At 35.2% G+C, this 72089-nt stretch overlaps 3 protein-coding genes across 5 annotated transcripts; all 3 read right to left on the reverse strand.

Moving 5' to 3' along the window:
- Positions 1-27013: 27013 nt before the first annotated feature.
- LOC139896316 (cyclin-B1-2-like) lies at positions 27014-30698 on the reverse strand. The gene is made up of 4 exons (XM_071878938.1): positions 30482-30698; positions 30275-30375; positions 27393-27490; positions 27014-27292 (listed from the first exon to the last, which is right to left on the reverse strand). The coding sequence occupies exons 1-4, from the start codon at positions 30605-30607 to the stop codon at positions 27192-27194; spliced, it is 426 nt and encodes a 141-aa protein (XP_071735039.1). The 5' UTR covers positions 30608-30698; the 3' UTR covers positions 27014-27191.
- Positions 30699-32299: 1601 nt separating this feature from the next.
- LOC139896317 (uncharacterized) lies at positions 32300-34160 on the reverse strand. The gene is made up of 3 exons (XM_071878939.1): positions 34074-34160; positions 33878-33966; positions 32300-32636 (listed from the first exon to the last, which is right to left on the reverse strand). The coding sequence occupies exons 1-3, from the start codon at positions 34113-34115 to the stop codon at positions 32489-32491; spliced, it is 279 nt and encodes a 92-aa protein (XP_071735040.1). The 5' UTR covers positions 34116-34160; the 3' UTR covers positions 32300-32488.
- A 4107-nt stretch (positions 34161-38267) lies between these two features.
- Positions 38268-45662, reverse strand: LOC139896318 (paired amphipathic helix protein Sin3-like 2). 3 transcript variants are annotated; one of them, XM_071878942.1, is made up of 23 exons: positions 45467-45662; positions 45296-45371; positions 44421-44612; positions 44157-44340; positions 43969-44067; positions 43716-43883; positions 43352-43616; positions 43063-43199; positions 42881-42956; positions 42777-42806; positions 42512-42684; positions 42254-42408; positions 42034-42161; positions 41587-41841; positions 40993-41493; positions 40800-40891; positions 40279-40716; positions 39805-39905; positions 39572-39710; positions 39344-39496; positions 39102-39262; positions 38748-38859; positions 38268-38544 (listed from the first exon to the last, which is right to left on the reverse strand). In XM_071878942.1, exons 2-23 carry the CDS (start codon positions 45367-45369, stop codon positions 38398-38400), a joined length of 3780 nt encoding a protein of 1259 aa, XP_071735043.1. In that variant the 5' UTR covers positions 45370-45371; positions 45467-45662; the 3' UTR covers positions 38268-38397. The 3 variants fall into 3 exon arrangements, with proteins under 3 accessions (XP_071735043.1, XP_071735041.1, XP_071735042.1); XM_071878940.1 differs by having other exon boundaries at positions 43352-43619; XM_071878941.1 differs by having other exon boundaries at positions 38268-38558; positions 43352-43619.
- Between the last annotated feature and the right edge of the window lie 26427 nt (positions 45663-72089).

Consider the following 72089-nt stretch of genomic DNA (forward strand, 5'->3'; position numbering starts at 1 on the left):
TTTTAAAAATGAATGCAGTCTTTGAAAAACGTCTCATATAGAGGTCAAAACCTCGCAACGAAATCAATTAATATGGAACGTTTTTAATCAATAAGAACGGGACATTTCAATGAACATCATTTGCGGAGTGTGTTAAAGACGTTGCGAAAGGAGAAGTTGTATGCTAAATTCTCCAAATGTGAATTTTGTCTAAGGGAAGTTCAATTCCTTGGCCATATCGTGAACGAAAATGGTATTCAAGTAGACCCGGGGAAGATTGAGACGGTAAAGAGTTGGGGACGACCGACTACGCCTACGGAAATTCGAAGTTTTCTCGGATTGGCCAGTTATTATCGTCGGTTTATCCAAGACTTTTCTAAGATCGCTTCTCCATTGACGAAATTGACAAGAAAGAACGCGAGATTTAATTGGGAGAACGAGCAAGAAATTGCTTTTCAATTGTTAAAAGAGAAGTTGTGTCAAGCTCCGGTGCTAGTTTTGCCGGAAGGGGTGGAAGACATGACGGTCTATTGTGATGCTTCTTTAAATGGGCTCGGTTGTGTTCTAATGCAAAGGGGTAAAGTCATCGCTTATGCCTCTCGATAATTAAAGGAACACGAGATAAGATATCCGACTCATGATCTTGAGTTGGCGGCGGTTGTTCATGCGTTGAAAATTTGGCGCCATTACTTGTATGGTGTCAAGTGTACGATTTATTCGGATCACAAGAGTTTGAAACATCTTTTTGATCAAAGAGATTTGAATTATCGGCAACGTAGGTGGATGGATGTGGTAAAAGACTATGATTGTGAGATACTGTGACAATCGCTCCAAATCCATATGGACGAACACGTCATTCATCGATTTCATTGCGAGGTATTTGACCTCTATATGATACATTTTGTAAACATTGCATTCTTTTGAAAAGGCACACAATAAATGAATATTTAAATCAAAGGTTTTCGACATCTGATGATTTCTACATATAGACAATCACCGTAAATAATAGTTTACAATAGTACTTCCATTGACAATGCAGTCAAAATAAGATACATGGTGATGATTTGGTGAATGCAGCGTTTCCTTGATAAATATGCCATGTAAGACTCCATGCACATAGCTTGTCTAACATATAAGCAAACAGCGGAAGACTTCTAGGAATCTGAGAATAAACATGCTAACAAGTGTCAACACAAAGGTTAGTGAGTTCATAGTTTTAGTGTTTCGCATAATATGTATATAAAGGTGGACCACAAGATTTCAGTTGTTTCATCCAGAAACGTTTATCAAAATATTCTACGAAATTGAGCACCCTGGTAACTAAACTTAACGTATATATAATTTGTACCCTTTGTATAATCATCTTAATAATACACGCAAACCAACGTGTACGCTTCTCAAATAGCATACGTCCGTTAAAAGGCTAGCGCTCTAGCTCGGACGGGGATATCAAGCCCTATGGATCCATATACTACTACTCGTGCCCACCAGTTCTTATAACCGGCAGTTACTAGTTACCAAAGCTAAGGGATTTTCGGTTCAAACTCAGTAGAATTTAGTATGTACTTGTGTCCATTGTTTAAATTAAAGTGCATGTATTCTCAGCCCAAAAATATATATTGCAAAAGCATTTAAAAAGGGAGCAAATGAAACTCACCCATATAAATATTGTATATCGGTTAATAAAGCATTTGCATGTATTCTCAGCCCAAAAATGTAGAGAGTAAAAGGGATCATATGAAACTCACCTTAGCAGCATATAAAGTCGTTCACCAAAATGTGACTGAAACTCGGATTACCAAATAACCGTAGATCTCAACCTATAGAACATATGTTGGTCAATAAATGTCTATCAAGCTAAGTCATGTCATAGTGTATCACAATCCTAATGCTCGAGATCGACATACAAAAGTTATTCAAAGTCGTTTCAAAAAGTCAATTTTGACAATAGTTCAACAAAACGAGACGTACCTTATATAAGAATTCATTTACTCGGTTGGTAATATTCAAAAATCCAATTTATCAATCTTACAAACAAGTTGTTTAAATATTAATTGCAGATTCAAAAGCAATTCTAATTAACGTAAATCATAATTCAGTTGATCATATCTTTTGATTCGTTCATCGAAATTACGCGATTTCTAAATGAAAAGTTATTGATTTTTCGCCAGCTATCCAAAAACATGTATATCATATACCTTTTACTAGTAATATATGTATTTAATTCGTGATTCATTATAAACTGTTTAACGACGAAATTTAGCATACAAGCATGCATAAATATATATACTCGAGCACTAGACATGGATACACAATTAATATATAAAAGATAAAATATGAATGCTCACGTATCAATATCGTGATTCAATATTGCAGGGAAGTACGTAGACGCAACAGACATGATAAACACTAGGTTTGACTTTCCAATAATACCCACGTACATTACCCATAACCACCATAGCTATAACCCATAATTTCCTTAGCTCTATCCCGCTTGAAAACCCATTTTGAAAGTGACACGCTCATGACTTCGTCGTAGTATTTTATGTATAATAATACTACTAATAATACTCCTAATTATAAGATTAATAATAATATTAATCTTAATAATAATAATAATAATAATAATAATAATAATAATAATAATAATAATAATAATAATAATTATTATTATTATTATTATTATTATTATTATTATTATTATATAAATATATATTACAGAGGGAGAGGATTGATTGTGGAGAGCGTAATAAAATTCGAGCAGAAACTGACCTTTTATAGGTAACTTTTTGGAATCTGATGCCCATGCGATCGCATGGGTTTTTAGTGTATTTTCCATGCGATCGCATGGCCGCCTGATCCAGCTCAAAATGTTTTTGTTTTCTTGTTTGTCGACATATTATTATATAATATATATAATATATATAATTTAAATAATTAATTATATATTATATTAAATTCATGTGCATAGTTGACTTGTAATTTTCATTCCGATGACTCGTACGTTGTCACTCGACTTATGTCCCGGTTCCAGTTTCTCGAACGCATTTTCGTACACTTAGAAAACTCGCAATTTACGTTTTGTGACTCGTACCTTTGTCAAAATATAGTCTTAAATTATCAATAAACTATATCATTCAAAGTGTATCTTAAACTTTCGAGTGTTTTGGTCATTTACTTCTATAAATCATTGTCTCGCTATTTGTTAATATATATATATATATATATATATAATAACAAATCGTTTTATGACCAAGTTAATATATATTTTCAACATTCATAAGCACGTTTTAAATATACGTCGCAAGTTATTCATATAATTAATATTCCAACTTATCATATATATTCAAATAAATATTTAAACCAATAAGTTTAATGTACGGTATCAAACAATTAAGACATTGTTACGTTTCCAAGTTATAGTATATATATATATATGTATCTATATACATATAATTGTTCGCGAATCGTCAAGAACAACCGAAAGGTATTTGAATATATGAAAGTAGTTCAAAAATTTTGAGATTCAGTTTTACAGACTTTGCTTATCGTGTCGGAAATGTTAATCATACAAAGATTAAGTTTAAATTTGGTCAGAAATTTCCGGGTCATCACAGTACCTACCCGTTAAAGAAATTTCGTCCTGAAATTTGAGTGAGGTCGTCATGACTAACAATAAAAATGTTTTCATGACGTATATGTGTTGATAAATAGGGTTTTATCACCGTTGAATAATATGGATAAAACAATCCGATTATTCGAAGCGTATGAGAGAAGTTATCGTAATAGAGTGAAATGGAGACTAGAGATTCGTAGTAACGATTGATTTCCGGAATTTAAGGAATAGAAAATCTTCATAATTTAAATAAGATTTGATTCTTTGGAATTTAAGGAAATTAGGATTTCCTTGATTAAATGCGTAATCTGCCTCGATTGCTATGTCTGATATTTCGCTATAAATTGACCTCTTTCGTTTCATTTATTTTCACCACTCCTATAATCTTCTTCCTTATTTCATACTTCCAAAAGATTGTGAAAATGCTTCATCCAGTTCTGATTCTTGATATACTCCTAACTTTCATATCTGTCATTCTTCTTTTTCATCTACCACCAGAGGAAGTTATTTTCTTCTATCACTACCTTGGGGTTATAGTGTTTTTCATTCTCCTGTGTCTTTATATTTCTATACGCATTAATATACACGGTTTGTAAATTTTGGGTTTGTTATCGGGCTTATATTCTCCTTTATATTTCAGAGCTCCATGTTTTCGATTTCTCTTCCCGACTTTAAGTCAAGCGAATAATGGTCCAGAATTCATAGGTATGGATTTTGAAATGAACATGGTTAATGTTCTAAGAAAAAAATTGTAATGACACGATCTTGATTTGTCAAATTACCAGAATATCCGGAAAAGACCGAATCATCAAGAAATATATTTTCTTGATATATTTAGAGATTATATAGAATGAAAGAGTTATGTAACATGGTTCATGATGAGGGTGGGATCTGTGAACCTTTATCACGTTCCATTAGAAACTCAGCATGACTTACTGTAATATAATCACGTTGATCAAGTGTCATTATATTATACTAATTCATGCTTCAGTTCCCAACACTACTTCAAAACATTCATATTTTAAACTTGAAGGTTTTAGAATTTAGAAACTAAAATAGTTTCTTTTATGATGTAATACAGATAGCGTGAAGAGATGAATGATTTCAGATAAGAATGGTTATGAAGATATCTCCAGAAATATCGAGGATATTTATAATGAAAGATACGATGATATCTTAGAATTTCTAATATCAGAGGATGATGCGAAAATCTGTCTGTGAAGGTTTAGAATAAGAAGTAAGGTTCTTACTAATGGTTTCAGCAGACACTGAATCATTTGGATTCTTTAAAGGTAGATTTCGTCCTTGTGATTTTTCCACAGCCTCCTTCATAGTCTGCTCAATCCGTTTTCCAGTTCCAAACCTTCTCTTTTTCTCAGCTTTACCACCATACTATTCTTTATCATCAAACTTTTGATTGTTAAGGTCGTTTACAGTTTTTGCTGCTTCATCAGCATTGTTCCGATTTCAGAGAACTAGTTCATAGTTTGGGATGTTTTTCAGAAACTTCACATTCGAAGTAAGTAAGTCTAGGAGATAGACATTATATGTATATTTATATAACTGTTGGCGTAGAATTGTTGCGAGATTCAAAATACTGATTGCTAATTCCCGGTAGTTGGTATGGAAATTATTGATAGAAGATGTAGACGAGTACATGATAGGGTTCTAATGAGTATAATGATTTTTCAGAAGGTCAAGGATCAATGAAGTTGTTGGTAAATTTACTGCTAATGTGGTGGAACATAAAAGGTTCCCCAGTAACAAAAACGTATATGCCAAAGTTACAAGTCTGAAAGGTCATCATTGACTGGTTAAACGGTTGATAATACTGGATACTTTGAAAAGGAATTGCAAGGTTATTTTCGGTAAAAACAATGCTAATAGATCTTGCACAGATTTAAAGTCAAAGTTTAGCTTTGAAAGATGTAGAGATCTAAGAATGATGTCACCGGTTCAGAGTTATGACTTGGATTCTGATCCGTCAATATCAGAATATGTAATTGAATTTGTATGAAAACGATTGTATATCGTTGTGAGCATTGTTAATAATTTTTGAATCAAAGTTGAAGAATGTACAGTGTAACATATTAATTGCGAACTTATATATTTCCCGGGTATTACCTACCCGTTAAAGATTTCACAATTAATACTTTGTACAAAAGAATTTTTATTACCGTCTTTATGAAAATATATGTATGTATATTTTCTTCAGATGTAACACAGATTTAATGAGTTAATATCATATTAAGCTCATTTAATTTTTGGCTGGATTAGAAATGAATAATCTTTAAAACATTAAAGATTTCATAATCTTCGTGGAGTATTTTACTAATGTAATCAATACTTCGTTATTCAGTTTTATTGATATTTCCTCAGTGAATCATGTTGGTGCTTATGGAACTCTTGCTAACTTCGCAAGGTAAAAATGATGTTTTCTGGAAAGTTTCGAGTATATCGAAAATGAAAATGTAAAATCAATTATGTAATTGAATAATACACTTGGTTTATTATGAAATGGTTTATTATGAAATGGAATTCATTAAGTTGGAACAGAGATTGTAGTTAACAATGGTTAAGTTGTTAAGGAAGGATGTACATCATTGCATATTAGTAATATGAACTAACCGAGTAGTACCTACCAGTTAAGATTCACACGTAATAGCTTAGTACGAAAAGATTTATTTTGATTTCAAAATTCATATATATTAAATATACATAAAATTTCTTCAGGGGAAATGAGTTAATACTTCATCGGTTATTGTTGCTGGTATTTCTTGGTAACTACGGTGCGTATGACATTGATGCTCATGGAACAGATTGTGAAGTTGAGGTGTGTGATGCGAATGTTGTTGGTGGTGGTAATGGTACTGTTGGTGTTGTTGTCGGTGGTACTGTTGATGCCGGTGATGCTGCTGGTGCTTGTAACCTTTGCACCATATTCTCCAAAGCCACCACCCGAGCGCGAAGCTCGTTGACTTCTTCTACTACACCGGGATGATTGGCGGTTCGGACGAGCGGATGAATAAGATCCAGAATTTGAGATAGTATATTATCGTGACGAGATACTCTGGAAATGAGAGAGAAAATGGTGTCTCGAACAGGTTCGCCGGTAAGTGCTTCAGGTTCTTCGCCAAGAGGGCAATGTGGTGGATGGAAGGGATCGCCTTCTTCTTGTCTCCAATAATTAAGTAGGCTACGAACCCATCCCCAATTCATCCAGAATAGATGATGGCTAATTGGTTGATCCATTCCGGTTACACTGTCTTCGGAATTCAGGTAAATATCCATATCGGAATAGCTGTCAGAGTTTAAGGAATTTGAACTAGATACGGGATCCATCTTGTATAATTAGGGATATGATTTTTGATATGAATTAGATTATAGAATTTAGTTTGGTATTCTTCAATACAAAATTTACATATGTATATATAATACCAAATTCCATAAATCACGGAGAAATTTTCGGAAGATGTCAGGAAAAGTTTACAGTAACAGATACGCTAAGATATGAATTTTTGTCTATACACTATTTATGCAATAAATGCAGGAAAACGTGTCTAGACTTAAGAATGATAAGCATATAATTTCCGACAAGAAATGATAAGCAAAACTTTTGACATGCAGACACAGTCGAAGTCCAGACTTACGAATGCATCCTAACAACTATCAGTTAGACACACTAATGCAAGACCTGGTTCACTAGGACCAACGCTCTGATACCAACTGTGACAATCGCTCCAAATCCATATGGACGAACACGTCATTCATCGATTTCATTGCGAGGTATTTGACCTCTATATGATACATTTTGTAAACATTGCATTCTTTTGAAAAGGCACACAATAAATGAATATTTAAATCAAAGGTTTTCGACATCTGATGATTTCTACATATAGACAATCACCGTAAATAATAGTTTACAATAGTACTTCCATTGACAATGCAGTCAAAATAAGATACATGGTGATGATTTGGTGAATGCAACGTTTCCTTGATAAATATGCCATGTAAGACTCCATGCACATAGCTTGTCTAACATATAAGCAAACAGCGGAAGACTTCTAGGAATCTGAGAATAAACATGCTAACAAGTGTCAATACAAAGGTTGGTGAGTTCATAGTTTTAGTGTTTCGCATAATCTGTATATAAAGGTGGACCACAAGATTTCAGTTGTTTCATCCAGAAACGTTTATCAAAATATTCTACGAAATTGAGCACCCTGATAACTAAACTTAACGTATATATAATTTGTACCCTTTGTATAATCATCTTAATAATACACGCAAACCAACGTGTACGCTTCTCAAATAGCATACGTCCGTTAAAAGGCTAGCGCTCTAGCTCGGACGGGGATATCAAGCCCTATGGATCCATATACTACTACTCGCGCCCACCAGTTCTTATAACCGGCAGTTACTAGTTACCAAAGCTAAGGGATTTTCGGTTCAAACTCAGTAGAATTTAGTATGTACTTGTGTCCATTGTTTAAAATAAAGTGCATGTATTCTCAGCCCAAAAATATATATTGCAAAAGCATTTAAAAAGGGAGCAAATGAAACTCACCCATATAAATATTGTATATCGGTTAATAAAGCATTTGCATGTATTCTCAGCCCAAAAATGTAGAGAGTAAAAGGGATCATATGAAACTCACCTTAGCAGCATATAAAGTCGTTCACCAAAATGTGACTGAAACTCGGATTACCAAATAACCGTAGATCTCAACCTATAGAACATATGTTGGTCAATAAATGTCTATCAAGCTAAGTCAGGTCATAGTGTATCACAATCCTAATGCTCGAGATCGACATACAAAAGTTATCCAAAGTCGTTTCAAAAAGTCAATTTTGACAATAGTTCAACAAAACGAGACGTACCTTATATAAGAATTCATTTACTCGGTTGGTAATATTCAAAAATCCAATTTATCAATCTTACAAACAAGTTGTTTAAATATTAATTGCAGATTCAAAAGCAATTCTAATTAACGTAAATCATAATTCAGTTGATCATATCTTTTGATTCGTTCATCGAAATTACGCGATTTCTAAATGAAAATTTATTGATTTTTCGCCAGCTATCCAAAAACATGTATATCATATACCTTTTACTAGTAATATATGTATTTAATTCGTGATTCATTATAAACGGTTTAACAACGAAATTTAGCATACAAGCATGCATAAATATATATACTCGAGCACTAGACATGGATAAACAATTAATATATAAAAGATAAAATATGAATGCTCACGTATCAATATCGTGATTCAATATTGCAGGGAAGTACGTAGACGCAACAGAGATGATAAACACTAGGTTTGACTTTCCAATAACACCCACGTACATTACCCATAACCACCATAGCTATAACCCATAATTTCCTTAGCTCTATCCCGCTTGAAAACCCATTTTGAAAGTGACACGCTCATGACTTCGTCGTAGTATTTTATGTATAATAATACTACTAATAATACTCCTAATTATAAGATTAATAATAATATTAATCTTAATAATAATAATAATAATAATAATAATAATAATAATAATAATAATAATAATAATAATAATAATTATTATTATTATTATTATTATTATTATTATTATTATTATTATTATATAAATATATATTACAGAGGGAGAGGATTGATTGTGGAGAGCGTAATAAAATTCGAGCAGAAACTGACCTTTTATAGGTAACTTTTTGGAATCTGATGCCCATGCGATCGCATGGGTTTTTAGTGTATTTTCCATGTGATCACATGGCCGCCTGATCCAGCTCAAAATGTTTTTGTTTTCTTGTTTGTCGACATATTATTATATAATACATATAATATATATAATTTAAATAATTAATTATATATTATATTAAATTCATGTGCATAGTTGACTTGTAATTTTCATTCCGATGACTCGTACGTTGTCACTCGACTTATGTCCCGGTTCCGGTTTCTCGAACGCATTTTCGTACACTTAGAAAACTCGCAATTTACGTTTTGTGACTCGTACCTTTGTCAAAATATAGTCTTAAATTATCAATAAACTATATCATTCAAAGTGTATCTTAAACTTTCGAGTGTTTTGGTCATTTACTTCTATAAATCATTGTCTCGCTATTTGTTAATATATATATATAATAACAAATCATTTTATGACCAAGTTAATATATATTTTCAACATTCATAAGCACGTTTTAAATATACGTCGCAAGTTATTCATATAATTAATATTCCAACTTATCATATATATTCAAATAAATATTTAAACCAATAAGTTTAATGTACGGTATCAAACAATTAATACATTGTTACGTTTCCAAGTTATAGTATATATATATGTATCTATATACATATAATTGTTCGCGAATCGTCAAGAACAACCGAAAGGTATTTGAATATATGAAAGTAGTTCAAAAATTTTGAGATTCAGTTTTACAGACTTTGCTTATTGTGTCGGAAATGTTAATCATACAAAGATTAAGTTTAAATTTGGTCAGAAATTTCCGGGTCATCACAGATACTTTATCATCCGAGCAAGGCGAATGTGGTCGCGGATGCGTTAAGTCGAAAGAGTCATCACCCGGCGTTACGATTGGGATTGTTACGTATGATTATTACTAACGATTTTCTTGAAAAACTTGGTGTGATTCAAATAGAGGCTTTCGTTCACAACAAGCATGCGGAACGAATTGTGGGGCAATCGGAGTTCATTACTATGGGCTCGTGTGGTTTGTTGTCTTTTCAAGGAAGAATATGGGTGCCTAAGATGGGTGATTATCGATAAGTGCTACTTGATGAAGCACATAAGTCAAAGTATTCCATTCATCCGGGCGCAACGAAAATGTATCATGACTTAAGGAAAGATTATTGGTGGCCGGGCATGAAACGTGATGTTGTAAAGTATGTTGAGCAATGCGTCACGTGTTTGCAAGTTAAGGCCGAGCACCAAAAGCCGTATGGTAAGTTACAACCGTTAGAAATCCTGAAGTGGAAATGGGAGCACATTACCATGGATTTCATCACAAAGTTACCTAAAACGGCGAGAACCCAATTCGATTCGATTTGGGTGATAGTTGATCGATTGACGAAGAGTGCCTTGTTTCTTCCCATTCGGGAAGCGATATCATCGGAAACCTTGGCTAAATTGTTTATCAAGGAGGTAGTCGCTCGACATGGGGTTCCTATATCTATTATTTCGGATCGAGATACTCGGTTTACATCTCGGTTTTGGGAAAAGTTTCATGAATATATGGGTACACAATTGAAATTGAGCACGGCGTATCATCCTCAAATGGATGGTCAAACCGAACGTACGAATCAAACATTGGAGGATATGTTGCGGGCGTGTATTATTGATTTCGGTGGTAGTTGGGATGAGCACTTACCTTTGGTGGAATTCTCGTACAATAATAGTTATCATACTTGTAAGATCCTGTTTTCTTTTTTGGGTTTGGACGCCGTCCCAGTTTGAAGACCTGGACGCCGTCCAACATTTTGGACGCCGTCCAGAATGGCTGGCAGGCATGTCTTTTTGCTATTAATTATTTTAGATGGGTATTTTGGTAATTTCACTTCTTGGACGAATTTTAAAGCCCTAGATCAGTTTTGGGAGTCTCATTACTCCATTCACAACCACCAAACATCATCTACTTTAATTCTAGAGAGAGAGTGCTCTTAAGTGTGAGAAAGCTCAAATAGGAGAGGAAGAAGCTTGTTTCGGGTTCTAGCTCGAGCATTGAAGTTGTTCATCTCCTCGTTAGCTTCGTTTTGATTGTGGTGGTAAGCCCTAAAATTGATTTCTCTAGTTAATATGTTTAAGGGTTAGGGTTTGGGTTAAAGTTGTACATAAAACCCATGTATGAGTGATTTGGGGGTTTTGGGTAAGTTTGGGTCATGAAGACCCAAATGGTGACTAACTTAGGGTTTTGAAATGTTGAAATGTGTAAATGGGTCTCAAAGGCCTAATAGATCACTAGTACACCTATAGTTAGTGTTAGTGGGAGTCATTTGGGTTGTGGGTGACCCAAATGGGTATGTTGACCTTGAAATGGGTCAAATGGGTCTTTGATGACCTAGGTTGTCTTGCATGCGTGAAAATGAGTCAACTTGATGTTTAAATGTGTGTTAAGACCTTAAATGGCTAGAATTAGGGTTTTTGGTGAAGTTAACCCATTATTAGGGTTAAAGGTGCAAAATGGGTCGGGATTGCACTTAGGGTCAAAAGACTCTAGATTGTTAAGTGAGTTGCTTGACCGACTTGAGTTGTGAATTGATTATGTGCTAAAATGTAATAGGTACGTTACATTGACGTTGCAAGTTCGGTTATCTTACACGAAGACTTTGAGGTGAGTGGAATAATTATATGCGTATGTATATAATGTATCTATTTGTTGTAGCGTGAAAGGTGTAGTGTCGAGGTGTTAAGACACCACGTTTCACGTGAAGAGTGTAGCATCGAGGTGTTAAGATGCCATTCGGGTGTAGCATCGAGGTGTTAAGATGCCACCTAGGAGTGTAGTGTCGAGGTGTTAAGACACCACTCCGTAAAAATAATGAGTGTTGCATCGAGGTGTTAAGATGCCACTTGGGGTGATGTGCCGAGGTGTTAAGGTGCCACCCTAGGGGTTAGTGGTGCGAGGTGTTAAGTGCCCTAACGGATGTTATGAACACCGATGGCGTTTTCGCGAGCGCCGTTCCCTTGTACTATTGGTTAACCATGGTTATTTTTGTTGTAAGCATATTAATTTATTCGAGTTATATTTATATGCGGATGTTATGCTAGCTTGGGGGTATTGGTGAATTATTGCTTGTTATTGTGACGATAAGCTAATGTTGTTTGCTAGCATGTTTGCGGTTGTGTAAGTGTATGCAAGTAGGTATAATTATATTGTATTCGTATAATTATTGCATTCACTAAGCTTTGCTTACCCTCTCGTTGTTTACCTTTTTTTATAGGCTCGGGCGTTGACAAGGGTAAGAGCGTTCAATTGGATTAGTGATCTCCCGCTTGTTTTGTTAGGGGATGCTTTTGGGTGTTAGCTTTTGGAGTTCGACCGAGATTGGGTAGTTTAACCCCAAACACCATGCTCTAGTGTCGTTTGGAACTTAAACTTATATTTGGTCGAAACTTTTATTTTAGAACGAAACTCGTAAAATGGGCGATGTGGGCCCGTTGATGTAAAACTTGATTTGATGATGAAAATCTCTTAGTTTCACTTATATTGACTTGTGGTAAAAAGGTTTTCGTTTGAAAGTGTCAGGAAGCGGGTTTTCCGCTCGTGTGAGTTGGACCCGTGATCAGTAGCTGGAAGGCCATTGGGACGCCGTCGCAATTGATTGGACGCCGTCCCAGTTGTGTTGAGCTGGACGCCGTCCCAAACTTTGGACGCCGTCCCATATTTCTGAGCTGGACGCCGTCCAGGATTCTGGACGCCGTCCAGATGCACTGCCTTAAAATTTTTTTTTTTTTTGGTACGCGTTTTTGGGTTTATGAAGTCGGGTTGTTACAAGTGGTATCAGAGCATGGTCAAAGGGATTTAGGTGACTTGAGATAGGCGCCTAGACTTAGACTTTTTGTGTGCGCGTTTATGCGGGACTTGTAGGACCTTGGGTCGGATCGGGATGGTTAGTGCATAGGTTTATGTGAACTAATCATGCGCTATTTGTTGTGTGTGTTTAGCAATCATCAAGCGAGATGGACGTTGTACTAGCGAGTTAACGCGACGTGCTCCCGTAGTAATGACTAGCTACCATCACTACGAGTGCAAATCGTGTCAAACAAGTAACGTACGACGATTGTTGAGCGAGATGGAGTAGTGTGGCGTATATGTATGTAAATATGTAATCTGTCCTTCCGTTTTGTGGTTTAACCTAATTCGTTTTATAGAATGAAGACGAGAAATGGTCCCGAACATGATAATGGAAGTACAAGCGGGGACGCCGAGTTCTCAACCAAGGTTGAGGCCATCTTTAAGAAGTTAAAATCGGATTTTCTTGCGGACGTTCGAAAGGTCTTCCAAGATTCGATTGATGAGCAAATAACCGATCTAATTAATGAACGAATGAAGGCCACTATCGAAGAGGCCCTTGACGCTAGGAATATCTATCCTCGCGGTGAAGGAGGCGAAGGAAGGCGGGACTTCCACTACAAGAACTTCAAGGATGCTCAACCCCCGATGTTTAATGGGGTGCGAGATCCCTTGAAAAGTACATGTTGGATCTCCGATATTGAGGGAGCTTTCCGTACCGCGGAATGTCCTCCCGAAAGGAAGACGAGGTATGGTTCTAGCATGTTACGCGAAGAAGCTAAGTTGTGGTGGGACGATAAAATCAACTTGTATGGTGAAGAACAATGTATGGGCTTGACATGGGAGGAGTTCAAGAAAGAATTTTTCAGAGAATACCGAACTTCATCCGATCTCGATAGAATCCGGGACGAGTTGCACCATTTGCAACAAGGTTCCATGGATTTGGTTACCCTCAAGACTACATTCTTGGCAAAGACTCGTTTTTGCCCGGAATATGTTGGTGATGATCATAAGCTCATGAATGTTGGTGATGATCATAAGCTCATGAAGGATTTCTACCATACTTTGAATGATGAGTACAAGGGGAAGATTAGTCGGGGTATGGCTAAGTCTTTTGATGAATTGTTCGAGTTGGCTCGGGGTTTTGAGCCGGAGGTTCCAAGAAAGAGTGATTTCATGTTTTCCAAAAGAAAGTTTGAAGGTTCTAGTTACTCTAACGCCTCAAGCAAGAAGAGCAAGAGCAAGAGGGGGGCCGAAAGTGTCAATAGTGCGAAGAAGGGCACTACCGGTGGGTTTTCTTATACGTGCTACAACTGTGGGCAACCTGGTCATATGGCTCGTGAGTGTCCGAAACCACGTTCCGGAAACAAAATCACTTGTTTTAATTGCGGCAAAGAGGGGCATAAGAAGCCGGAGTGTCCCGATTTTCGAAATGATAATGTGAAGCGGTTAGAGAAGGCGGCGGGTACGGCTAGGGGTCGCAACTATTTGATGACCAATGATGAAGCCAAACAATTGCACGAAGTTGTCTCAGGTACTTACATGGTTAATTCTAATCCGGCAAGGATTCTTTTCGATAGCGGTGCAAATTTGTCGTTTGTGTCTCCTAAATTTGTGCCTAAACTTAATAGACCGTTAGCTAAGTTAAGTCGTCCGATAGAAGTCGAAATAGCGAACGGCAAGACGGTGCTAGTGGTTGATGTGTGTGAAAATTGTGATGTTGTTTTTGGTGCCGAAACCTTTAAAATTGATCTTATTCCAATGACCTTGGGCGACTTTGATATTGTCGTTGGTATGGATTGGCTCGATCGTTATAGAGCCGATATTGCATGCCATGATAAGTGATAAGGCTAAAAAGGAACATATATTTCATAGCATTATTCCCCAATAAATACAAGATTTTAGTTGCAAATGTTCCATTTTCAAGTAATATTCGTTTATATTAAATAAGTGCGAAGACAAAAGGCGAAAACGACGAATTGAAGACACAAAGGTCCAAAAAGCTCAAAAGTACAACATACAATTAAAAAGGTTCAAATTATTGATGAAGAACGTCTAAAAATGACAAGAGTACAAGTTACAAAACACAAAGTACACGATATAAAATTGTACGAAAGGACGTTCGAAAATCCGGAACCGGGACATGAGTCAACTCTCAACGCTCGACGCAACGGTGTAAAAATTATGAGTCAACTATGCACAAGAATAAAATATAATATTTAAATAATTCATAATAAGAATAATATTAAATAATAAAAAGTTGTTAATTGAGCATAGTTCAGGGGTCATAAGTGAAAATTCAATTTATAAATTCGCCTATAAAAGGCTATGTAATCGTAATGTTGAAGCATAACTTTTTCTATCCTCTTTTTATGTATATATCGATCAAATATCTATATCTAATATCCAATATCTATATTTATAATTCTCTATCATAATGTTAATGTAATCAGATATAACAATAATCTTAATTTTAATTTTAAATTATGATAATAATAAGATTTATGATAGAGATCGTTTGAGTGTATAAAGTCGAAATTCTGTCCGTGTAACGCTACGCTATTTTTAATCATTGTAAGTTATGTTCAACCTTTTTACATTAATGTCTCGTAGCTAAGTTATTATTATGCTTATTTAAAACGAAGTAATCATGATGTTGGGCTAATTATTAAAATTGGGTAATTGGGCTTTGTACCATAATTGTGGTTTGGACAAAAGAACGACACTTGTGGAAATTAGACTATGAGCTATTAATGGGCTTTATATTTGTTTAACTAAATGATAGTTTGTTAATGTTAATATAAAGATTTACAATTGGGCGTCCCTATAAATTACCATATACACTCGATCGGACACGATGGGCAGGGTATTTATATGTACGAATAATCGTTCATTTAAACGGACACGGGAATGGATTAATAGCCACTAGAATAATTAAAACAGGGGTGAAATTATGTACAAGGACACTTGGTATAATTGATAACAAAATATTAAAACCTTGGGTTACACTCAGTCGACATCCTGGTGTAATTATTAAACAAAATATTAAAATCTTGTTACAGTTTAAGTCCCCAATTAGTTGGAATATTTAACTTCGGGTATAAGGATAATTTGACGAGGACACTCGCACTTTATATTTATGACTGATGGACTGTTATGGACAAAAACCAGACGGACATATTAAATAATCCAGGACAAAGGACAATTAACCCATGGGCATAAAACTAAAATCAACACGTCAAACATCATGATTACGGAAGTTTAAATAAGCATAATTCTTTTATTTCATATTTAATTTCCTTTATTTTATATTTAATTGCACTTCTAATTATCGCATTTTTATTGTTATTGTATTGCACTTTTAATTATCGTACTTTCTAATTATCGCAAGTTTATTTTATCGCACTTTTATTATTCGCAATTTCATTATCGTTATTTACTTTATGCTTTAATTTAAGTCTTGTATTTATTTTTAATATTTTATATTTGGTTTTAACTGCGACTAAAGTTTTAAAATCAACAAACCGGTCATTAAACGGTAAAAACCCCCCTTTATAATAATAATATTACTTATATATATATATTTGTATTTTTATAAAAGTAAACTCATATAGCGTTAAGCTTTGTTTAAAAAGATTCCCCGTGGAACGAACCGGACTTACTAAAAACTACACTACTGTACGATTAGGTACACTGCCTATAAGTGTTGTAGCAAGGTTTAGGTATTTCCCATCCGTAAAAATAATAAAACTTGTGTAAAATTTCGTCGAATTTCGTATTAAAAAAATTAATAACTATTTTATACCACTCCGCTACCACATCAATAAGTTTATTCATGTGAAGACCCTAAGTGGGGGAGAGTTAATTATTCATGGTGATAAGCGAAGGAGACCGGTGCCGATATGCACTTTTGCACGGGCACGTCGTTTTGTTGTTACCGGTGGCATGGCTTTCCTTGCTCATGTTGTTGATACTCGCAATGAGCCACCACCTATTCGTGAAATTCCGGTTGTTAGTGAATTCGAAGACGTTTATCCGGACGAATTACCGGGTGTTCCGGCGGAAAGACAAGTTGAGTTTCGTATTGAGTTGGTTCCGGGAGCTACTCCCATTGCTAAAACTCCTTATCGTTTAGCACCAACGGAAATGCAAGAGTTGTTAAATCAAACCCAAGAGTTGCTCGAGAAGGGTTTTATTCGACCGAGTACTTCGCCATGGGGCGCTCCGGTGTTATTTGTGAAGAAGAAAGATGGTAGTATGCGTATGTGCATTGATTACCGTGAGTTGAATAAAGTGACGATCAAGAATCGTTATCCATTACCTAGGATTGACGATTTATTTTATCAACTTCAAGGTGCAACGTATTTCTCTAAGATCGACCTACGGTCCGGCTATCACCAAATGCGGGTCCGTGAGGAAGATATTGAGAAAACGGCTTTTAGAACGCGTTACGGGCATTATGAGTTTGTAGTTATGCCCTTTGGTCTTACGAATGTACCGGTGGCATTCATGGATCTTATGAACCGAGTGTGCCAACCTATGTTGGACAAGTCGGTAATAGTGTTCATTGACGACATACTAGTCTACTCGAAAAGTATGAACGAACATGAACATCATTTGCGTGAAGTATTGAAGACGCTACGAAAGGAGAAGTTGTATGCAAAGTTCTCCAAATGTGAATTTTGGCTAAGGGAAGTTCAATTCCTTGGTCATATTGTGAACGAAAACGGTATTCAAGTAGATCCGGGGAAGATCGAAACGGTGAAGAGTTGGGGACGACCGACTACGCCTACGGAAATCCGAAGTTTTCTCGGATTGGCCGGTTATTATCGTCGGTTTATCCAAGATTTTTCTAAGATCGCTTCTTCGTTGACGAAATTGACAAGGAAGAATGCGAGGTTTGGTTGGGAGAACGAGCAAGAAATTGCTTTTCAATTGTTAAAAGAGAAGTTGTGTCAAGCTCCGGTGTTAGTGTTACCGGAAGGTGTTGAAGACATGGTGGTTTATTGTGATGCTTCCTTAAATGGTCTCGGGTGTGTTCTAATGCAAAGAGGTAAAGTCATCGCTTATGCCTCTCGACAATTAAAGGAACATGAAACGAGGTATCCGACTCATGATCTTGAGTTAGCGGCGGTAGTGCATGCGTTGAAAATTTGGCGCCATTACTTGTATGGTGTCAAGTGTACGATTTATTCGGATCATAAGAGTTTGAAACATCTCTTTAATCAACGAGATTTGAATTATCGCCAACGTAGGTGGATGGATGTGGTGAAAGACTACGATTGTAAAATACTTTATCATCCGGGTAAGGCGAATGTGGTCGCGGATGCGTTGAGTCGAAAGAGTCAACATCCGGCGATAAAAGTGGGGTCGTTACGTTTGATTATTACCAACGATTTTCTTGAAAAGCTTGGTGAGATTCAAATAGAGGCTTATGTTCACAACAAACATACGGAGCGAATCGTGGGCCAATCGGAGTTTATTACTATGGGTCCGCGTGGTTTGTTGTCTTTCCAAGGAAGGGTGTGGGTGCCTAAGATGGGTGATTACCGACGAGTGCTACTTGATGAAGCACATAAGTCAAAATACTCCATTCATCCGGGCGCGACGAAAATGTATCTTGACTTGAAGAAAGATTATTGGTGGCCGGGCATGAAGCGTGATGTTGTGAAGTATGTTGAGCAATGCGTCACGTGTTTGCAAGTAAAAGCCGAACACCAAAAGCCGTATGGTAAATTGCAACCGTTAGAAATTCCGAAATGGAAATGGGAGCACATTACCATGGATTTCATAACAAAGTTACCTAAGACGGCGAGAACCCAATTTGATACGATTTGGGTGATAGTTGACCGGTTGACGAAAAGTGCTTTGTTTCTTCCCATTAAAGAAGCGATATCGTCGGAGACCTTGGCTAAGTTGTTTATCAAGAAAGTGGTCGCTCGACATGGGGTATCTATTATTTCGGATCGAGATACCCGTTTTACATCTCGATTTTGGGAAAAGTTTCATGAGGATATGGGTACATAATTGAAGTTGAGCACGGCGTATTATCCTCAAACGGACGGTCAAACCGAACGTACGAATCAAACTTTGGAAGATATGTTACGGGCGTGCATTATTGATTTCAATGGTAGTTGGGATGAGCATTTGCCTTTGGTGGAATTCTCGTACAATAATAGTTATCATACTAGTATCGGGATGCCACCTTATGAGATGCTTTACGGGCGAAGGTGTCGAACTCCAATTTGTTGGGGTGAAGTGGGTCAAAGGGAAATCGGGAGTACCGATTTGGTTTTGGAGACGAATAACAAGATTGATATTATTCGGGAACATTTGAAGAAGGCTCAAGATAGACAAAAGTCGTATGCCGATAAACGTAGACGAACGATCGAATTTCAAGAAGGTGATATAGTGATGCTTAAGGTTTCGCCTTGGAAGGGTATTATTCGATTTCGAAAACGGGGAAAATTAGCTCCTCGGTTTATTAGGCCATTCAAAGTTTTAGCTCGTGTTGGCGAAGTTGCTTATCATTTGGAATTACCCGAAGAACTTGCGGGGATCCATAATACATTTCATGTTTCCCATCTCCGTAAGTGTCTTGCGGATGATTCTTCGTGGGTGTCGTTAGACGAGATTGAGCTAAATAATAAGTTAGAGTATGTTGAGGAGCCGGTTGCTATACTTGATGAAAAGGTTAAGAAATTGAGAAATAAGGAGGTGGGGACTTTTAAAGTCCAATGGCGTCGAAGTATAGGCTCCGAGTTTACTTGGGAGCCCGAAGAGTTTGTCTTGGTTTATCTTCCTGCTTGTCATGCGGCGTGGATTGCGAGGTCGCAATCCGGTTCAAGTGGGGGAGAGTTGTAAGATCCTGTTTTCTTTTTTGGGTTTGGACGCCGTCCAAACATTTGGGACGCCGTCCCAGTTTGAAGACCTGGACGCCGTCCAACATTTTGGACGCCGTCCAGAATGGCTGGCAGGCATGTCTTTTTGCTATTAATTATTTTAGATGGGTATTTTGGTAATTTCACTTCTTGGACGAATTTTAAAGCCCTAGATCAGTTTTGGGAGTCTCATTACTCCATTCACAACCACCAAACATCATCTACTTTAATTCTAGAGAGAGAGTGCTCTTAAGTGTGAGAAAGCTCAAATAGGAGAGGAAGAAGCTTGTTTCGGGTTCTAGCTCGAGCATTGAAGTTGTTCATCTCCTCGTTAGCTTCGTTTTGATTGTGGTGGTAAGCCCTAAAATTGATTTCTCTAGTTAATATGTTTAAGGGTTAGGGTTTGGGTTAAAGTTGTACATAAAACCCATGTATGAGTGATTTGGGGGTTTTGGGTAAGTTTGGGTCATGAAGACCCAAATGGTGACTAACTTAGGGTTTTGAAATGTTGAAATGTGTAAATGAGTCTCAAAGGCCTAATAGATCACTAGTACACCTATAGTTAGTGTTAGTGGGAGTCATTTGGGTTGTGGGTGACCCAAATGGGTATGTTGACCTTGAAATGGGTCAAATGGGTCTTTGATGACCTAGGTTGTCTTGCATGCGTGAAAATGAGTCAACTTGATGTTTAAATGTGTGTTAAGACCTTAAATGGCTAGAATTAGGGTTTTGGTGAAGTTAACCCATTATTAGGGTTAAAGGTGCAAAATGGGTCGGGATTGCACTTAGGGTCAAAAGACTCTAGATTGTTAAGTGAGTTGCTTGACCGACTTGAGTTGTGAATTGATTATGTGCTAAAATGTAATAGGTACGTTACATTGACGTTGCAAGTTCGGTTATCTTACACGAAGACTTTGAGGTGAGTGGAATAATTATATGCGTATGTATATAATGTATCTATTTGTTGTAGCATGAAAGGTGTAGTGTCGAGGTGTTAAGACACCACGTTTCACGTGAAGAGTGTAGCATCGAGGTGTTAAGATGCCACTCGGGTGTAGCATCGAGGTGTTAAGATGCCACCTAGGAGTGTAGTGTCGAGGTGTTAAGACACCACTCCGTAAAAATAATGAGTGTTGCATCGAGGTGTTAAGATGCCACTAGGGGTGATGTGCCGAGGTGTTAAGGTGCCACCCTAGGGGTTAGTGGTGCGAGGTGTTAAGTGCCCTAACGGATGTTATGAACACCGATGGCGTTTTCGCGAGCGCCGTTCCCTTGTACTATTGGTTAACCATGGTTATTTGTGTTGTAAGCATATTAATTTATTCGAGTTATATTTATATGCGGATGTTATGCTAGCTTGGGGGTATTGGTGAATTATAGCTTGTTATTGCGACGATAAGCTAATGTTGTTTGCTAGCATGTTTGCGGTTGTGTAAGTGTATGCAAGTAGGTATAATTATATATGTATTCGTATAATTATTGCATTCACTAAGCTTTGCTTACCCTCTCGTTGTTTACCTTTTTTTATAGGCTCGGACGTTGACAAGGGTAAGAGCGTTCAATTGGATTAGTGATCTCCCGCTTGTTTTGTTAGGGGATGCTTTTGGGTGTTAGCTTTTGGAGTTCGACCGAGATTGGGTAGTTTAACCCCAAACACCATGCTCTAGTGTCGTTTGGAACTTAAACTTATATTTGGTCGAAACTTTTATTTAAGAACGAAACTCGTAAAATGGGCGATGTGGGCCCGTTGATGTAAAACTTGATTTGATGATGAAAATCTCTTAGTTTCACTTATATTGACTTGTGGTAAAAAGGTTTTCGTTTGAAAGTGTCGGGAAGCGGGTTTTCCGCTCCTGTGAGTTGGACCCGTGATCAGTAGCTGGAAGGCCATTGGGACGCCGTCCCAATTGATTGGACGCCGTCCCAGTTGTGTTGAGCTGGACGCCGTCCCAAACTTTGGACGCCGTCCCATATTTCTGAGCTGGACGCCGTCCAGATGCACTGCCTTAAAATTTTTTTTTGGTACGCGTTTTTGGGTTTATGAAGTCGGGTTGTTACAATACTAGTATCGGGATGCCACCCTACTAGATGCTTTATGGGCGGAGGTGTCGAACTCCGATTTGTTGGGGTGAAGTTGGTCAAAAAGAAATCGGGAGTACCGATTTGTTCTTAGAAACGAATAGTAAGATTGACATGATTCGGGATCATTTGAAAAAGGCGCAAGATAGACAAAAGTCGTATGCCGACAAGCGTAGACGAATGATCGAATTTCAAGAAGGTGACATGTTGGTGCTTAAGGTTTCGCCATGGAAAGGTATTATTCGGTTCCGAACACGGGGAAAGTTAGCTCCTCGATTTATTTAGCCATTTAAGGTTTTAGCTCGTGTTGGTGAAGTCGCGTATCGTTTGGAATTACCCGAAGAGCTTGCGGGGATCCATAATACATTTCATGTTTCCCATCTCCGCAAATGTCTTGCGGACGATTCATCTTGGGTGTCGTTAGACGAGATTGAGCTAAACAATAAGTTAGAATATATTGAGGAGCCGATTGCCATACTCGATAAGAAGGTCAAAAGGTTGAGACATAAAGAGGTTAGGACTTTTAAAGTTCAATGGCATCATAGTAAAGGTTCCGAGTTTACTTGGGAGTCCGAAGAATTCGTGTTGGTTTACCTTCCCTCTTGTCATGCGGCTTGGATCGTGAGGACGCGCTCCGATTCAAGTGGGGGAGAGTTGTAAGACCCTAATCTTTATTGTACAGCAGGGTATATATGGTACATAGCGTGTGGGTGAAGTTGTGAAATCAAACAGAAGTCAGAAGCTGAGCTGGGCTAGGTGCGCTCAGCGCACACCTAATGGTGCGCGCCGCGCACTGTTCACTGTAGACGGATCCAGCTCTTTTATTCAGATATTTTGATGGGCTTTTTGGTAATTTCACTTGTGGGCGTGATAAAGGCTACCAGATCAGATTGTGAGGAGTCATAACTCCATTTTCAACTACCATATCCATATCACTTTAATTTTAGAGAGAGTGTGTGATTTCTTGAGTGAGAAAGCTAAATCCAAGAGGAAGAAGTTGTTCTCGGACCAAAGTGCGGGTATTAAAGTTGTTCATCTCCTCTCTAGCTCCGTTGTGGTTGTAGTGTATGTTCTAACTTTAATTTCCTTACTTTGATTTTGTGTAAGGGTTAGGGTTTGGGTAAATGAAGAACATAAAACCCATATTTGTTGATTTTGGGTGTTCTTGGGTAAGATGGAGTCATAAAGACTCAATGGTAACTAACCTAGGGTTTCAAAATGTAAATTGATATTTATGAGTTCTAATTGGTTAGTTAATCACTAGCACACCTAGTTAAATAGGTAAATGGGTGTTAGATGGGTTAGTAGATAACCCGAAATGGGTGTGTTGACTTTAAATTAGTCAAAGGGCTAATGATTGACCTAATTGGGAAATATGGGTATGAAATACCCTAATTGTGTAATGGTTAGTGTTGTTGGACCTTAATCACTAGCTTTTAAGTGATTAATGTGGTCTTGACCCTTAAAGGGCGGTTTGGTGAAAATGGGGCATTTAATGCATTTAAGTCATTAAATGCACATAAGTGAAATTGTTGGTATTTAGTCCAACTAGTTATGTGGGTTGATTGAAGTACTTATTATATTAGGTACTTTGCTTTGAAGCTTGCGAAAGTATAAAACCGTCACCAAATCGTTAAAGGTAAGTGGAATGATTATATGCATATGTATGTAATGCATTTATTTGTATGCTATGGTATGAACCAAAGAGCCGGTAGTGCCATTGTATGTGCGAGCATGCTATGATGTGAACCAAAGAGCCGGTAGCGTCATAGTACGTGTGTTATAGTGTGAACCAAAGAGCTGGTAGCGCTATAGCACGATTTGTTAGGGTGTGAACCAAAGAGCCGGTAGCACCTTAGCGTTGTTAGAAGTGTGAACCAAAGAGCCGATAGCACTCTAGCGTGAGTATGACTCGAGTTGTGATGTGAACCAAAGAGCAGGTAGCATCATGACAAATGCGTATGGTGTGAACCAAAGAGCCGGTAGCACCATGACGCGAGAATGGTTAACCATGGTTGTGTATTGTTTTGTAGCATATTATATTATGTCGATTATATGTTATTGATTACGCTAGTAGCGGTTTGTTGGAGATTATTAGCTTTGTACTTGAGATGGTATGCTAATTGTATTGCTAGCGTGTATGCAGTATATGTGTAAGTGATTGCAAGTAGGTATATTTTATATATATATATATATATATATATATATATATATATATATATATATATATATATATATATATATATATATATATATATATATATATATGGGTATAATTATTGCATTCACTAAGCTTTGGTTACCCTCTCGTTGTTTATCTTTTTATAGGCTCCGGCGTTGACAAGGGTAAGGGCCTTCGATTGGATTAGAGATCCCTTCTTGTTGTTTAGGGGACGCTTTTGGGATGTGATAGCTTTTGGAGTTTGACCGAGATTTGGGTAGTTTAACCCCAAACACCATACTCATAGTGTCGTTTGGAATTTAAACTAGTGTGGTCGAAACTCGAACTTTTGTATGAAACTCGTAAAACGGCCGATGTGGGCCCCGTTTTGTAAAACTCATTTTATGTTTGAATCGTATGAGTTTTCCATATTAGAACATGTTATGAAAAGCGTTTCGTCTAATTATGTCGGGAAGTGGGAGATCTTTAATTAAAATTTGACGATTTTGGACAGAAGCTGTTGGGGGCCTGTGCGCGCCGCGCACCCCAAGGGGTGCGCGTGGCGCACTATACTGTAAAAAAAAAAAAAAAATTCTTTTGCTTCGCGTATTCGGTTGGTTATTGGTTTGGGTCGTTACACAAAAATTTTTTCATTAAATTCAGGTGGGGCGGTTACCCCCTTTGAGTTACCTTATGCTCCACCCCTGCTTGCACTTAGTAGTAAATTTTTGGATGTTATTTCTGCAACACGTCAACACTAAAACTGAGATCAACTTTTTCTTTTTCAGAAAAAGATAATATTAGAACATACTGTGAAAACTTTACCTAAAAGATGAAGCTTCAAATACAATAAACGAAAGGAACAATTGAGCTCAACGGATCCACAACAAACCAACGAGAGCTCACAACAACTACCAAATAGAACAAGTATATGAAACTACAAGACAAATACGGCATAAATAAATAAACAAACAAGCTAATTACAAGTGACCGAAAAGGCTAGAGAACCCAATCATAATACCGGCAAGAGATTTGACCCCTTTTCTTTAAACGACCAAAAACCAATACTCAAAAAACGACACTTTTTTTTCAAACATATGCGCAACGTGCACTACCTTATGTCTAGTGCACACCAACACTGTGTGCGGATAACCCAATCAACTATTGAATGACGGCTATCTTGACACTCATAACTTCTTTAAATTAACACAAATCTACCGTCTAACATTCTAACATTATAAGGGCGCTCGTCAATTAAGAGTTTACTCGCTAGTGGAGATCCAATTAGTTGTCAATCGAGAAGTTTTCTCTGCGAACTCAAAGAAAAAAAAATTAAAATAAAATACTTTCATGAATAAAATTAAGATAGAACTTAAAAAATTACAATTGTTAATGAAAAAGTCATTGAGGCTCGTGAACTTGTTTAAGCTCGAGATGAGTAACCCGAGTTCGGGCTCGTTTGTTAAATGAACTTCAAAATATGTTTAAGCTAGAGCTCGAACTCATTTAGGCTCGACTCGAATCGAGTATTTAACGAGTCAAGCTCGAGTAGATCGCGAGTAGCTCAACTCATTTAATTTACACCCTCACTTGAGACTACGACATGTTGAAGATACGTAAATACAAAGACTCGTATATATAGATATGTAAAATTATAAATTTATGTGTTTAATAGATACTTATATTTGAAAAGTTTGAGTGAAGTAAACGAGGCTCATCCCAAGTTATAATTAATCATATTTTAAAAGGTTGGTCGACGTTGAAACTTACTGTTAACTCGTAACTAAGATTAACACGGACGTAGTCATGATTTTTTTTATATCTAGCGACATTACTGCAATTGCCTCGCGTTTAGGGGTTAGATTACTACTGTACTTTAATAGTTATTTGGTCGATTTATCTAGCGCATAAAATAAACATTGTTATTTATGTGCGAATTTTTCTAGAACAAACGTTATATATCTACACAGATAGGTTATCAATCCAGAACTTAATGGTAAAAAAAATAATAATAATAATTAAGTGTTATTGATGTTGATTCTTTGAATTCCAGATTAATAAGCAAATGTCATTATATACATCGTTAATAGTTAATAAATCGTAAATCATTAGTATCTGAAACACAGCTAATCATTGTAAACATACAAATATATTTCTAAGTCGACGATACAAACTGATAACGACAGCTAACAAGTAATCTAAGATGGAACTCGATTTAAATGAAAAAAATAAAAGGTCGAACTTCTTTTGTAAAAGAAAGTAGTTGGGACTAATACGACATGTGTGCTTTTTAAAGGGATATAAAGTGAAAATAATGTTTGGAAAAAATAGAAAAAGGAGCACTAATAATAGATGGTGCTCAGTTGATCCTCAAAGATGGCAGTGCTGGTGTTTTTCTGATTTGGAGATCACTTTGGTTATCCACCTTTTTTTTTAACCAAGGTTGCACGTATATGTTCCTGGCCCATTTTTTCATCATTCATGTACCCATTTCATATTTTGAGTTTAGCCCTCTACATAACATCAGTTACACTTTCCGTCCTGTTAGCGTTAAAATAATGACCGTTAATGTAGATATTATATATCTCGAGACTGAAATTGTAACTTTTTAATAAATATGTTTTCCTATCGGGACCTAATTTCCGTGGTGTCAATTGCACCATTTTATCTCATAATTATATGATCACCTTCCATTCTATTATAATAGACCAACTATATTATTTTTTAGGTGATGGAATGTATCTTATTCATAGTAGGTGATCTAATGTGATAGAAAGTACATATCAATAATATGTAAAAACATGTTTAACATACATCTAATAATGGTAGAGATCGCAACGAAAATAAGCCAGATTCAAGACCCAGGTGTTAAGGCTCATGTTCATAATCAAAACACGAATGTCTACAAAGATTGAAAACCTTAAAAGCAGCAGTACATTGTGCATTCAAATGAAACTGGGTTGAACTGGTCCCTTCGAAAGCCCGGTACGAACTTCCATTCCATGGTGCATGTCAGGGGCGCGCAATGTTTCAGTGTCATGAACATCTACAAGAAAATAATGAATGCCAAAATTAAGACCAAACAAAAGTCAACGCCAAACAGCAAAAGTTCACAAATGATTAATATGCTTCTATATTGTTGTTACCTTGGAGGTAATCTTCAAAACCAAAATCGTCCAAAGCACCTGTTAATGATTCTAATCCAAGCATGGAAGACGGTATAAGCCCAGGGGGCCGTTGAAATCTAAAAAAGCTCAAAACAAATAAAGAATATAAGTATCTCCTACAGTGATCATCAAAGATTTCACAAAATATAATATGCATGCTACTAGATTAAATCTATTTAACAAGTTGGAATTTTCAAATAAATAACTGCCATTTTCACCAAACAACCCAAAATCTTATTTCCTAGTTACATGAAGCATAAGATTTTCCTTAATTAAAATATCCGTTTATTACTAGGTGAGGAAGAACGGCAGAAGAATCTTAACTACGTCCATATTAAAGATCTGACAGCATTAAATGTGACACAAACTTAAGCATAAATTTCGGAAAAATACCAAGCTGGGCCAAGTTTATTGCACAATTATGTATGTAATTGTAACCATACTAGATGGAAAGATGCAACTCATCTCTAAGTGCAAGTACTATAATTGCATATGAATATGAATTAAGTAGATAAGAATCATATAAAATATACCTTTTTACGGAAATATGATCAAATCAAGATCAATACATTACTTTTACTAAATAGAATATAAATTGTACCAAAAACAACAAATCAATAATGCAAGTACAAATTAGGAGAAATGATGACACGATATATAACCTCTTAAAGTCTTAACCCTTGATCCACAACTGGAGTATAATTTTTTTTCAAAGGCAATAGTTGGCATCGAATACTCTCATTTGTCACACACACACGCGCTTTCGGGCGGAAACCCGAACCATATTACAGGGATCCGAACCTTAAACCATCCCGAGGGGCAGGCGGGTCGGACTTGGATCCTGAATATGGTCGGTAAAACCTCCCATGGGGCAACCCGGCTTATCGGAATAAATTCCACGGGTATTTATTCTTAAGTCAAATATAATATAGAAGTTTAGGCAAAAAAGGCTCTGCTTATAAACTGGTGTTGTCACATCATAAAGCTGTCATGTGCATCAGCAACATAAGTCTATCGTAAAAGCATGAAATTTAGAAGTATGAATTTAATGACAACATATGGAGTTTTAAATTGCAGGGTTAAAGGCATTGCATCGTCTCCTGTCATGTTCCTGGTATTACCATCAAGTCATCAACATATCTTTGCTTCAAGCAAAATCAACACATTAGAATTTCTATACACAAACACACACTCAAACAATCAACAAAACTTATCTACAAAAAATCACAAGTTCAATCCAAATTAAAAGCAACACGAAAATTAACTACTCTTCATCCCAAACTAGTTTAGACAGGCTAATAGATGAAAAGCAATAAAGGCAAAGCCAGACAGTTCCAGGTATCAAGTATACCTTCTAAAGTCCAAAGTGGTACATTTAGAGATCTAATATTAGACCCATGTACTTGAATGTACAAAATCTCTGTATCCAAATAATCAATTTAATAATAAATAAATCATTGTAATCATTCAAACTCAAAGTATAAAAAAATAATAAGTAAATCATTGTAATCATTCAATAGTATCTAAAGCAAAAATGAAGCATTCCTTACCCAATTCTTGATTCTTCCTTCTAAACCTTTTACAAGTAGAGCAATATACTAACAAAGATTTAATAAAATAAATCCCAATTCAAAACTATTACAGTATTTGATATTTTATATTTGAAAATGTTTATATCATCTATCAAAATATTAATCCAATAAAATTGCTGATTACTACTCCCGTCATAGATACGGATATCTCTATGAATAACGAGTATGCCAAAACCAAACGTTGGGCCTATGAAATACTATTGAAACCCTATAAATCATCATAACCCCAAATTTGAAAATCAGTCATGATACAGAACGGTTAAAAAGGATAGAAGAAGAGACCTCCTTAGGAACAGTCAGATGATCAGATGATCAACTAATGACCATTCAAAATTAAAACATGTAAACGGATAGAAGAAGAGACCTCCTTAGGAACAGTCAGATGATCAACTAATGACCTGCACATATGTCACATTGCGCAAGGAATTTTAAGAATTATGCTTAAAAGAAGGGTAGAAATGGGATTTAACTTGTATAATAATATTATATTAATGTAATATTAAAGAATGACTTTTGAGTATTAAAAATGACTTAATTATTAGTTTTGGTTTAGATGAGTAAATTGAAGTTTTGAAAAGATATTAAGTAAACAAGGATATTGATATAATATTGAATGTTTGCAAGAATATGCCTACAAAATATGCAGCCACAAACAACTACAAACTAGATCCAAGTAAAATGCAATTTCAAGATCTATTCAAACATACTAACTTTATGCCTCTCTATTTCCAAACACTTAAGGTTTTAGAACCTCACCAATATCCACTTAATAGTGTGTGTCTCAACGCAAGAAGCTAATAAAATCTTTATCACAACGTCTTGGGTAAAAGCACAAAACATAACCAAAAAAAAAAAACCAATTATCGAGTTTAATCGTTTAAAGAAAATAATCTAGTTGCAACAAACTTCCATGTCCACCCATTACTTTGAATGAGCAACATCAATCTTCACATTCGTAAACACATATAAATGAATATTTCATTATCAATACCTAAAAGAACCATCTTTTTAGCTACATTGGTAAGGCGTGCCATTAAGTAATGAGTAAAGAAAGCTACAAGTTGAATACACTCAATTGAAACACTGATCTGAACAATCTTATATTAATATTAATACTAATAATAACTGATTGATTAAGAGCACTAACCAAATATATAAAGCACTAAAACCCTAGTTACATTTATATTTCAATTATTCAAAGTGCGTTAGATACACCAAACAGTATAAATCATTAAATCAGAACATAATAATAATTAAATAAAAAAATACCTAGAAAGAACTTTTCGATCAAACTCCTGTTTCAACGGAAACGCAGAACCGTAAGTGTTTGCAAGCATTTTCCTCTTCATCTGCTCTTCTCTCATAACAGCCTGAACAAATTCGATTAATTAAATTAAAGTTATCTAATTTATAATTCATATAATAACCTAGTTATAGATGCAGGATATATGTGTATGTATTCAAATATATATGTACCGATTGAAAGGCGGATTCAAGAGGATGAGATCCGATTATGTCACTTTTGACGCCATGAAGCCCGAAACGAAGTGCGTCGTGTTTTAGACCTCCGATCTCGTGTTCAATTGTTTTTGATGAATCCATTTTTAGGTCCTTTTTTTCCCTGTTATGTCACTGTTCGTTGTTAATTTAGGAAGAACACGATGATAGCTCCCCTGTAAATACCCCCAAAGATAACTTTGCAAACAAGACAGTGTGAAGACTATTGATGAGTATAAATATATTGGGCCAGTCGTGTTGAAGCCTTTTTTGAAAGATCAGCATTTTTTTTAATGGGCTTAATATTTTTCGTGTTGAAAGATCACTGTTCGTGTTGAAGCCTACTAATATTTTTCTTAATGGGCTTAACATCCAAAAGTCCAGGTAGATTGACATATCCTATGAATAAATGGAAAATATGAGGATAAAAAGTCGTGATTCGATGCGAGGTTGTTTTCGTCCTTTAATGTTCAGTTAATTAATAATAGGTAAAGGTTGAGCAATTAAACGATAAAAAAATAAAGAAATTAAAAAAGAAGGAAAAAAGAAAGTTATAAAAAAACAATTTTGTTGCGAGGCGGTTATTTTTTAATTAACGGTCGATTAATTTAACAATTAAAAAATGGTTAAATGTCGGTTAACTAACTGTTTAAAAAATAAATGAATGAAAATAAAGGAGGGGGGGGGGGGGGGGGGGGGGGGGGGGGGGGGGGAATGAAGTAAAAAAAATTGTATAAAATAAATAATAAAAAAAGTTTTTCACAAAAAAAAAAAAAAATCGATTTATCAAAATACCTCAAAGTTTGGGTATTTACGTTATCACCACTGTGAATATGAGAATTAAGGTGAGAAGATGCCATCAGTTGTCCTTGATGACACATGGTGCCGTTGTTGGCATTGGCCTAACTCTTTAGCCAATATCTACTAATCTATATTTTTTTTTGCAGAAAATAACGAGAACTATTATAAAAACGAAAAACGTTTTCAAAAGAAAACTGATTCAACAAGAAGTACAAGAGAAGACCTCGATGAGGCTCATACCTAGAAAACGACTAATGTTCGAACTATCAATACCGAGCATCATCTAACCTAAACCGAAACAAACCAAACTAAATACTACCACTACCACGAACCACGAATTCAAAAGTCGGTTAGAAAACATGAAACTGAAGTAAAAAGATTCAAATGTCCTTTATAAACACACCGAACTCTTCCATTTTAGCACCTTGAACCAATTTTTTCTTTCATTTTTGCTGATTCTTATTCATAACCGAAGTACACGGATCTCACTGAATTTAATAATACTAAACGTGATCAGTTCGCTTTTTGCCATACACATCATCATCTTATCAAAAACTGCAAAAGGCTCATCAGTCATATTATCTTTTTGCCACACCCCATATTATCTTTTGCCACACCCGAAGAACCACCATTGCCCAACCACACTTCTTGTCTACCTTGCTAGACCCCACATAACCACACTAATCTATATGAATTGCTTAAAGAGGCATTGTTTATAACGGAGTACATCAAAATCATTGATTTGTATTGACATGAAACCGATAAATTAACATAGAAAAGATCATTTGATAAGTACAGTTTAATGGACGAGTATATGACTCATTTAGAAAACGTCATTTGACAAGTTAGATTCATATGATAATTAATTTAGCTCTTAGAACGGCGTTCTTTGGTGGTTTATATGATATATAATAGATATAAATAATAAATATAATATATACGACATCAGATAAAGGCCATGTTAGCAGACAGAGACATACATTGTTATAGATCACAAAAAAAGCCAAGACATTTTATTGCATATCAGTAGAGTAAATTATTCTGGAGAAAAGGAATCATATCACCCACCAAGGTGATCCACAGTAAAAATGTTATATCACAGCATTTTGGTTTTAAATCTTGAATGAATGTTAGAGCAATATGTCACAACCAATCAGGTTGATTTTGAAATCAGATATAAGTGCATCATTTTGGATCTGAGAAGAACGAGTTGACAGATGGCATGATCTGTGGAGACTTGTTACGAACAAACTTTCTTACTGTATGCTCCGCATACTTTTCACCTTCCACAAAGTTATCCAATATACCAGCAGTTCTGTTTTCCTTGGTCACTCTATACATGCCAATTATAAACATTTACACTTGATTAAAATTGTTACAAAAAAAATTCAAGAATACAATTAACAATTACTAGCGTGTTCATTAGCTTAATTAGGCACCAACAAATGCTTACAATCATAAGGTCTCTTATGTTCAACACTTTTGGGACCTATGAGCAGACCAACTATAAATCATGTCAGCAAGGATGTAAAGTTTGACCTATACTCTGAAACCGTTAACATATATTTTCAAACTTTGGATTGTCATAAATACGTGGAAACATTGGACTGTCAAAGCATGAAACTTTATTCTTGTGTGCAAATATTGGCATATATTTTGAATAACTGAGAATTACTTAGCATATGAAAATGTGTCATTTAGTAAATGAACTATCATCAATATAATACGTTAATCAAAATAAATGCATAGGTCAAAATACATCTAAGTATTGACGTATTGTCCAATTACTAGACCAAGACTGATTATTCTTCCTACTAAGTTTCACGACCTATCAACTAAAGTATTTTAGCTTGTGTGATGGGATTATGTCCTGATAAATTACCAAGTAATGAAAAGGGTTATATATTTCTTGACACATGTTTCAAATGGGTGACACCGTATATCACTCGTTGAGCTCTATTATTTGACGTTCTCTACTGAAGCGTCACCAAGTTCCTAACTTGACTATATTTTGTTATCAGAAAAGCCTAACCTGTCACTCTATGCCTGTGATTTATCAGTCATATATACTTATTAACAACTATAAACGGCATACTACAAGTACTATCACTTTGAGTACTTGAATTCCCTTTAGCTTCAGATGAATTCAAGGGAACTAGAAAGTTCATTAAAGATTAAACAATATTTGTACATTTTCATCCATGATAACCCTTAACATTCCAAATTTAAATATCAGATCAATCAACAATTTTAATGTCCATGAAAATACTACTCCCACTTGCAATTACTCATAACTTTCAAGAAACTGTTTTTATATGTTACAAACAGCCACCATTTAAACTTTCACCAAACAACTTTCTAGGGTTTTGAAACAAAAATGATTTATAATTCTCCAAGGTATGTAGTTATTTCATCCAGTAAACCAATATGGAGCATAAATGTGACATCATTTAAATAGCCCTAAATTTAATCAACTAATCATCCGATTCTAAATCTAGCTTCTACAACCCTCAAAATTAAGATACTCCAATATGTTACAACAAATTTGCAATAATAATATATTATAATACTCACCTGACTTCAGGATTACCGGTTATATTGCGAATTAATTGCATTCCGCAGATTCCAACAGCTAAACCCATGGTAACAAACAAAGGATAAACCTATCAAAACCATCAGATCTATCACTCAGATTCACATAATTATAATATCGTTTAATCAATCAATAATGTATCATGTATATATAAATATAAAATAAAAATTTACGAACCTCAGGCCTCAACCAACGCTTGAACGTTGAAGAAGACGCCATCTGTTTGACTAAAAGTAAAAATGTGAAAATTGGTGTGCAGTTTTGGCGAATTAGGAATTACGGAGTATTATTCTTAATTCTTAATATTTACAGTACTTTATATAAAAAAACACTACTTGGAAAACTTTTTCAGGGCAGATGTTTTGATTCGCCCCCTTCATCTTTTTAGATGTATCAAGTTACTACCCCATATTACAAATTCTATAAAGTCAAGTGCACCAAGTTGTCCAACTTGGATGATTATTCGGGGAATATTCTGTTTATATTAACCGTCCAGAAATGGCTTCTTAGACATAAAGGTTCAGTTGGCAAATGGTTTCGTCTTCACTCGTTATGTTATCTTATACTGTATATAAACATGATTACGTGTGATCAAACATATATTTACTGAAGGGTACATACATCTTTGAGTGCAATAGGGTTAAGGATCTCATAATTTAACTCTCCAGTCCGGTTACTATAAATAATCCAAATCAAAATGACGATCTTGATGGTTGATTGAATGTTGAATCCATCATTGAAAGCATATCGGCGTTCAATGGTCCAAAAAGGTTTGTAGGTTACCCTTATGAAAAATGACCATGAAAACCTTTGAAGAGAAAGTTATGTTCTTCAAATCTGACATAACCTTTGCTAGATGATTGTTTGTGGGTTTTGTAACTCTAAGATTTTTGTTTATAGTCAACCTCTAATTCTAGAATGATTTGTGGCCATATCATTTTCATAACTACCTCCTACGATATATGGTTGTAAATTAGGAAAATATCTCCACCATATTTAGATAAAATCTATCTAAACCGGCTAAAGAGCATGCACAATTATTACGGAGCCACATGGGTATTGCGCGTGCACAACGTAACGAAATAGAGTGTAACCGTTAACGGTAAACCTGCGACTCAAAGCCTTTTATTGAGCTATATTGCGCAGATATATGTGCAAACCGCAAGTATGCACAGATATGTTAGAAATTGAGTATGAATTGACTGTCCAGATTGATTCTTGAATCGTGTATTCACTTTGTCTATAAAGTATTTCGACCCAATAATTGTCTTGGTTTCACGAAATCTCTATAGGGATAAGACAAGAAAACAATTAGTGTTTTTCGCAATGAAATCACTAATCAATGTATCAAAGAGAATCTGTGTGTTTCTGTAGTTTTTGTGAATGCAAAAATGTACCAAAAACGGATGTGAAAACTGTATATGAAACGGTTATATTTTTGAAAGGATGTAACCTTTCATAATGGCCGGGAAAAACTGTTTACAACACTTGGCTTAATACACTTTCCTTTCATAACATATAGTGTATTTCGGTTGAGGTTTCGGGGCGCAGCCCCCTTGATCCCCGCAATTACGCGATAGTTAGTAGCCAACTCTTACGGGCGTGTATTCCACACTCTCCGAACTCATTGTTAAGTATAACTAGCTAACTCTTGTATTCAAGTAAATCCCAATTAAATAAAATGAATGTTGGATGACACTAAAATCACCAACAAAATATGTCGTACGCACATGATTAATGTGTAATATACATATAAATTAGTGACGGAACTTGACTACTAAGGGTCAAAAGTAGTTAAAATTATAGACCAAAGTAGCTCAAATATGTGTGGCTAACTAATCTTAAAGATTACACAATTGCATTTGTTAAAACTTATACTACTTACAAATGTAAAATACATTACTCATGCAAATGCAAATGATTACACCTTTTTATAATTGTATTTTCATATAGACAAAATTTCATTCCTCGTCCCTGAACTTTACATCTAATTTGATTCCATGTCATTTTTCTTTTTTTGTGCATCCCTCGTTCTTAAAGTATCAAAATTATATATTCCTCGTCCTCCCGTTTAATTGCTGTCAAATTAATCCGTTACCTCTTATCACATGCATATCATGTGGGGGTATTTTTGTCTTTGTTATTATTGTTCTTTTATTTTATTTAATTAATTCTTTTAATCTACTACCACCACCATCTCTGAATCCATTCACCACCACCTCTAAATTCAACAATCACCACCACCAGTGATTTGAACAAATATATCCACCACTACCACCACCTCATCTCGTCGGAATCCAGAAACCATCACCACGGATCAAATCAAAAAACACTAATTTCTCACTTTTAAGATCTATAAATAGAACGGATAATCCACCACTGTTTGGGTTTCTAAATTGGTAATACATATAGAGCAGGGAGTGTGTAACAACATTGTTTAATTTGTTTCAAGATATCAACTTTTCAACAAAGAACTGCTCCATCTCGATTATGGAACGGAACAGATCGGATCTAGAGCCCATTTAAAAAAAATGGGGAATCGAGAACAAATCCAAAGATCAGTTGTTCCTTACAAATCGGTTTTGCTTTTGCTTTCTTCTTTTGTTCCTTACAAATCGGCTCCTTACAAATCTGTACATATTTGCTTTCTTCTTTTGACCTTCAACAAATTTAATCACTTTTGACTGACCTTCAGATCCTTAATTTAATCATTTTTGTTCTGAGGTTTAACAAAGCTTTCTTCTTTCTCTGTCTCCGTGCTTTTGCTTCAGCTGTAGGATCTGGCGGAGGAACAAGAGATAAAATAAAACTTTTGTTTATCTGATTTTATAATTTGCTTACGAGCTGTGATCCAGATGTGGTTTTTAGTTAGAGTGTTGTTATAGTTGAAAGAACTATTTTTATGTTACATCTATTAATTAATGATTTTTTTATTCATTTTATTCTCTGTCTCCTTAATTTGATTTCTTGATTTTATAGAAGTATAAAATAAAATTTGGGTTTTTAATTTGGGGATGACTAACAAGAGATGATGAGGATGTGGATAAAAAGATAAGTTAAATAATAAACAAAAGAAATAAAATAAAAAGACTAAAGTACTCTCACATGCTTTGCACATGACTGAACAAACGGCTGAAATAGACAGAAATTAGACGGGAGGACGAGGGATGTAGATTTTTGATACATTAAGGACGAGGAATGCACAAAAAAAAGAAAAAGGACATGGAGTCAAATTTGATGTAAAGTTTAGGGACGAGGAATGAAATTCTGTCTTTCATATATTACGTCATTGTATGTATGTATTGTTTGATATAAATAATTTATTCATTCCATTCTAATAAAAATAAGTATAGGTATTTTAACAATTTTTAAATATTCAATGGATATCAATTAAATTAAACTGCTTAATCTAATAGATATAAATATGGGCAAATGAACTGAAATTCATATGAATATGGATGTTGAACTTTACATGAATATGGATATTGATATGAATGAATTATAACTTCGTATAGTGTTAAAAGAAATGAAATAATGGATGGCTTTGCCGTTAAAGGTCGAGCTAATATGCAGTAATTTGTACTCCATTTCAGACACAAAAGAAGGTGAGTAAGACAGATGGTTTAGTTTGACTCTTTTAGAAATTCTAAAAAAAAAAATTCAAGCTAAAATGGAGTTCTTTGGAAAGTTGAAGTCTGTTTTTGAATGAGTAATGAAGATATTGAACCAGCTTCATAAAGTGCACCGTTGTTTTTTTTGACAAAAAGAAAGGAAAATATATTAATTAGGGAAAACTTCATCAAAAAAGATGAAGCATCCGAAAGCATTACAAGAACTAAAAGTAAATCATACAAGCCAAGAAACAAAACATGGCCACAAAACAAAAGGCGAAAAAGGGAATATGTAAGCGTTGCGTATGAGCACCCAATGATTACAAAGGCAAACATATAATTTAAAAAACTTGAACATAGCTTATACAAGGTGGCACACCGAAAACCCTTCATCTTGATATTACGAACTACGTAGGATAAAAGAAGCTTAAAGCTCGAGGATTGCTATATAGAGATTGAAAAGCTCGAGCACGTAATGAGATGCGTATGGTTAGCTTCAATTTTTTTTTTTTTTTATTATTGAAAGCTTCATACGCTTGAAATCAACAAAAAGGTCAGCCTCTTGGATCGACAATCCACCCTTTCCATTACTACTAGTTGGCTCCAAATAAATAACCTCTCTAAAGTGCACCGTTGTTGGGTTGAAGAATCATGAATGAGATTAAATTTTAAGCACAATCATTACGGTAAACACTACCAGCTAGCTAAATGCTATTTTCATGTTTATATTCCATATAAATATAATTAATAAATCAGAAAATTGGCTACAAGACAAAAACATTGTTCATTGAACAGATTTTACTTCACAAATGTTAGTTTGCATATATTATATTAATATAACATAATAATATAAGATGTATACATTAAAGTTGATGATGAAATGGGTGCTACTATGTTGAGGTTTCTAAGAATCTGTGAAACCGATGTACTTTTGCCTGGGCATGGCAATTTGAGGATGATCTGCTGCTTCCGGAAGTTTTTCGTCTTTTTCTTTTCTCACGGAAGAAGAAATCTTCTGTATCGAGGACGTAGGAGATCTGCCAGCACTCAACTGATTAGAAAGTAGATAAGATTTATCAAGAGATACAATATGTTACCACTATGTCTTCAGTTATTGGACAAATACTGTACATAATAATTAAGTGACAAAATTCAGCTACATAACATTACAATGGTTCTGGTCAAAACTTAATGAATTTATTAGACATAATTAATGACACAAGCAGAAAATATCAAGTACCTTTGACGAACTGCAAGACATCTTACACTCCAAACCATTGACCCCAATGATATCTTGCATGGCAGCTGACATCGCAGCAGCAGCATCCATGTCCGAGAAACGATGTTTATTTCTGCACGCAGTCAAAATTCCAACGCCATGAAAACACAAACATATTAATGGTTGAATGTGTATAATCTTGAGAAAGGTAAAATATAAGTACAGTATTTGATTATTTTCAGTGCTTGAAAATAATTGACTTCTAAACTGAATATTCGATAATTCAGTTTTAGGGTTCATCAAAAGATTGTGATGCTTTATGAAGTAATAGGCCTTAGATTAACATTGCACAATTAGCACAATTAGTATTATTACCTCTGCAACATAATGCCAGATTCTTTATTTCCAGGTGAAACTGAAAGAAAACCGTCGTGAAGATACGTTGCAAAATTCGGATCCACAGAAACCGAAACAACTTCAGGCTTTTCATTCGTACCATCCATCAACTGAATGGTTAAACGTGATGGACCAGATGACTGCAAAAACATACGGGGAAAAAAAATAAACAAACGCACTTGGTCAGGAAATGAAACGAGGAAAAGGACAAAAAAACTTACACACTGAAATCTGTATATGTTTTCATCATGAAGATGGACATGTGCATTCTCGTAGTATACAGAATCGACAAATTTCTCAGGCTTTCGAGATCTTTCGTACTCGTACAATTGAAGAAGTTTGTTGTCTGTCTCATCTTCAGCAACAGTTTGAAGCTGTGCATCCAAACATAATATAAGTACCAAACGTAAATGCATCATGATACTAAACGTAAACGCAAATCTTCATACCTGTTTGACAAGCTTATAAATTAGCTTGTCCAATGTAAATAACACATAGGATTGATTTCCAATAATCTCCCGACAATCATCTTCGAATTTTGAATTATCGGCAGATCCATCAAGTAAACTGTATAAAGCACTCATAAATCTGTGACGTACATAAATCATATCAGCAACGATCAATATTTATAATGTATAATCAAACTTCAAGGTAGAAGATGAATATGCGAAACTAAACAAACCTGGAGTACAAATCAGGCGGTGCAGTCTCTTTAGTAGCCATCCATTTTGTTTCAGCAGATTTTGTAAGATGTTTCGCTGACAATAGTCTGTCATATAATACCTAATAACACAATATTTTACAAAAAAAAAATAAAAAATAATAAGGTGTTGTTTGTTTTCTAAGATGTTTTTGTCTGAAGATCTGCGAACAATGTCTTACAGAAGACGACTGTTTGTTTTTATGTCTGCAAAATAACTTAATCCCGTCTGCAGCACTTAGAAGCACATTTCTAAGTCTGCGAGATTGCAAACAAAAGAAGACATTATTTTATCTTATGTCTTCAGAAAAACAAAGAGTCTGCAGTAAAACGTCTGCGAGACCGCAGACATAAGACATAATAAGGTGTACAGACCAAAAAAACAAACGACACCTAACTCAATGCAATCAATGATCTAATAATATAAATAAACCAACACTCAGAATATTCACTTACTTGATGAAGCCTAAAAAGAACGTAATAGGTTTCGTCTCCATAAAAGACGTTACAATCTTTTTTCCCACCGTCATGTAACGGAGAAGCCACACGTTTCGCCAGTGGTTTTGCGGTCAGCAAAAAATGGTCTGCAGATTGCAACGAGTTTGCATCCTCAATACCCTCGGCCTCTCCTTCACTTTCGGCTTTACCGTCTTCTTCTTCGTGTTCTTCATCGGCAGCTGACTCACTGCCTGACACATCATCATCACCACCTCCATTCTCGCTGACATCATCCTCGGCATCAGCATCGATCTCTGCACTATGCTTGGCTTTAGCATGTGACCCGTTATTATCTTCATATGCAACAAAATCATCCTCATCAAAATCACCATTGGGTGATAGCTCACCCTCTTCTTTCTCAAACTTAAGCGAACTTCCATTTGATATATCACCATGCTGTTGATCGAATAAATATATCGATTACAAGATATAAATAAATCATTTCATATGCGAAACATGTGCCAATATAAGAGTCAAACCTGGGATGTGGCAACTTCATCAACGTTTGACTTGACCACCTCATGACCATCATCGTGAACATTATTTGTTCGAGAAGAAGTTGCATCACGCCCTAAAAAATCAAACCATTTTGGCTTACCAATCCCATATCCCATACGAATTTAAATATAAAATTATATTCAAAATAAGATAGAAGATGTTCATGATGCTCACCAGATACAACTCTCGAAAGAATATTATCATTTCCAAGGCGAATTACGGGTGTTTTATCCCCGACACCCGTGTTCTTAACGTCGTCTTTGAGTAAAGTAGCTCCATTTACCAAAATGCCCTTGCTTGAATACACTCTTTTTGGTGAATTACTATCAACATCTGGACTTTGATCACTCTCATCTTCATTTTTGGTAGGACCACGTGTAGATGTCTCGACATCTTCAACACCGTCAGAATCGTCAGACCGGGGCGCAACTCCTAACATTGGCTCCAAAAACCCAGTCCATAACCTCAATACTTGGTTCAGTTGTTCCTCGGTTGTGCAAATCTCTTCGCATGAAAACTTTATAAGTTTGTAAACGTCTTCATGTATATCATTATCGGTGAACTCAAACTCTAAATTTGGCACAATCAAGTGTCTGTTTCCAGCAGCAACGGTAAGAACCACATCATCATCCTTTTGATTCTTTTCTTTTATTTCTTTAATTTCCGCCACTAAACCTATACAAAACCAAAAAAGATTTTCTTTTTCTTTATAATTTCAAATAAAACGAAAAGCGACTGTAGTTATAAGCAGAGGTCAGATTCACTTACTTTTGGTACTCAGATCCTTTGAATCTTGTTGCTTGAAATAGAAACTTCGATGATCGAGAGACTTATAATGATTCTTTGCATATATATCAGCCCAAACCTTGTTAAAATCTGCTTGGCATTTAGTCCACTCATCTTGCTTTTGTTTCAAACGAAGCAATATAACAGGTAACGAAATCGATGGGCTCCTGCGCAGTGTTTCAATCACCTCAAGGCCATGATCCCCATATAACCGTTCAATGCAGCGTAAATTAATAGCTACAAACATTCATAAAAAAGTTGTAAGAACAGAACAAATAGTTAAATTAAGTTTGCCACATTTGAACTACAATACGCCATTCAAAGTGCATAAAAGGGTTGTACATGACATTTACATATTGAATTTATAATGGCAGTTATTGAAATGTACAACGTTAACGAAAACCCTTAAGAAAATCCATTTAGTATTACCTGAAAAGTGATCTTCAATAAGAATGGGATCATCTGAAACAATTGAGCCATCATTAATACCGTTTTGCAGTTCCTCAGCACGCTTTGTAGTTGAAATTACAGACTCTAACAACATGTCTAACTCAAACCTAAGCATCATAAAATACAAAAAATGAAAACCATTGTTACACACACACACACATACTTATCGGTTATTTCTATTTGTACACTGTAATTTTACCGGTCATCTTCACATCTAAACAGGCTCTCTTCGTACTGGTTTTTACGCATATGCTTGAATGAATAATCTTCACTACCAGAAGTCACAGATACCCACAGATCATTCAGTACTTGAGCACCGAGCTCTGATCTTTGGCTTACTGAAGGAATCGGGTACTACATACGACAAATGCGAAGTATAAATTTCCAAATCATAAAATTTATATTTATACATTATTTATTTAAAGAAAACAGAAAGAAAAAAGGAAAATAGACTTGCATCATCAGGAAGAAGCCTGTAGCTGGGTGTGCATCGTTGGCAATTTGCAAGATCAAGCTCTTGTATACATTTTCCTTTGTACTTATCCTTCTCTTTATTAGCATCGATTTCACGCCTACTCTCCCTTTCTTTCTCCTCTGACCGTGTTGACTTGGAAACGTTCCATAATGCTTCTGTCATTAACACATGTTTGCACAATACGTTAATTTCACATTAAACAGACATGCAGCAAAACGGAAAAACAAAAACTAAGAGGACCACATACTTTTGTCCATAACTCCAGCTAAGAACCCGTCTGTAAACAAGAAATGTTAGTGACGATAAAACTAAAACAAAAAATAAAGTGAAGTAACATAAAGTAAAAGCCACCTATGTTTTCGCAACGTTCCAGAAATGCACTGAATCCTTCCATAAGGTCTGCGTGCTTCCCGAGCAAATCAGAAACCTGAAAATGTAGATTATAAATGAATATAGATATTAAATATAAACAATTATAGTTTAGACAGAAAAACAAAACAAAGACAAAAAACATTTCAAGCTATGAAATATACCAAGCTCTGTAGTTCCTTTCTAGTAATAATTTCAGTGCTATAAATATGAAGGCATTTCAAGAATGCTTGATAATCATCTGGACTTCGTAATCGATTCTTCACATTCTCACAAAAGGTAAATTCTTGGCTGTACATGCCTATAACAAAAAAAGATACGAGTTATTAATATGACTAAAGTATGAAACTTTCATCAAATATCCAAATATCTGAACGTGATTGTAAACAGAATGCCAATATAAGACAACTGATGCAATGAAAGCAAGGTAATTAACAGTATATATCTACTCACTTTTGAGGGCCTCTTTATCTTCATTTGGGGCCGAACCTGAATGAGCTCCAAAATCTTCAACTTTTCGTGCAGATTTACGTTTCAAGTCCCTATTGCTATCGAGATCGTGATCTTTGTTATCCTGATCACTGTTTCTCCTATCCCTGCTCTCTTTTTCAGCATGTTTCCTGTGTTCTTTTTGAAGTTTCACCGCTGATTTATCATCCACATCAGCACGCTCGATACTTGGGTCCCGTTCAGCATTGACTCTGTCTCTTTTGCCTCGCTGCTAAAAAAAAAAAAAACAAGATCGGTTTTTAAAAAATTAATATACGCACAAACATCAATATATAAAGATGCAGAAAAATTTATATGAACATACTACCTTATCAATTTGACCCGGTTTGACCTCAGCAGCTGAGCTCCGTTCATCACAACGTTGATGCGAATGTTTTAGCGATGCTTTGTGTGCAGATGCAGCAGCAGAAGCATCTGGTAAAAACCTTGTGAACTCATCAAGAAGATCTGGGTGATCATTAAACAGTGTGGCAACCTGGACAAACGCAAACGGGTCATTGAAATCAGAAATAATCATATATACTAGGATACATTTTAAAAAAGCTTACAGAAAAACTCACCTCTTGATACACTTCAGTAATACCCTTGTGTTCCTTCCTATACATGTTTAAGATGTCCAAAAACGATTTGTACACATGATCATTATTTATAAAACGTTGCTGCGCAGAAAAGGTACAAACTTTGTAACTACAATATATGTAAACCAATTACATTTCTTTCACCAATAAAAAAAAAAACTCAGTATCACCTTTATTTTGTTTACAAAGTTTATGGCCTCTTCGAATTCCACTGTTTTCTTAGGTGCCACCTCATCCTCCTCAATAACAGTTATTTCATATCCCTTGGGCAAGAAAGTATTAAACCCAAAAATTAGGTTATTGTGTCCTTTAAATAATTCTTTCACCCTTGCGATGACACCAGTAGTATCAATTCTGCATTGGAACAGTTCTTAAATATTAGGTCAAACCAACATTCAATATGTTAACTTACATATCTAAAGAAAAGTAATTACCTTTGAGCTTTAAAATCTTTCATAACATCAAGAAACGAGTCATATTTGTCTCGCTGGTCTTGAAACATGTCTTTGACCTCCTTTAAATAAGTCAACGCATCGTTCGTTGTAAGTTTCTGTGCACTACTGCCACCTGCCCCTGCCCCTCCTGCTACTTCACCTCCTGCTCCCAAGGCTTGCGGTTGACCATATCTTCAATATAACAAATAAAAAAATTAGCATTTAACAATTTAGCAACAACAAAAAAATGGCATCACAAATAAGCAATATGAGATATTGCACATTCAAGTCCTTTCATATACTACTAATTCAGGACACTGATTGAGAACTTCAGTAGTTATGTGCATTCTAAAATATTTTATACACCTTCTAAACAATTTCCAAAGTTCGCATATTTTCCCGGAGTTTGCTTATGTCATCTGAATTCATAAAGTTCATTTTTTCGCAATTAATTCCACTTTCCTAATTAGATTTATCAAAAATCCCTCATTTAAAGATCCAGCTATAACAATATTATAGAACTACTAAAATGATGATATTTGTGATTACTTTTTTGGTTTTCTGCCTAACCCTAAAACACTAGAAAAATAAACCTAAATCAGTCTGGCAAGTTTACTACAACAAACTTTATTTACAGATTAACATATACAGAGATATAAATACAAAAAATCACAACCTTCAAAAGGTCAACAGTATATCTAATTGTAAACACCGATTCATTTAAATCTAAAATAACATGCAACATTTAACTAAATCCAGCAATTTCAAAACAAACTCTGTAAAACTATAAACAGATTCAAACTCATAACAACATATAATCAACCCTAACCTCAAATCTAGAGCAAATTTAAAGCAAAATTAAAACATTAACTTACGATTCTCCACGAGATGAGCCAAATGGCCTCTTAAATTGAGAGTTACCATAACCATCATCTCGTATTCGTTTCATCCCTACACAAATCAGATAAAAATTATATAAACATAAGAACTAAATCTTCTTCCAATAATAATCATAAATAGATGGATAGATAAAATAATGTAAACACCTGAAGTAACAAACCAGGCCTTAACAAAGGCAAATTGATGAAATTGGGGGCAGATCTATATACAGGTTTGGATCGAAAGAACGATTTACTAGTTGTTGTTGAGCAAAAACAAAAAGAAGAATGAGAAAATAAGCGGTAGAAACAGAAATAAAAATAAAGAGGTGAAGAAAATTTTGTATTGCAAGTGATGAATATGATGATGATAACAATCTAAAATCTTTACGTGACACTATTAATATTTTCGTATATATGTATATAGATAGAAGGTAGAATTTGTAGAGCGAATAAAATTTCATAAAATGCAACGAAAGAGAAGAGGCTAATTTGTGTATTTGTGTTTTTTGAGTTTCGGGTGTTTACTTGTTGGGCACTTGAAGGCCATACTGGGCTTGATTTACTTGGGCTTTTTTAATGACAAAATACTTTTATTTTTATATGGGCCCAGGCGGCCAGGCTTTCTTTTAAATGTTATTAAAACCCAACTAGGATGTTTTTTTGAGACATTCTAGAAAATTAGGGATTTGGGGTTGTGATAAATGATAGGAGTATATTAGGCAGGTCCCAACAGTTGGTCTTTGGAGGCCGCCCAGCATTAGCTCAGGAGGGCTCTGTTGGCAGCAAGTCGCCTAGACTACCGCCCAGGGATTAGCCCAGCTCCACGTTTCCCTTCTCGTGTTTTTGTGAAATATCTGAGCACAGAGGGAGTGTATAGTTATGTAGTACTTTTTGCTTTTGAACATGTACATTTATTTAATTACTTAATATAGTGAATTCTAATTTATATGAGGAAGTATGTCATTGGTGATAGTGTTTAGTCCTAGGTTAGTCCTCGTGAAGAAGTGCTGATGTGCTGATGTGGCGCTGATATGACGGCTAGTCCTGAGGAGGAAGTATGTCTTGGTTGGAAGCACTCTTAGACCACTCCCGACTGTGGCATGCTTCTTAAAAAAGACTAGATTCCACGTCAGCGCCACGTCAACATTTTCTTAGAAAAACTAAAAAAAAAGAATAAACGCTATTAACAATTACATATTTCTTTAAAAAAAAACTGGACCACTAATCAATTTATATTATATCATCAATTATCAATTAAAATAAAAAAAAATATAATGTAATACAAATAATAATAATAATAATAATAATAATAATAATAATAATAATAATAATAATAATAATAATAATAATAATAATAATAATAATAATAAATAAAAATATAAAACTACCTTCTAAGTTTCTTTAAAAAGAATTGCACCAAGACGGGTTCGAACCCGAGAACTCACGAACCTACCCAAACTCATTTAACCATCCATCTGTTTCTGTTTTCTTAGAATAATACCCGTTTTTAATTTCATTTATATTATAATTCGTATTCATCTTCTTCAATGAGCTAGTCAACCAATGATCATTTCCAACCTCAAATTACAGTTTGATTTTATCTTTGAAACATAAATAGATACGACTGTATTTGAAATTAACAGATACTAATTAAAGAAAAATTTCAAACCGAAAGCAGATACTGTAAACTGTCGCAGAAAGAAAAAAAAAATATAGTTTGAACTCAAATCTTGATTTCGATTTTTAGACACTTACAGGTTGAATTTACAACACAAAATAGTTTCTAAATCCATCCCATAAACTTCTGAAATCCTTAATTTATCTTGAAACAAAACACAGAATTCGAATTTCCCTATGAACACAAAACTTTGACCTTTTGAAACTTAACTTTGACTTCAAAATTGAAACGTGATACAATGAATTGGCTTTTAAGATTTTGCAGATAGTTGAGGTAAGGGATTCCTAACAAGATCACATTTACATTTTTTTTTGAAATTTGATTCAAGTGAGAACTTTTTAAAAAAAATAAGTGAACAGAGTATATAGGTGTTCGTCGAGTTATTTTTATAAATTTTGTCAATGAAAAAGCTTGTTAAGGTAATTGAAATTGATAGTTGAAACGTGAGGTTTTATTGGTATCAATTATAACTGAAATTGAATCGTTTATATAGCAAATTGATGTCGGCAGTTTAAATCAAATTCAGAGAAAAATAAATAAAATAAAATAATAAAAAAAATAAAGGGAGAAAGGGATTGGCAACGGTTTTTGTTTGCTAATGTGATCATTTGGAATCATATCGTACCAATTATACACAAATTAAGCAGTTTAGACAAAGACATGGAACTGTAATCGATCTGTTTCTGATTATATATGTATAAACTTAATTTTTGTAATTAATCTTTATTAGTAATATTAATAATAGAATTTATAATAAAAGTATTAATAATAATAATAATAATAATAATAATAATAACAACAAAATAATACTAAAATCATATTTATAATATTGATAATATTAGTAATAACAATATAAATGTTAGTTTTTATAATAATGCTTATATCAAATATCAATGATGGTAATAAATAATATTAATATCAATGTAAATAATGAAATTTTTAATAATAATAATAACTAATTAATAATGATAAATAATGATACTAAAATTTATAAGAATGATAATAAGTATATTATTAATAATAATACATTGTATCATTTTCTACTAATAATATGATATTAAAAAAAATTATAATCTTAATGTTAGTGTTCGTTTATTAATAATAATAATAATAATAATTTTTAAGATTAGATATAATGATGATCATATAGATAATAACAATAATGATAATAAAAATATTGATATTATTAATGATACAAATATCAATATCAATATTAATGTTGATAATATTATTAATGAAAGTAATGATCATAATTTTAATATAACATTATACTTTAACTTATAAATACATATATTATGCTAACCTTATATTTCATATTTATTTGAATATTTTATACGTGTTACAATGTACCTATAATATTACTTATACATAGTAATCATATATATATTTATATATAAAATTGTTTTAAATTACCCCTAATTATTTCGTATCTTATTTTACATATTTAGTTCCATAGTTTATTTTATAATTTCAAATTATTGTACATACTTACTTTTAGTCGTATACATACATATTTATTTACAAACAATTGTTCGTGAATCGTCGGGAATAGTCAAAGGGTATAGATTTCAAAAATTTCAAGACACAACATTACAGATTTTGCATATCGTGTTGGAACCATATAAAGATTAAAGTTTAAATTTGGTCAGAAATTTTCGGGTAGTTACACGTACTATTATCTTTGCTCTATTCATAGGAGCATACTTTCGATGTAAAACATTCGACGTTAGTTATGACGTCACCTTTTATCTTGAATGCAAACGTATTTTGAAATAGCATATAGTGTTTGACCTTGTAATGATCATGTTGTTGATGATTCGTACACGATGGTTTTGTACGGGGCATCACATTTGGTATCAGAGCATTGGTTGTAGGGAATTAGGTTGCATTAGTGAGTCTAAGACTGACCCGAGTAGGATTCACTAATAGGATTAATCTACAACTTGCCAGTTTACTTGTTTCCGCTGAACTTACTGCATGCTGCTGCTTACTTTTACTGCTATATGCCGTATGCTACTACATGACTTCACTACTGCATGCTATTATCTGTTTTCGATTGCATGATACTTGCCGTTATTGCCATGCTACTTACTGTTATACATGATTTAGACTGTTGGCCTAATACGTGCTTGCTTTATGACTTACTGACATGGAAAATTTATTTTTCCTTGTTCAGATGTCGGATATTCCACCTGCTATCATTTTGGGCAGTTCAGACTCGTCAGCCACCCCACCTACTGCTGCTGCCGACACACCGATCCCGTTGCCTACTAGTGACCCCGGCGCTTCATCTTCCGGAGCTAGCAGCCATGCGCTTGCCCCAGTGGTTACTTCTAACGGAACCCAGGACCCTCCGGAGATTCCAGCTCCATCTGCCCCCGGACCCTCGGTATCACAGTCCCGCTCCGGTGAGATTGTGATTCCCGCGGAATTCGTGGAAGGTCCATTCCGTAACCGGTATCGCCATTGGTGCTGATGCGCCCCTGATGGACGTCTCATTCCGATCGGACCCGCCCGTTACCGACAGATGATAGCCGCCCAAGGATGGCCGCCCGTGCAGTCACCACCACATGATTCGGATGACCCATCATCCGCTGATTCTTCATCCGATGACTCATCCACAGACGACTCGAATGACGATGACTCCGACGAGGAGGACCCTGATGCACCTGTACAGCCACCCTCCACCCCGCCGAAGAAGCGGTATCGCTTCGACGGTACTATTATTCCGGGGATCAACAGAGGACGAGCATTCACTGACGCATTTGGACGGCGTCGTAGGGTTACTGCCCGTAAACGGCTTGTGCCGTACCCTGCGGATCCCTTCATTCGTAAGCCTTACCGCCTTGCAGCCTCTACTACTGGAGCCGGACCGTCTACATCTGTACCACCGGCACCACCTGCACCCCCTGCCCCACCATCTCCCACTGTCGAGGAATTGACAAGGGAGGTGGGGATCCTCCGAGCTCGGGTAGCTGAGCTCGAGGACTAGATGTCCCATGTATTGGATATCCTTTACCCACCTTCACCGTAGGGCTTTTATATTTAGATTTCGTTATGTAATCTAGTTGTAGTTTAATGTTTCACTTATGTATTGTACGGACTTATTCAGATGTATGCAACTTATTATTATTATTGGAACTTTGCGTTATTTAATTCTTGCACGATGTTCTATTTACGTTACTGTATGATTCTGTGGTATTTGTACCTAGATGCGTTATTTAATAAACATGTGATGTGTTGATTCTGTGTTAGTTACATATACTGTATTATTATATATTGAATGCTGGATTTTGACTTGAGTCAAAATTTTTGTTTAGAACACCATGGCCAACGGACGATCAACACCTACCACCACCCAAATCGAAGAGATGATTGCCGAAAGGGTAGCCGCAGCCATTGCGGAAATGCAACCCCAAGCTCCACCGCCACCGCCACCACCACCGGTTATTCAACCCATTCGTAATGGGTGTACTTACAAGGAATTCCAGAGCTGTAAACCACATAACTTCAGTGGCACTGAGGGACCGGTTGGTCTCACTAGATGGTTCGAAAAGCTAGAATCAGTATTCCGAGTTAGCAACTGTTCGGAGGACAGCAAAACCAAATTTGCTTCCTGCACGCTGTCTGACGGCGCGCTCACGTGGTGGAACACAATGGCACAGGCACAAGGCATTGATGAGGCGTATGCTACGCCATGGGAAGAATTTAAGTGTACCATGATTGAGGAGTATTGTCCGAGAACCGAGATACAAAAGATGGAAATGGAGTTCATGCAGTTAAAGGCCGTTGGGAACGACCTTGATGGTTACAACAGGAGATTTTTGGAATTAGCCCTGATGTGTCCGACAATGGTCACCCCGGAATTCAAGCGAATGGAAAGGTACTTCTGGGGACTTCCTAAGAGCATTAAGGGAAATGTCACCTCGTCCAAGCCACCAAATGTCCCGGAAGTGATGCGCTTGGCGCATACTTTAATGAATCAAATAATCATCGATGAACCGGAGAAGGCTAAGTCTGAAGCAGGTAGTAGTGAGAAGCGCAAATGGGATAACAACAGGGGAAGGACCTATGAGCAAAACCCGACGAAACTACATGAGGGTTTTAGGGGAAACAACAACGGTGGAAATCCCAATCCGAACACCAACACGAACCCGAACTACAAAGGAACCTTACCACAATGCAAGCAGTGCTACAAGCACCATACTGGATATTGTAATGTTGTTTGCGAAAAGTGCCAACGGACTGGGCATATCGGGAAGGACTGCAAGGTCACCACTTTGAATGGGAAGCCGAACACCAATGGGCCTAAAAAGTGCTACGAAAGCGGATAGATGGGCCATTTCAGAAATGCGTACCCCAACAAAAGAAAAGACGGCAGACCACCCCGTGGTAGAGCTTTCAACGTTAATGCAAGGGATGCACGCGAAAACCCCGACTTGGTGACAGGTATATTGTGACGATCGCTCCAAATCCATATGGACGAACACGTCATTCATCGATTTCATTGCGAGGTATTTGACCTCTATATTATACGTTTTGTAAACATTGTATTCTTTTGAAAAGGCACACCATAAATGAATATTTAAATCAAAGGATTTCGACATCTGATGATTTCTACATATAGACAATCACCGTAAATAATAGTTTACAATAATACTTCCGTTGACAATGCAGTCAAAATAAGATACATGGTGATGATTTGGTGAATGCAACGTTTCCTTGAAAAATATGTCATGTAAGACTCCATGCACATAGCTTGTCTAACATATAAGCAAACAGCGGAAGACTTCTAGGGAACCTGAGAATAAACATGCTAACAAGTGTCAACACAAAGGTTGGTGAGTTCATAGTTTTAATGTATCGTATAATCTGTATATAAAGGTGGATCACAAGATTTCAGTTGTTTCATCCAGAAACGTTTATCAAAATATTCTACGAAATTGAGAACCCTGGTAACTAAACTTAACGTATATATAATTTATACCCTTTGTATAATCATCTTAATAATACACGCAAACCAACGTGTACGCTTCTTGATAATGCTAAAAACGAACATATATTTCATAGCATTATTCCCCAAGAAAGACAAGCTTTTAGTTGCAAATGTTCTATTTACAAGTGATATTCGTTTAAATATTAAAAGGTGAAGACAAAAGACAGATTCGACGAATTGAAGACGCAAACGACCAAAAAGCTCAAAAGTACAAAATACAATCAAAGAGGTTCCAATTATTGATAAAAAATGTCTCGAAATTACAAGAGTACAAGATTCAAAACGCAAAGTATAAGATATTAAATTGCACGCAAGGACGTTCGAAAATCCAGAACCGGGACCAGAGTCAATTCTCAACGCTCGACGCAACGGACTAAAAATTACAAGTTAACTATGTATATAAATATAATATAATATATAATTAATTCTTAAAATTAATATATATATTATAATATATTTATAAAACGTCGGCAAATTAAAAGACAAACCTTTGTGAGCTGGAATTACGAACTCCGCGAGTTGCGGAGTATGGAGGCCAAAAATGCCGCGACTCGCGGAGCAGCCAAATACGAAAATCCCTATAAAACCCAGCGAATTCTGATCATTTTTATCATCCAATATATCAATCTCTCTAGATCTATACGTAATATTTATATTTATATTTATATTTTAATTTTAATTTTAATTTTAATTTTAAATTCTAATAATAAGGGTATGTTAGCTAATGTTGTAAGGGTGTAAGTCGAAATTCTGTCCGTGTAACGCTACGCTATTTTTAATCATTGTAAGTTATGTTCAACCTTTTTAATTTAATGTCTCGTAGCTAAGTTATTATTATGCTTATTTAATCCGAAGTAATCATGATGTTGGGCTAATTACTAAAATTGGGTAATTGGGCTTTGTACCATAATTGGGGTTTGGACAAAAGAACAACACTTGTGGAAATTAGACTATGGGCTATTAATGGGCTTTATATTTGTTTAACTAAATGATAGTTTGTTAATGTTAATATAAAGATTTATAATTGGACGTACTCATAAATTACCATATACACTCGATCGGACACGATGGGTGGGGTATTTATATGTACGAATAATCGTTCATTTAACCGGACACGGGAATGGATTAATAGTCATTATAATTATTAAAACAGGGGTGAAATTATGTACAAGGACACTTGGCATAATTGTTAACAAAGTATTAAAACCTTGGGTTACACTCAGTCGACATCCTGGTGTAATTATTAAACAAAGTATTAAAATCTTGTTACAGTTTAAGTCCCCAAATTAGTTGGAATATTTAACTTCGGGTATAAGGATAATTTGACGAGGACACTCGCACTTTATATTTATGACTGATGGACTGTTATGGACAAAAACCAGACGGACATATTAAATAATCCAGGATAAAGGACAATTAACCCATGGGCATAAAACTAAAATCAACACGTCAAATATCATGATTACGGAAGTTTAAATAAGCATAATTATTTTAATTCATATTTAATTTCCTTTAATTTTATATTTAATTGCACTTCTAATTATCGCATTTTATTTTATTGTTATTGTATTTAATTGCACTTTTAATTATCGTACTTTTTAATTATCGCAAGTTTATTTGATCGCACTTTTATTTATCGCAATTTCATTATCGTTATTTACTTTACGCTTTAAATTAAGTCTTTTATTTATTTAATATTTTACATTTTGTTTTAACTGCGACTAAAGTTTTAAAATCGACAAACCGGTCATTAAACGGTAAAAATCCCCCTTTATAATAATAATATTACTTATATATATATTTGTATTTTTATAAAAGTAAACTAATATAGCGTTAAGCTTTGTTTAAAGATTTTCCCTGTGGAACGAACCGGACTTACTAAAAACTACACTACTGTACGATTAGGTACACTACCTATAAGTGTTGTAGCAAGGTTTAAGTATATCCATTCTATAAATAAATAAATATCTTGTGTAAAATTGTATCGTATTTAATAGTATTTCCTTGTAAAATATAAAGCTATTTTATATACACCTCGCATAACATCAAGTATATTTTTGGCGCCGCTGCCGGGGACAATCAAACTTAAAAGCCGGAAGCGCAACGCTAAATAAAGAAAAAAAAAGATTTTTATTTTTAGTTTACTTTTATTAAAATTCACTTGTGTAAAAATACGTTTTTAATTATTCGAAAATATAAAAAGAAAACAAAAATTTATATATTTATTTAAGATTTTGTTAAATATTTAAGTTTTATAAAGTTTCTTTATTTTTATTTTATAAAAATATAAGTTTTATTTAAATATTTTTATTTAAAACATAAAAAAAACGAAAAAAATTAATATATATATAAATCTATTTTTAAGATATTTTTAAAATTATAAAGTAGTTCTATTTTTATTTTAGTTTTTAAATATAAGTTTTTATTATATAAATATTTTTATTTAAACAGAAAATATAAAACAGAATATAAAAAAAAACGCGTCGAATTTTAATCAACCTGTCATCTGAAAATTGAAACCCCGCGACTCGCAGAGTTTGCAGCTTCGAATACCGTGACTCGCGGAGACACTCTGACACGCCGACAGAAACCCTAATCAGGCATTAAATATGGGGTAATTATTAATTATTATTATTATTAACCCTAATTACTTATTATTATTATAATTAGTTTTAAGTTTCTTTTTATTTAATTTATATATTTAGTTAAATTAGTTTAATTAATGTAAAATTACTAGTTTTAATAAATAAATAATATAAAAATAATATTTTTATAAAAATCGTACTTTTTACAACTTTTTGTATATTTTTATATTTTCTCCCTTTTTAATTGTTTTAGCGTAATATTTGTATTTTTCGTTAATTTTTAAGTTTTAAACTTAGTTTTTGCCATAATTATTTTTTACTTCTAGATTTTTAGGCTTTGCCGTAAAATCCCTTAAGTGCCTTTTCTTTAGACTAAGATTTAGGTACTTTAGAATTTTGCGACGCCTTTTTAAGTTTTAGTTTCTTTTTAAGTTATTGCCATTTGGGATATAGTTTTTCTTGTAAGCTTTAATATTTTTAGACACCTTTTACCTATGTATCAATTATCATTCCAATTAGTAATCTCAATTTGCGATTATAATTTTAAGTTAGTGATAGTAATAAGGTTGGGTTAGTCGAGTGTTTTTAAGTTCTATAAGTCACTCTTTTTCTTTCTTATTTTTATTTTTCGATCTTTTTCCGACACGCTCTTTTTCTTTCTTATTTCTCGCTATTCTAGTTTTTAGGACATAGATTTTTTATTCTACTTCTTATCTAAATTTCTTAAAATTACGAAAATTTATTTTAAGTGGTTAAATTGATAGACATCAAAATTTTATGGTTCGTCGTAATAGTTGGATTTGTACGTGGACCGGGTTATTGGAGCCAAACAGTCCTCAATTATATTGAGACCAAACGAATCCTGCCCCTCTGCTGCATCTTTTGGCTATTCGAAACGTGGACAAAATCAGAAAAGTCTATTAATTGGATAACTTATATAATTTTTCTTTCCTTTTAAAAACTAATAGGATATTCAGTGAATGCACCGAGCAAGACGTTCACCACCTTTTGTACGTTCACCACCTGTAACTAGATCAAGACATTTAGCAAATATTACCGCCGTTGATTTTTCTTTAGAATCGTCATCCAGTCGACCAAGTACTCCAGTTCAAATTTCCGATAATCCATTTTTTGAACCCGATCTCACAATTGAGAATCCGGAGAATATTCAGGGACGATTCATAGATCCTGAACTATTAAATTTTCCTCCGGAACCACCAATCATTCAAACAGAGATTGTTGAGGAACGAACCATTAAACCAGAATCCTCTAGTGATTCCGATTCAACAAATTCAATTATGGAGAATCTAGAACCTTTAAGTATGGAAGACCGAATGAAAGCTAAACGCACTGGCCAAGGTCACGCAATTACTCATCCTGACATTAATGCGCCAGATTATGAAATCAAAGGACAAATTCTACACATGGTGACTAATCAATGCCAATTTAGTGGTGCGCCGAAGGAAGATCCAAATGAACATCTTCGTACCTTTAATAGGATCTGCACTCTATTTAAAATAAGAGAAGTTGAGGATGAACAGATATATCTCATGTTATTTCCCTGGACTTTAAAGGGAGAAGCCAAAGATTGGTTGGAATCGTTACCTGAAGGGGCGATTGATACATGAGACGTTTTAGTTAAAAAAATTCTTAAACAATTCTTTCCTGCATCTAAAGCCGTAAGACTTCAAGCAGAAATTGTTACGTTTACACAGAAACCGAATGAAACTCTATATGAGGCGTGGACAAGATTTGGAAAGTTATTGAGAGGATGTCCGCAACATGGTTTAGACACCTGTCAAATAGTACAAATATTCTACCAAGGATGCGACATCACTACAAGGAAAGACATAGATATAGCAGTTGGTGGTTCCATTATGAAGAAAACCGAAACTGATGCTTATAAAATTATTGATAACACTGCTTCCCACTCACATGAGTGGCACCAAGAAAAAGATATCGTTAGATCATCTAAAGCAGCTAGAGCCGATTCTAGCCATGACTTAGATTCCATTTCCGCAAAGATAGATGCTGTCGAGAGACGAATGGAAAAGATGACTAAGGATATTCACTCAATACGAATTAGTTGTGAGCAGTGTGGAGGACCACATTTGACAAAAGATTGTCTCAGTATTGAACTAACAATGGAACAAAGAGAGAATGTTTCATATCTAAATCAAAGACCTGGAAATAATTATCAGAATAATTATCAACCGCCAAGACCTATTTACAATCAAAATCAGAACTATAACCGAAATATTCCATACAACAACCAACAAGGTCCTAGCAATCAACAAGTATCCAACAATACTTACAATCAGCAAAGACCTAATTTTCAAAACAAACCACCACAACTCGATGATAAAAAGCCGAATTTAGAAGATATGATGACGAAGCTAGTTGAAACTCAAATGCAGTTTTTCACATCTCAAAAACAAACCAATGAACAAAATGCTCAAGTATTTAGAAATCAACAAGCTTCTATTCAAAATCTGGAACAAGAAGTAAGTAACCTAGCAAGGTTAATAGGTGAAAGAAAACCGGAAAGTTTACCTAGTGATACAAATGCTAACCCCCGGAATGAAACAGCTAAAGCCATTACCATAAGAAGTGGTACAACACTTAAACCACCTGAAATACCTGTAACTTCTGATGAAGCTATTCCTACTCCACAAGAACCACAACCTGATCAAGATAAGGAAAAAGAACCGGTAGTTGAAAAGGTTAATGAAGATAACACAGTTAAGGATAAACCTTATGTTAAACCATACCAACCACCACTTCCTTACCCGAGTAAAATGAAGAAAGAGAAACTTGAAGCCGAGCAATCCAAATTCTTGGATATGTTTAAACAGATAAATGTAAATCTTCCTTTCATTGATGTGATTTCAGGAATGCCTAGATATGCTAAATTCTTGAAAGATCTAATCTCAAATAGAAAGAAAATGGAAGAACTCTCGGCTGTTACTATGAACGCTAATTGTTCAGCAGTGCTGTTGAATAAGATACCAGAAAAACTATCTGATCCAGGAAGTTTCACAATTCCATGTTTTCTGGGTAGTCTTAGTTCAATAGAAGCATTGGCAGACTTAGGTGCTAGTATAAATCTAATGCCGTATTCACTATACGCTAAACTAGACCTTGGAGAATTGAAACCAACAAGAATAAGTATACAACTAGCCAATCGATCAATAAAATATCCTAGAGGGATAATGGAGAACATGCTAATTAAAGTTGGTACTTTAGTATTTCCAGTAGATTTTGTTGTTCTGGACATGGAAGAAGATTCTCAAGTTCCTCTCATATTAGGAAGACCATTCTTAAACACGGCTAAAGCAATGATAGACGTGTTCGGTAAGAAATTGACCCTAAGTATAGAGGACGAGAGTGTTACCTTTTCAGTTGATAGAGCAATGCAACAACCGCAATCTGCAGATGATACATGTTATTATATTCAAACTATAGACTCACATGCAGAATTGTTAGAAGAATTTCCAGAATTACAAGGAACAGGAGAATGTTCTTTAGGAGAAGGTAATGAACCAATTAATGAAGCTGAAATATTAGCTACACTTATAGCTAATGGATATGAACCAACAACAGAATAAATTCAAATGCTAAAAGAAGAAGACAGATATCGATATAAATCATCGATAGAAGAACCTCCGAAATTAGAGTTAAAGCCACTTCTAAACCATTTGGAATACGCTTATTTACATGGTGAATCTGAATTACCTGTAATAATATCGTCTTCTCTTACTGAAAATGAGAAATCACAACTCATTTCTGTGTTGAAAGCTCATAAACCAGCCATTGCATGGAAGATTCATGATATTAAAGGAATAAGTCCTTCGTATTGCACACATAAAATCCTTATGGAAGAAGGTCATAAAACGTATGTGCAACGCCAACGAAGACTAAATCCTAATATGCAAGATGTAGTTAAGAAAGAAATTATTAAACTACTAGATGCAGGTTTAATATATCCAATTTCTGATAGTCCATGGGTAAGCCCAGTTCAATGCGTGCCTAAGAAGGGTGGCATGACTGTCATTACAAATGAGAAAAATGAGCTTATTCCTACTAGGACTGTAACAGGATGGCGTGTGTGTATTGATTATAGAAAATTAAATGACGCCACCAGAAAAGATCACTTTCCCTTACCTTTCATTGATCAAATGTTGGAAAGATTAGCCGAAAATAGTTACTATTGTTTTCTTGATGGATTTTCCGGATATTTTCAAATTCCAATAGCACCCGAAGATCAAGAGAAAACCACATTCACGTGCCCTTATGGTACTTTTGCTTACAAACGCATGCCATTTGGACTTTGCAACGCCCCTGCAACCTTTCAAAGGTGCATGATGGCGATTTTTCACGACATGATAGAAGAATGCATGGAAGTTTTCATGGATGACTTTTCAGTCTTCGGTGATACATTTGAATCATGTCTAGTTAATCTGGAACGAATGCTTATTAGATGCGAACAATCAAATCTAGTACTTAATTGGGAGAAATGCCATTTCATGGTTAAAGAAGGCATCATTCTTGGTCATAAAATTTCAAAAGAAGGAATTGAAGTGGATAGAGCTAAAGTAGATGTAATTGCTAAACTTCCACATCCCACCAATATTAGAGGAGTTAGGAGTTTTCTAGGGCATGCCGGTTTTTACCGACGTTTCATAAAAGATTTTTCTAAAATTGCCACTCCTATGAATAAACTCCTAGAAAAGGATGCTCCATTCATCTTTTCAGATGAATGTATCAAATCTTTTAATATTCATAAAGAAAAACTTACTAATGCGCCGATCATGATAACACCAAATTGGAATCTACCATTTGAACTAATGTGCGATGCAAGTGATTTTGCAATGGGAGCCGTTTTAAGACAAAGGATTGAAAAACGATTTCAACCTATATATTATGCTAGTAAGACGTTACAAGGAGCACAAACAAATTACACAACTACTGAAAAAGAACTCCTTGCTATTGTCTTTGCTTTTGACAAATTTCGTTCATATCTCGTTCTAGCAAAAACGGTGGTCTATACCGACCATTCTGCTCTTAGATACCTATTTTCGAAACAAGATGCCAAACCAAGATTAATCTGTTGGATCTTACTCTTACAAGAGTTCGATATTGAAATCCGAGATAAAAGAGGAGCAGAAAATCTCGCCGCTGATCATCTTTCTCGTCTTGAAAATCCCGAATTAGAAGTTCTAAATGAATCGGCCATACAAGACAACTTTCCTGATGAATATCTATTGAAGATAGATTATAATGAAATTCCATGGTTTGCAGACTATGTAAACTATTTAGTATGTGGATTCCTTGAAAAAGGATTATCGTACCAAAAACGAAAGAAATTCTTCAGTGATATAAAACACTATTTCTGGGAAGATCCATATCTGTTTAAAAGTTGTCCCGATGGAATAATACGCCGATGTGTATTCGGAGATGAAGCTAGTAAAATTTTAAACCATTATCACACAGGACCAACAGGAGGGCATTATGGGCCTCAACTAACAGCAAGAAAAGTTTATGAAGCTGGATTCTATTGGCCTACAATTTACAAAGACGCACACCTTCTTTGCAAATCCTGTGATGCTTGTCAAAGGGCCGGAAAAATAAGTCAACGTGATGAAATGCCACAAAATGTCATACAAGTATGTGAAGTATTTGACATTTGGGGTATTGACTTTATGGGTCCATTTCCAAAATCTCATAATAATCTCTACATTCTCGTTGCCATTGATTATGTATCTAAATGGGCAGAAGCACAAGCTCTCCCAACTAACGATGCACGAGTTGTAGTCAACTTTTTAAAACGTCTTTTTGCAAGGTTTGGAACACCGAAAGCTTTAATAAGTGATCGAGGTACTCATTTCTGTAATAATCAACTTGAGAAAGTTCTTAAAAGATATGGAGTAACTCATAAAATTTCCACCGCATATCATCCACAAACAAGTGGACAAGTTGAAAATACCAACCGAGCTTTAAAACGTATTCTAGAGTAAACCGTAGGATCAAATCCGAAGGAATGGTCCATTAAATTGGAGGATGCACTCTGGGCTTTTAGAACAGCCTACAAAACTCCAATTGGAACCACACCTTTTAGACTTGTTTATGGAAAAGCATGTCATCTTCCAGTAGAAATTGAACACAAAGCATTTTGGGCTTTGAAGACATGTAATCTTGATATGCATGAAGCTGGACGTCTACGATTAAGTCAACTAAACGAATTAGAAGAATTAAGACATGAAGCATACGAAAATTCGTTAATCTATAAGGAAAGAACGAAGAAATGGCATGATAAAAGAATCAGAAGTTTAAAAGAATTTAAAGAAGGAGACAGAGTTCTTCTTTTCAATTCACGATTCAAGCTATTTCCTAGAAAATTGAAATCAAGATGGTGTGGACCATTCATAGTCAAAAGAGTTTTCCCATACGGAACGATAGAATTAATAAATTCAAATGGGATTGAATTTAAAGTTAATGGTCACAGAGTTAAACACTGCATAGATAGTCCAATGGAAGTTGACAATGAAGTTAATCACAATTTCGATACCACAGCTAACTAAGTGTGGGGAGAATCAAGTCTTTAAAGGATAATATGTATTTCTGTTAGAGTTAGATTGTCTGTTTTAGTGTAGTTCTCGAAAATGGAACCCGAATGGTCTTTCCCTAGCAGACCCTAAAGAACTAGTCTTCTCCCCCCATTCTGAATTTTTTTTTTTTTTTTTGGAAATGAAGACTGCCTGTGAACTAAACCATAGTCTAATGCTACACGCTTTGATCACTAAACGTAATAATGACACACTACCAAGTGAAATAGTATCAGTAATCAGAGAAAGATTGGACGGAGTAAGAAAAGAATCCAGATGCTGAAATGTCCCGTTCTTATTGATTAAAAACGTTCCATATTAATTGATTTCGTTGCGAGGTTTTGACCTCTATATGAGACGTTTTTCAAAGACTGCATTCATTTTTAAAACAAACCATAACCTTTATTTCATAAATAAAGGTTTAAAAAGCTTTACATAGATTATCAACTAATGATAATCTAAAATATCCTGTTTACACACGACCATTACATAATGGTTTACAATACAAATATGTTACATCGAAATCAGTTTCTTGAATGCAGTTTTTACACAATATCATACAAACATGGACTCCAAATCTTGTCCTTATTTTAGTATGCAACAGTGAAAGCTCTTAATATTCACCTGAGAATAAACATGCTTTAAACGTCAACAAAAATGTTGGTGAGTTATAGGTTTAACCTATATATATCAAATCGTAACAATAGACCACAAGATTTCATATTTCAATACACATCCCATACATAGAGATAAAAATCATTCATATAGTGATCACCTGGTAACCGACATTAACAAGATGCATATATAAGAATATCCCCATCATTCCGGGACACCCTTCGGATATGATATAAATTTCGAAGTACTAAAGCATCCGGTACTTTGGATGGGGTTTGTTAGGCCCAATAGATCTATCTTTAGGATTCGCGTCAATTAGGGTGTCTGTTCCCTAATTCTTAGATTACCAGACTTAATAAAAAGGGGCATATTCGATTTCGATAATTCAACCATAGAATGTATTTTCACGTACTTGTGTCTATTTTGTAAATCATTTATAAAACCTGCATGTATTCTCATCCCAAAAATATTAGATTTTAAAAGTGGGACTATAACTCACTTTCACAGATTTTTACTTCGTCGGGAAGTAAGACTTGGCCACTGGTTGATTCACGAACCTATAACAATATATACATATATATCAAAGTATGTTCAAAAATATATTTACAACACTCTTAATATATTTTGATGTTTTAAGTTTATTAAGTCAGCTGTCCTCGTTAGTAACCTACAACTAGTTGTCCACAGTTAGATGTACAGAAATAAATCGATAAATATTATCTTGAATCAATCCACGACCCAGTGTATACGTATCTCAGTATTGATCACAACTCAAACTATATATATTTTGGAATCAACCTCAACCCTGTATAGCTAACTCCAACATTCACATATAGAGTGTCTATGGTTGTTCCGAAATATATATAGATGTGTCGACATGATAGGTCGAAACATTGTATACGTGTCTATGGTATCTCAAGATTACATAATATACAATACAAGTTGATTAAGTTATGGTTGGAATAGATTTGTTACCAATTTTCACGTAGCTAAAATGAGAAAAATTATCCAATCTTGTTTTACCCATAACTTCTTCATTTTAAATCCGTTTTGAGTGAATCAAATTGCTATGGTTTCATATTGAACTCTATTTTATGAATCTAAACATAAAAGTATAGGTTTATAGTCGGAAAAATAAGTTACAAGTCATTTTTGTAAAGGTAGTCATTTCAGTCGAAAGAACGACGTCTAGATGACCATTTTAGAAAACATACTTCCACTTTGAGTTTAATCATAATTTTTGGATATAGTTTCATGTTCATAATAAAAATCATTTTCTCAGAATAACAACTTTAAAATCAAAGTTTATCATAGTTTTTAATTAACTAACCCAAAACAGCCCGCGGTGTTACTACGACGGCGTAAATCCGGTTTTACGGTGTTTTTCGTGTTTCTAGGTTTTAAATCATTAAGTTAGCATATCATATAGATATAGAACATGTGTTTAGTTGATTTTAAAAGTCAAGTTAGAAGGATTAACTTTTGTTTGCGAACAAGTTTAGAATTAACTAAACTATGTTCTAGTGATTACAAGTTTAAACCTTCGAATAAGATAGCTTTATATGTATGAATCAAATGATGTTATGAACATCATTACTACCTTAAGTTCCTTGGATAAACCTACTGGAAAAGAGAAAAATGGATCTATCTTCAATGGATCCTTGGATGGCTCGAAGTTCTTGAAGCAGAATCATGACACGAAAACAAGTTCAAGTAAGATCATCACTTGAAATAAGATTGTTATAGTTATAGAAATTGAACTAAAGTTTGAATATGATTATTACCTTGTATTAGAATGATAACCTACTGTAAGAAACAAAGATTTCTTGAGGTTGGATGATCACCTTACAAGATTGGAAGTGAGCTAGCAAACTTGAAAGTATTCTTGATTTTATGAAACTAGAACTTTTGGAATTTATGAAGAACACTTAGAACTTGAAGATAGAACTTGAGAGAGATCAATTAGATGAAGAAAATTGAAGAATGAAAGTGTTTGTAGGTGTTTTTGGTCGTTGGTGTATGGATTAGATATAAAGGATATGTAATTTTGTTTTCATGTAAATAAGTCATGAATGATTACTCATATTTTTGTAATTTTATGAGATATTTCATGCTAGTTGCCAAATGATGGTTCCCACATGTGTTAGGTGACTCACATGGGCTGCTAAGAGCTGATCATTGGAGTGTATATACCAATAGTACATACATCTAAAAGCTGTGTATTGTACGAGTACGAATACGGGTGCATACGAGTAGAATTGTTGATGAAACTGAACGAGGATGTAATTGTAAGCATTTTTGTTAAGTAGAAGTATTTTGATAAGTGTATTGAATTCTTTCAAAAGTGTATAAATAATATTAAAACACTACATGTATATACATTTTAACTGAGTCGTTAAGTCATCGTTAGTCGTTACATGTAAGTGTTGTTTTGAAACCTTTAGGTTAACGATCTTGTTAAATGTTGTTAACCCAATGTTTATAATATCAAATGAGATTTTAAATTATTATATTATCATTATATTATCATGTATGAATATCTCTTAATATGATATATATACATTAAATGTCTTTACAACGATAATCGTTACATATATGTCTCGTTTAAAAATCATTAAGTTAGTAGTCTTGTTTTTACATATGTAGTTCATTGTTAATATACTTAATGATATGTTTACTTATCATAGTATCATGTTAACTATATATATATCCATATATATGTCATCATATAGTTTTTACAAGTTTTAACGTTCGTGAATCACCGGTCAACTTGGGTGGTCAATTGTCTATATGAAACATATTTCAATTAATCAAGTCTTAACAAGTTTGATTGCTTAACATGTTGGAAACATTTAATCATGTAAATATCAATCTCAATTAATATATATAAACATGGAAAAGTTCGGGTCACTACAGTACCTACCCGTTAAATAAATTTCGTCCCGAAATTTTAAGCTGTTGAAGGTGTTGACGAATCTTCTGGAAATAGATGCGGGTATTTATTCTTCATCTGATCTTCACGCTCCCAGGTGAACTCGGGTCCTCTACGAGCATTCCATCGAACCTTAACAATTGGTATCTTGTTTTGCTTAAGTCTTTTAACCTCACGATCCATTATTTCGACGGGTTCTTCGATGAATTGAAGTTTTTCGTTGATTTGGATTTCATCTAACGGAATAGTGAGATCTTCTTTAGCAAAACATTTCTTTAAATTCGAGACGTGGAAAGTGTTATGTACAGTCGCGAGTTGTTGAGGTAACTCTAGTCGGTAAGCTACTGGTCCGATACGATCAATAATCTTGAATGGTCCAATATACCTTGGATTTAATTTCCCTCGTTTACCAAATCGAACAACGCCTTTCCAAGGTGCAACTTTAAGCATGACCATCTCTCCAATTTCAAATTCTATATCTTTTCTTTTAATGTCAGCGTAGCTCTTTTGTCGACTTTGGGCGGTTTTCAACCGTTGTTGAATTTGGATGATCTTCTCGGTAGTTTCTTGTATAATCTCCGGACCCGTAATCTGTCTATCCCCCACTTCACTCCAACAAATCGGAGACCTGCACTTTCTACCATAAAGTGCTTCAAACGGCGCCATCTCAATGCTTGAATGGTAGCTGTTGTTGTAGGAAAATTCTGGTAACGGTAGATGTCGATCCCAACTGTTTCCGAAATCAATAACACATGCTCGTAGCATGTCTTCAAGCGTTTGTATCGTCCTTTCACTCTGCCCATCAGTTTGTGGATGATAGGCAGTACTCATGTCTAGACGAGTTCCTAATGCTTGCTGTAATGTCTGCCAGAATCTTGAAATAAATCTGCCATCCCTATCAGAGATAATAGAGATTGGTATTCCATGTCTGGAGATGACTTCCTTCAAATACAGTCGTGCTAACTTCTCCATCTTGTCATCTTCTCTTATTGGCAAGAAGTGTGCTGATTTGGTGAGACGGTCAACTATTACCCAAATAGTATCAAAACCACTTGCAGTCCTTAGCAATTTAGTGATGAAATCCATGGTAATGTTTTCCCATTTCCATTCCAGGATTTCGGGTTGTTGAAGTAGACCTGATGGTTTCTGATGCTCAGCTTTGACCTTAGAACACGTCAAACATTCTCCTACGTATTTAGCAACATCGGCTTTCATACCCGGCCACCAAAAATGTTTCTTGAGATCCTTGTACATCTTCCCCGTTCCAGGATGTATTGAGTATCTGGTTTTATGAGCTTCTCTAAGTACCATTTCTCTCATATCTCCAAATTTTGGTACCCAAATCCTTTCAGCCCTATACCGGGTTCCGTCTTCCCGAATATTAAGATGCTTCTCCGATCCTTTGGGTATTTCATCCTTTAAATTTCCCTCTTTTAAAACTCCTTGTTGCGCCTCCTTTATTTGAGTAGTAATGTTATTATGAATCATTATATTCATAGATTTTACTCGAATGGGTTCTCTGTCCTTCCTGCTCAAGGCATCGGCTACCACATTTGCCTTCCCCGGGTGGTAACGAATCTCAAAGTCGTAATCATTCAATAATTCAATCCACCTACGCTGCCTCATATTCAGTTGTTTCTGATTAAATATGTGTTGAAGACTTTTGTGGTCGGTATATATAATACTTTTGACCCCATATAAGTAGTGCCTCCAAGTCTTTAATGCAAAAACAACTGCGCCTAATTCCAAATCATGCGTCGTATAATTTTGTTCGTGAATCTTCAATTGTCTAGACGCATAAGCAATCACCTTCGTTCGTTGCATTAATACACAACCGAGACCTTGCTTTGATGCATCACAATAAATCACAAAATCATCATTCCCTTCAGGCAATGACAATATAGGTGCCGTAGTTAGCTTTTTCTTCAATAACTGAAACGCTTTCTCTTGTTCATCATTCCATTCAAATTTCTTCCCTTTATGCGTTAATGCAGTCAAGGGTTTTGCTATTCTGGAAAAGTCTTGGATGAACCTTCTGTAGTAACCAGCTAGTCCTAAAAACTGGCGTATGTGTTTCGGAGTTTTCGGGGTTTCCCACTTTTCAACAGTTTCTATCTTTGCCGGATCCACCTTAATACCTTCTTTGTTCACTATGTGACCGAGGAATTGAACTTCTTCCAACCAAAATGCACACTTTGAAAACTTAGCGTACAATTCTTCCTTCCTCAATACTTCTAACACCTTTCTCAAATGTTCACCGTGTTCTTAGTCATTCTTTGAGTAAATAAGTATGTCATCAATGAAAACAATGACAAACTTGTCAAGGTATGGTCCACACACTCGGTTCATAAGGTCCATGAACACAGCTGGTGCATTAGTTAAACCAAACGGCATGACCATAAACTCGTAATGACCGTAACGTGTTCTGAAAGCAGTCTTTGGAATATCATCTTCTTTCACCCGCATTTGATGATACCCGGAACGTAAGTCAATCTTTGAATAAACAGACGAGCCTTGTAGTTGATCAAATAAGTCATCGATTCTCGGTAGTGGGTAGCGGTTCTTGATGGTAAGTTTGTTCAATTCTCGGTAGTCGATACACAACCTGAATGTACCATCTTTCTTCTTGACAAACAAAACAGGAGCTCCCCACGGTGATGTGCTTGGTCGAATGAAACCACGCTCTAAAAGTTCTTGTAATTGGCTTTGTAGTTCTTTCATCTCGCTGGGTGCGAGTCTGTAAGGAGCACGAGCTATTGGTGCAGCTCCTGGTACAAGATCTATTTGAAATTCAACGGATCGATGTGGGGGTAATCCCGGTAATTCTTTCGGAAATACATCAGGAAATTCTTTTGCGACGGGAACATCATTGATGCTCTTTTCTTCAGTTTGTACTTTCTCGATGTGTGCTAGAATAGCATAGCAACCTTTTCTTATTAGTTTTTGTGCCTTCAAATTACTAATAAGATGTAGCTTCATGTTGCCCTTTTCTCCGTACACCATTAAGGGTTTTCCTTTTTCTCGTATAATGCGAATTGCATTTTTGTAACAAACGATCTCCGCTTTCACTTCTTTCAACCAGTCCATACCGATTATCACATCAAAACTCCCTAACTCTACTGGTATCAAATCAATCTTAAATGTTTCGCTAACCAGTTTAATTTCTCGATTCCGACATATATTATCTGCTGAAATTAATTTACCATTTGCTAATTCGAGTAAAAATTTACTATCCAAAGGCGTCAATGGACAACTTAATTTAGCACAAAAATCTCTACTCATATAGCTTCTATCCGCACCCGAATCAAATAAAACGTAAGCAGATTTATTGTCAATAAGAAACGTACCCGTAACAAGCTCCGGGTCTTCCTGTGCCTCTGCCGCATTAATATTGAAAACTCTTCCACGGCCTTGTCCATTCGTGTTCTCCTGGTTCGGGCAATTTCTAATAATGTGGCCCGGTTTTCCACATTTATAACAAACTACATTGGCATAACTTGCTCCGACACTACTTGCTCCGCCATTACTCGTTCCGACACCATTTGTTCCTTTCGTTCTATTAACCCCTGGTCCGTAGACCTCACACTTCGCCGCGCTATGACCATTTCTTTTACACTTGTTGCAAAATTTGGTGCAGAACCTCGAGTGATTCTTTTAACACCTTTGGCATAGCTGCTTCTGATTGTTGTTGTTGTTGCGGTTATTATTGTTGTTGGGATGATTGTTGTAGTTGCTGTTGTTGTTGTTGTTGTTGTTGTTGGGCCGTTTGTTGTAGTTGCGATTGATGTTGCGATTGTTGGGATAATTGTTGCGATTATTGTTGTAATTACTGTTGTTGTTGTATTGGTGATTCTTATCACCGTTTTCCTCCCACTTTCTTTTGACTTGCTTCACATTGGCCTCTTCAGCAGTCTGTTCTTTAATTCTTTCTTCAATTTGGTTCACGAGTTTGTGAGCCATTCTACATGCCTGTTGTATGGAGGCGGGCTCGTGTGAACTTATATCTTCTTGGATTCTTTCCGGTAATCCTTTCACAAACGCGTCGATCTTCTCTTCCTCATCTTCGAATGCTCCCGGACACAATAGGCACAATTCTGTGAATCGTCTTTCGTACGTGGTAATATCAAATCCTTGGGTTCGTAACCCTCTAAGTTCTGTCTTGAGCTTATTGACCTCGGTTCTGGGACGGTACTTCTCGTTCATCAAGTGCTTGAATGCTGACCACAGTAGTGCGTACGCATCGTCTTGTCCCACTTGCTCTAGATAGGTATTCCACCATGTTAACGCAGAACCTGTGAAGGTATGCGTAGCGTACTTTACTTTGTCCTCTTCAGTACACTTACTTATGGCAAACACCGATTCGACCTTCTCGGTCCACCGTTTCAATCCGATCGGTCCTTCGGTTCCATCAAATTCCAAAGGTTTGCAGGCAGTGAATTCTTTGTAGGTGCATCCTATACGATTTCCTGTACTGCTAGATCCAAGGTTATTGTTGGTATGTAGCGCAGCCTGTACTGCGGCTATGTTTGAAGCTAGAAAACTACGGAATTCCTCTTCATTCATATTCACGGTGTGTCGAGTAGTCGGTGCCATTTCCTTCAAAATAGTTAAATGGAACAAGTTAATCATACAGAATATTAAGAGTAGTTAATAGTATTTCGTAGCATAATATGAAGTCATTTATAAAAGCTTTTTCTTCATATTAGCGTTTTATAAGTTTAAATTCGGGTAGTACCTACCCGTTAAGTTCATACTTAGTAGCTAATATACAATTCAACTACTACAATTCTATATGAAAAACTGATTATAATAATATTTCGCGTTCAAACTTTTATACAATATTTTACAAACTTACAATACCGCTTATTTTACATAAAGCATGAAATATAGCACACAATAACTTTGATACAAGATAGTTGTGAAGATAATTCTAGCTAGTACACAAGTCGTTCAGCAAAGGCAATAAAGACACGTAATTCATACATCCAGAAACAAGTCATGCATTCTGGTTTTACTAGGACTACTTCCCATCCTTGGTCTTGTGCAACATAACCGTTATGGCCGTTGATAAGACAGCGTGTTGTAACGTCGTCAAAGGGACGAGGGTTATGTAATGTCCAACAGTCCCGTAATAATCTAAAAACCTCATTTCTTACCCCAATTACCGACTCCGTCACTTGTGGAAACGTTTTGTTTAATAGTTGTAGCCCGATGTTCTTGTTCTCACTTTGGTGAGAAGCGAACATTACTAATCCGTAAGCATAACATGCTTCTTTATGTTGCATGTTAGCCGCTTTTTCTAAATCACGAAGTCCAATATTCGGATATATTGAGTCAAAATAATTTCTTAACCCGTTGCGTAAAATAGCATTTGGGTTCCCCGCAATATATGCGTCAAAGTAAACACATCGTAACTTATGGGTTTCCCAATGTGATATCCCCCATCTTTCAAACGAAAGTCTCTTATAAACCAAGACATTCTTGGAACGTTCTTCGAATGTCTTACAAACTGATCTCGCCTTAAATAGTTGTGCCGAGGAATTCTGGCCGATTCTTGACAAGATTTCATCAATCATGTCTCCGGGTAGGTCTCTTAAAATATTGGGTTGTCTATCCATTTTGTGTTTTTAAACTGTAAAATAGACAAGAGTTAGATTCATAAAAAAAATACTTATTAATACAAGCAATTTTTACATATATCATAAAGCATAAGAACACTATATTACATATATTACACCACACGAATACAACTATCTTATTCCGACTCGCTCGTTTCTTCTTCTTCGGTTTTGGTTCGTTTTGCCAAGTTTCTAGGGATATATGATGTTCCCCTAATACGAGCCGTCGTTGTCCACATTGGTTTAGAAAAACCTGGTGGTTTAGAGGTTCCCGGGTCATTGTTACAACTTAAGGACTTCGGGCGTTGACGATACATATAAAGTTCATCGGGGTTGGAATTAGATTTCTCTATTTTTATGCCCTTTCCCTTATTATTTTCTTTTGCCTTTTTAAATTCAGTTGGGGTAATTTCTATAACATCATCGGAATTCTCGTCGGAATCCGATTCATCGGAGAATTGGTAATCCTCCCAATATTTTGCTTTCTTGGCGGAAACACCATTGACCATAATTAACCTCGGTCGGTTGGTTGAGGATTTTCTTTTACTTAACCGTTTTATTATTTCCCCCACCGGTTCTATTTCTTCATCCGGTTCCGATTCTTCTTCCGGTTCCGATTCTTCTTCCGGTTCCGACTCTTCTTCCGGTTCCTCTTCGGGAACTTGTGAATCAGTCCACTAATCATTCCAATTTACATTTGACTCTTCATTATTATTAGGTGAGTCAATGGGACTTGTTCTAGAGGTAGACATCTATCACATAATATCAAACGCGTTAAGAGATTAATATATCACATAATATTCACATGTTAAAAATATATAGTTTCCAACAAAATTTGTTAAGCAATCATTTTTCAAGTAAACACGGTCGAAGTCCAGACTCACTAATGCATCCTAACAAACTCGATAAGACACACTAATGAAAAATTCTGGTTCTCTAAGACCAACGCTCGGATACCAACTGAAATGTCCCGTTCTTATTGATTAAAAACGTTCCATATTAATTGATTTCGTTGCGAGGTTTTGACCTCTATATGAGACGTTTTTCAAAGACTGCATTCATTTTTAAAACAAACCATAACCTTTATTTCATAAATAAAGGTTTAAAAAGCTTTACGTAGATTATCAAATAATGATAATCTAAAATATCCTGTTTACACACGACCATTACATAATGGTTTACAATACAAATATGTTACATCGAAATCAGTTTCTTGAATGCAGTTTTTACACAATATCATACAAACATGGACTCCAAATCTTGTCCTTATTTTAGTATGCAACAGCGGAAGCTCTTAATATTCACCTGAGAATAAACATGCTTTAAACGTCAACAAAAATGTTGGTGAGTTATAGGTTTAACCTATATATATCAAATCGTAACAATAGACCACAAGATTTCATATTTCAATACACATCCCATACATAGAGATAAAAATCATTCATATGGTGATCACCTGGTAACCGACATTAACAAGATGCATATATAAGAATATCCCCATCATTCCGGGACACCCTTCAGATATGATATAAATTTCGAAGTACTAAAGCATCCGGTACTTTGGATGGGGTTTGTTAGGCCCAATAGATCTATCTTTAGGATTCGCGTCAATTAGGGTGTCTGTTCCCTAATTCTTAGATTACCAGACTTAATAAAAAGGGGCATATTCGATTTCGATAATTCAACCATAGAATGTAGTTTCACGTACTTGTGTCTATTTTGTAAATCATTTATAAAACCTGCATGTATTCTCATCCCA

This window comes from Rutidosis leptorrhynchoides, chromosome 3 (genome assembly GCF_046630445.1).
Source record: "Rutidosis leptorrhynchoides isolate AG116_Rl617_1_P2 chromosome 3, CSIRO_AGI_Rlap_v1, whole genome shotgun sequence".
Taxonomy (NCBI): Eukaryota; Viridiplantae; Streptophyta; class Magnoliopsida; order Asterales; family Asteraceae; genus Rutidosis; species Rutidosis leptorrhynchoides.

Coding starts and splice junctions, on each gene's coding strand:
- LOC139896318 (XM_071878940.1), bottom strand. CDS start 45,369: ATGAAACGAATACGAGATGATGGTTATGGTAACTCTCAATTTAAGAGG. Junction 42,685..42,776: donor AGCTGGAGTTATGGACAAAA/GTATGTGGTCCT, acceptor TGTTAATGACAG/AAGCATTATGGAACGTTTCC. Junction 41,842..42,033: donor TATTGAAGATCACTTTTCAG/GTAATACTAAAT, acceptor GAATGTTTGTAG/CTATTAATTTACGCTGCATT.
- LOC139896317 (XM_071878939.1), bottom strand. CDS start 34,115: ATGGCGTCTTCTTCAACGTTCAAGCGTTGGTTGAGGCCTGAG. Junction 33,967..34,073: donor AGCGTTGGTTGAGGCCTGAG/GTTCGTAAATTT, acceptor TGGTTTTGATAG/GTTTATCCTTTGTTTGTTAC. Junction 32,637..33,877: donor ACCGGTAATCCTGAAGTCAG/GTGAGTATTATA, acceptor TGGCATGTATAG/AGTGACCAAGGAAAACAGAA.
- LOC139896316 (XM_071878938.1), bottom strand. CDS start 30,607: ATGGATTCATCAAAAACAATTGAACACGAGATCGGAGGTCTAAAACAC. Junction 27,491..30,274: donor GATCGAAAAGTTCTTTCTAG/GTATTTTTTTAT, acceptor GAGCTTTTTTAG/ATTTCAACGGCCCCCTGGGC. Junction 27,293..27,392: donor TTTTGAAGATTACCTCCAAG/GTAACAACAATA, acceptor ATTTTCTTGTAG/ATGTTCATGACACTGAAACA.